This window comes from Stegostoma tigrinum, chromosome 24 (genome assembly GCF_030684315.1).
Source record: "Stegostoma tigrinum isolate sSteTig4 chromosome 24, sSteTig4.hap1, whole genome shotgun sequence".
In the NCBI taxonomy this organism is placed as follows: Eukaryota; Metazoa; Chordata; class Chondrichthyes; order Orectolobiformes; family Stegostomatidae; genus Stegostoma; species Stegostoma tigrinum.
The window spans coordinates 19,233,654-19,305,742 of record NC_081377.1 but is presented as its reverse complement, the minus strand read 5'-3'; the positions used below and the strand labels follow the sequence as shown (position 1 = coordinate 19,305,742).

Sequence of the window (72,089 nt, the reverse complement as noted above, 5' to 3'; positions counted from 1 at the left end):
TCGGTCTGGAGTCACATTTCGGCCAGACCAGGTAAGGATGTCAATTTCCTTTCCTAAAGGACATTAGTGAACCAGATGTTTTTTTTCCTGACAATCAATCATGGATTCATGGTCATCATTAGATTCTTAATTCCAAATATTTTATTGAATTCAGATTTCTCCATCTGCCATGGGAGGATTTGAATGTGGGCCCCAGAATATTCTCTGGATTAACATTCCAGCAATAATACCACTAGACCATCGCGTCCCCAGTGTAATAAATCTAATGTAGTAAATCTATTATAAAACCTCGGTCATACAGTCATGCAGCACGGAAACAGACCCTTCAGTCCAACGAGTCCATGTCAAACATAATTCCAAACTAATCTAGTCCCATCTGCCTGTTCCTAGCTCATTTCCCTTCAAACCTTTCCTATTCATGTACTCATTCAAATGTCTTTTAAAAATTGTAATTGTACCCATATTCACCACTTTCTCAGTAAGTTAATTCTATACATGAACAACCCTCTGTCTAAAAAAATTGTGTCATGTCTTTTTTAAATCACCCTGACCTATAAAATCTGTCCCCAGTCTTGGAATCCCCCATCCCAGGGAAAAGACACCTCCCATTAACTCTATCTCTACCCCTCTTGATTTTATAATGTGCCAAAGTTTTCTGCAATTCCATTTGAATTCCTTCAGTCAGGTTTCTATCAAGCCAGAATAGTGAAATGTACTTCATCAAAGTCACAAATACAACCTATGTTAAAGTGACAAAAGGTAAACTATCCCTCTTTGTCCTCCTTGACACATTTAACACATTTGACCAGACCATCATCTTCCATACCTTTCCATGATCTTGCAGCTGAGTGCTCTTGCCTGTTTCTATTCCTATCCAGCTAATCCAAGTCAGAGAATGACCTGCAATGACTCCTTGGCACACCTCATCCACCCCATGAGAATGCTACTTCTGGAATTCCCCCAAGAAACAATCCTTGATTCCTCCTGTTTCTGATCTATAAACTTCTATTTGGTGACATCGTTTGAAAACATAATGCCATGTTCCACAAGTATCTTGATGATACCGGACTCTACATCATCATCACCTCCAAAACTGCTGCCAATATCTTCAATTTGTCACACAGCTTGTTCAATATCTAATACTGGATGCTCAAAAATTTGCTCTAAATAAATATTGGCAAGACCAAAGCCATTTCTTCTAGTACTTCCTCCGAATTCCATTCCCTAGCTACCAACTCCATCTATTGTGATCCCAGCTGATAGTAGTATGGGACAAGTCAGATCCCAGAAGGTAACCTAGCTTGGCCAATCATATGTTGAATTTTTACAGTTGTTTACCATCTTGGTTAGTCACCAAAACATACATATTCTAGGATGTTCTTTGATAACACAACGTAGGAATATTACATAAAAAAGAAAACCATATATTTTAAAAATATGATTGTCAATAATGTCTTAAGACAAGCAGCAAAACAAGGTTTTAAGCTGCTCACCAATACTATCGTCTTATAGATACTTCCAGAAAAGTCTCATTCCTTTAAGCTTTTTCTTCACTGACTGTCCCCATAATTTTTCTTTCTCTGGGACTGCAGAGACATTTGACAATTCCTTTCTGGGTCCACTAGAACCATTTCCAATTCTGATGGTCGAAATTTTTTCAGTTCTAACAACTTGAAGATTTCTGTGCACACTGTCATGGCTGGGAAATTCCACAAACCAAACTAGTTTGGTTATCGTTACTGGTTTCCCTAAATAAAAAGCTTGATTGTCCTATTAGGAGAAATGTTCTCCCTTCTGAGCTGAACTCCTGATTCTTTAGAACTGAGACCTTGGATCTTCTGCTCTGAAGTCAAATTATACTCGTGGTTTGTGGCTTGTTGTAAAATCAGCAGATCAACATTCCATGTATAATTGGGATTCTGCTAGATGTTATTGCAGTTACTTGCTTTATTGGAATTGACGTAGTTATCTCATTGTTCCAAATGACTTTCTAAGTGTTTTCACAAAAACTACCTTAACAGAACTGCTCACATCCATTTGCCTCTATTTTCAAATCCAAATTCCAAAACAATAGAAACATGCTATGCACCTTTCATCACAATTCCTTTTCCTGGTGACAGACCAATCATAATCTTCAAGACAGTTTTTTTGTTAACCCTGAGATGACCCTCTAACCACAAATTCATACAATCAGAAAACAAATTTTTTCTACCTTTGTAACTTTGCCCAAATCTGAAACCAGCCTCTGCTCATCTGCTGCTGAACCTTTCATCTATGGTTTTGTTACCTCCAAGCTTCACTAATCCTATGCCTTTCTTAACTGAATTCTTGTCTCTCACTTTATGTAAACTCAAGCTTACCTAAGACTCTTGCCCATTTCTTATGTTGTCCTATTCATTCATTACCTCTGTGCTCACCTAGACTGCCTGTTAGTTAGCAAGATTAAGTTTTAAAATCCTTCACCAATGTTTTCAAATGCCTCCTGGGTTCACTGTTCTCTCCCTATAATCTCCCACAGCCTTAAGGAAATCAGCATTTCCCCAATTCTGGCCTCTTGTACATCCCCAATTCTAATCTGTCCCTATTGGTGACTGAGGTATTAGATACATAGGTCCAAATCTCCAAAATGTTCGACTTATAGCTGTCTGATATTTCAGTCTCTCTCTCTCTCTTTAAGAAAATCTTTAAAATCCTCCCTATTTCCCAAACTTGGTGATCTTCCCTACTCATTTTGCTATCCAGTATTAAAATTTGCTTTTTTAAAAAAGTCCTGTGGATGGGATGCTTCACAATGCCGAAGGCACTGTGTAAACACAAATTGTTGTTTCAAATAAAATGCACATCTCTTACCAGTTGTTTCCTGGTAAGAAAAATCTGTTGTCTCAACAATTGCTCTCTAGTCCCTCATTATCATTGCTCTTCAAATCCCAGGGTCCTCTGTCTTCTCAAACTCAACACAATCTACTGGTTTCAGGTGATTTAACATATTGCTGCATTCAGAAAGTCATTGTTTTGCAAGTCTGTTGTAGTTTTTGCTATGGGGATTTTTTAAAGGGATCATTTACAACAAAATCTCTACTTCGAAAAATTTCTGTGACGGTATTGCTGTTCTTCATATTTTGTTGAAGTCATATTGATTTCATTAAGGTAGTTTTGGCTGTTCTGAAACATTGCAAAAAGTGAACTTTAAATGTTCAACAAAATGCTTCAATAATGGGAAAATAAGTATTAACCATTATAAAATTATTCCACATAGCTACAATACACTTAATGGGATGAACTCATAAAATACTCAATAACTTTAGGTTGATATAACAGATTGTCTACTAAATTTTTATGGTTGCAGGAGCACTTAGCAACACTAATACTTAATCAACTGAGATTTTTACTCTTATTAAAGATATGCATTCCAATTTTCATATGGCAAGATAACGAGAAGAAAGATAGCATTGCACTTATACTATATCTTATTCACTTGCGCCACACCTTTTATTTTAGCAGTCACCATTATGGAACCCAAGCAATAATGATGACTAATGTGAATAAATTATCATGTCCGCTGACGGTGCCAGCAATCCTCTTGGCAAACTAGCGCAGCTGGAGAGAACCACATGGTAGTAATAGAAATATTGACTATTTCTGCTTGAAGCTTTCTCCAGTGTATTTAAGTTTGGACAAGATTTCTCTACTAGACTTAGAAAGTGAGACTCTGATATTTATGTGAAGGCAGAGTCTGTATCAGAAAGAATGTCGTAGTGACTGGGAAACTTAGAAATATGGGTAACTCAGAGTTTCTGCTATGTTTAAAAGCAGGACCTTAGGCCCGAAACGTCAGCTTTTGTGCTCCTGAGATGCCGCTTGGCCTGCTGTGTTCATCCAACTTCACACTTTGTTATCTAGGACCTTATGTGTATTGTCAGATGCCTTTCTGAGCTGTCAGCCAGCCATACTGAGAGCTTGACTGGTTAGTGGGTGGGTAAGCCTATAGGTACAAGGCAGCAGCCTGATGATCAGAGAGAAGAATGGGAGAGATTTGTTTTTGGGGATATGATGAGCACAGAAAGGAGGAAGAACAGTGAGGGCATCAGAGACTGGGACAGACATTTGATTGAAGGAAGAGCGGGGGTTGGTTCAATTGCAGAGGGATGGGGAGGTGGTCAGAGGAAGGAGGTGAGTTTGAGGCACAGGAGTAAGATCTGCTGCTTTGCCCACCCCACACAAGGCACTGACAGGCACTTAGTTGCTGAATCCAACCAATCTCACCTCACTCCAGTTTCCTAGGGACCCGGAAAATCTTGCCCACTTGCTTTCAGTAAAATTATGGAGGTTAAAGACATCTTAAAATATTTAAATATTGGTGCCACAGCCTGAGAGCAGATTATCTACCCAAGAATGTTGAAGATTGGCTGCGTTTTGGTTTATGATTTTTTTCATTATGGTCTGGGGTGAGGCATTAGAACTTCCTCCAAAATGTTTGGTCACTGATGTGTACAATTGATTCATCTGCAATAATACTGGAACAAGCATTCAGAGGCAAACAGGAGAGCATAATGACTACCTGGAAATACACAACAGCAGGACATCATCTGTGAAGACAGAAACGGTGTTAACATTTCAGGTTGATGAAACTTCATTGGATCTGATGAAGGCTTGTTGACGTGAAACACTCTCACAGTCCAAAGATGTGCAGGTTAGGTGGATTGGCCATGCTAACTTGCCCTGTGGTGCCCACTGATGTGCATGCTGGGTGGCTTAACCATGATTAAAGCAGGCTTATAGGGATAGGGGAGGTCTAGGTGGGATGCTGTTCAGAGGATTGTTGCAAACTCAATGGTCCAAATGGCCTCTTTCTACACTGTTGGGATTCTATGAATCTATTAGCTCTGTTTCTCTTTCCACAGATGCTGCCTCACCTTCTCAGTAATTCCAGCATTTTTGCTTTTGTTTCAGATTTCTAGCATCTGCAGTATTTTACCTTTATAAAAGTTCTCTGTCCTGTTCAAATTGTGAAACATTAGCAGCAGTTTGAAGTATGGTGTGCCCAACACTATCTTGCCTTTCTGGTAAATAACTTCCAACAGGCAGAAACATGCAGATTGAGATCAGAGAAACAAAAAGACTTCATGGACGTTCTCATCTGCTATTGGGCAGTATCCACTTAGATGCCGGCTAATGGCATCCTGAGCATTCTGCATGGGCTCTTTTGAATTTTCAGCCATGTATCTTAATTTTTAATGTAATAAAATTACAATCATGCTAAATTTGTTTCTCTTGAAAAAGTAAGCTGCATCTTCTAAAATCTTATGAAAAGTGCCTATAATATTGTAGGATATTTGAAAAGAGTCATTTAATTTAAGAAAAGGGTCTAACATTGAGGTGTTAATCTTAAAAGTTAAAATTAAAATCTCAACTTTGCTGCCATTGAATAGCTGTGAAAAACTTAATTTTAAAGCTGGGAGCTTTAATTAATACAATTAACTGCTGCAATGCAGTAAAATCTGTCTGCGCTTAAAATAAATTGTCAAACTATTTCATTCTGACAATACTTTTAAAACAAGTCCTTACAGCCAACCTTTGTCTCCCCTCCCTAATTGTTCACCAGTTCTGACTGACCTTACCTCGGCATTATCTGTTAAGAGGAAGTGCATGTACACCACATTGCAATTTGTCCATAATGTACTCATGTAGTGCTGACCCCAAGCTAACAAAGTGTGGGGCTGGATGAACACAGCAGGCCAAGCAGCATCTTAGGAGCACAAAAGCTGACGTTTCGGGCCTAGACCCTTCATCAGAAAAGGAGGATGGGGAGCGGATTCTGAAATAAATAGTGAGAGAGGGGGAGGTGGACTGAAGATGGATAGAGGAGAAGATAGGTGGAGAGGAGAGTATGGGTGGGGAGGTATGGAGGGGATAGGTCAGTCCGGGGGAGACGGACAGGTCAAGGGGGTGGGATGAGGTTAGTAGGTAGGAAATGGAGGTGTGGCTTGACCGACGGGTGGCATCATTATGGCACTGCAGGAGGCCCAGAATGGACATGTTGTCTAAGGAATGGGAGGGGAAGTTGAAATGGTTCACGACTGGGAGGTGCAGTCGTTTACTGCGAACCGAGCGGAGGTGTTCTGCAAAGCGGTCCCGAAGCCTCTATTTGGTTTCCCCAATGTAGAGGAAGCCACACCGTGTACAGCGGATGCAGTATACCACATTGGCAGATGTGCAGGTGAACATTGTCTCGATGTGGAAAGTCATCTTGGGGCCTGGGATGGGGGTGAGGGAGGAGGTGTGGGGGCAGGTGTAGCACTTCCTGCAGTTGTGGGGGAAAGTGCTGGGTGTGGTGGGGTTGGAGGGGAGTGCGGAGCAGACAAGGGAGTCGCGGAGAGAGTGGTCTCTCCAGAAGGCAGACAAGGGTGGGGTTGGGAAATGTCTTTCGTGGTGGGGTCGGATTGTAGATGGCGGAAGTGTCAGAGGATGATGCATTGTATCCGGAGGTTGGTGCGGTGGTATGTGAGGACTGGGGGATTCTCTTTTGGCGATTATTGCGAGGGTGGGCTGTGAGGGATGAGTTGCGGGAAATGCGGGAGACATGGTCAAGGGCGTTCTCGACCACTGCAGGGGGGAAGTTGCGGCCCTTGAAGAATGAGGACATCTGGGATGTGTGGGAGTGGAATCCTCATCTTGGGAGCAGATGCGGGAGAGGCAAAAGAATTGGGAATAGCGGATGGAACTTTTGCAGGAAGGTGGGTGGGAGGAGGTGTATTCCAGGTAGCTGTGGGAGTCGGTGGGCTTATATTTGTTGGATAATCAGTGTGATCTTCTACCACAGGTTTTATCATTACCAGTTAAACAACTGGCTGGAATTCGTTGCTTAAGTAGTTGCTAATTCTACCCTAATTGCTAATCGAGGAGCTACACTGTAACAGTTTTATTAATGAAGCTGAAAGTGTTAGGCAAACTATGAAAGATAGTGTTGGAGTTCAGTTATGCACCTTCATAGGTGACTACTGTAATTGTTCAAATACCATCTGTCTGAAAGTGAACATATCTCGTGATTACAGTAGTTTGTGGTTACAGCTGTGGATCTTCAGTATTTGTAATACGATCTGTAGAAGTTCTACAATAGAATAAAGACATCCATTTTGCCATTTAGACAGCAGACAAAAGGAAATGTCAACCATGCTTTGTTTACCGAAATAAACATTCTGCATTCAGGATTGGAATGAGACTTTTTAGGCAATCTCTGAGGACAATCTATGTACGTGGACTCAGGCAAGCAAACTGCCACAAAGCTGAAAATTAGAAATAAAAAAATGTATAGTATTTAATTTAGCAATGACACTGATTAATGCATCAGTAAGCTTGTTTCCAAATGAGTAATCTGTTACTCTTACATTTGGAGCACAGTAACTGGTCTAGGCCATTCAGTCCCAAGAGTCTGTTCTGATGTCATTGCTGACTTGCCTTTCAGATATTCATTTATCTGCAACAGCTTCATGTCCCTTCATTCCTTTACCCTATAAGACATATTGATCTCAGCCTTGAAAGCTCCAATTGTTCCAGTCTCTACAATCTTTTAAGGAAGGAAACTTCAGATTTCTGCAAGTTCTCATCATTTAGGAAAGAGAACAGCAACCATGCATATGGACTGAACTTATGGAAAAGTGTAAATACAACCAAAGGAATGCGTAATTAATTTTATGTAAGACCCTTAGAATTAAAGTCCACTGCACAGACCTTTTATGAACTATGCTTGTGTTTGACAGTAATCTTCTCATAGACTACAGGAAATATTGTTGGAAATGGAGATACTGCACAGAAGATTTGAGGGTGCTGTTTTGAGATTGGGCAGCATACAGAGAATTTAGTATTGCATATGTTGTCCTACAGCTGAGCTGGGGAGAAAAGGGGAGGGACAGAATGGTGAACTAGAGAAAGTATTTTTCACTAATGTTCTTTGCCTTGGTGGAAAGGAAGAAAGTTTGTCATTTTTGTCCATTGTTACAGCTTCGTCTCCAGCCTTGTTCCTTCTTATGCAAATCCAGTCAGGCATTTTGTAGCAGCTTTACAAAGAGCAAAGTGATGTTAAGTAAAAATAAAACAATTCATCTTGGTATATGTGATATTTTGTGTTCTTTAAAATGACCCATCCATTTGTTGCCATCAGTGGTTCTGACATATGAGACAATCCCCAGGAAGGTAATGCTCTACCGACTGTGTCTTTCTGCGTCAGACCTGAAACAACTATTTTTAAATTCACAGTGCATAGAATTCGGTGCCAGGTTGCTTGTCACTTTCTGTTCTTGGCTGATGATGTAAGTTAGCCTGAAATCTGTACACCGGAGATCACGACCTGTTTTAAAATTATGTTCAGAGATTATTTTAATAATTAGCAGCTTACGCTTTGGGTGACCTCATTTGCCCAACATAAAAATGAGAGACTGGGGCAATGAGAAACAATAAAAAGGATATAATTTACACAAAAGGGTTTTTCTATTGAACCAGATGTGAGTTTGCTCAATGGATAGAATCTTATAGGTTATGTGGGCTGTGGTAAGTGTGACAGAATCATGTGGACAATCTAGTGAGGTCTATCAGGCAATGGGAGTAACCCACTGAATCTCTTATGCATTTGTCTGGTGACATGGTGAGCTTCTCACTAGAGGCAATGAGTTACCAATTAATAGGTATATTGCCTTGGTTCAACTCAGCATGAGGTCACCAATTTGAATACCTGACATCAACATCTTGGGCACGCTACCCAGTTACTGGTCACTTGTATCCCATGGTTATAGGCATTCATGTGCCAGTCTCCAAGAAGCCTCACAGCATATCGTTCATATGTACTTCAATGCTATACTGGTGGCTATAATTATAACATACAGCAAGGACATTGTATGTTCAGGGATACACCCCAGCTCATAGGCTCGACCAGGCTGCATCTCCAGCTTGTTCACTTGTTGTCATTGCGCTCACTCACTCTGAATCTACCTGGATACTCACAGCATCCCTGCCTTGCACTGCCTTGCTTTGCCTCTTTGCATTTTCCCTTCTCACTCAGAGACACTGGACTCATGACTGCTGTACTGCCTTGTGTTTAGTGAAAATAGAAAGTGAAGAAGCTTGTCATGGCTGTCAGCAGTCCTCAGCCCAGTCAAGGAGGAGACCCTTTGCTCAGGGAGTTCTGGTATAATAAGTCAGAGACAGACTCTGATACCAGTCCAGGGGCTTCAACAGGGTCACTCACCAACTCAGGCCAGTCTAAGTCAGGATGCTCTCCACATAAGGGTGAGGAGCCAAATGTCAGGTGACCACCAACTGTCCTGACTCTGCCCTACTGTGGCCTGTTTTCCTCATGAAATGAGAGAGAGGCAGATATAAAGGGAAATGCAAGTGGGTGGCCCTGCTGTCACTTTTGTTGTCCTGATCAAAGTAAGATAGTGCACATAGCATGAGGGTTAGTTGAGGTGTGTGAGAGTGAGTGAAGGAAGCTGTTACAGGCAACAGTGGGAGTGGTTGCACATGAGTCTTTATGAGAGGTGGGTGCAGTAAGAGGTAGACCATCTCAGTATCTTATTGGAGAGAAGATGGTGGCCCTTATGGATTGGAGAAGGATCTTTTTCCTACACTGCTGTGCAATCATCTACATGGCTGAGACGACACTGACCTGGGTGTTAACCTCGGACCAGGCTGGCATGATCTCATTCCCTGCCATGTTTAAAGCTCAATGATATGTTAAACACACACCATCACCCTTTAAACATATTAATGCCGTGTAAAGTTAGTCTGATGCATGCCAGGATTGTGATGTTCTACCAACATTTATCAAATATCAGCACATAGAATCGTGTTAACTAGGGTAGGAGTTAGGGAGGGGATTCCTTAATGTTGTAGATTTGCTTGCTCAGCTGGTGTGTTTGATTGCAGATGTTTCATATAAATAGTCCATATAAGTGCTCCTGTTTTTACAGACTTTTAAAAAGAAATGGAAACCCAAAAAGCACAATCCACCATTAGCTCCGTGACAGACCGCAACAAGAAGACACAACATGGCCATATACATTAGTCATCCTGTCGTATATCAGAGGTATACCAGTGGTGACAACAAGACTATTCAGGCCTCTAGGCATCAGGGTAGCCCACAAACCATCAACCACCCTGTGATAGCCACTGACAAAGGTAAAGGATCCCATTCCCATATCCAATAAAACTAACAGAATAGACAAAATACCACACAAGGACTGTGAGAAACATTACATAGGCCAAACTGGAAGAAACGTGGCATTAAGGATACATGAACACCAATTAGCCACCAAGAGACATGACCAATTCTGACTGGTCTCAATACCAATGGACAAAGAAGGACATGGTTTTGACTGGGACAACACATCCATAATAGCTCAAGCCAAGCAGAGACATGCCAGGGAATTCCTGGAGGCCCGGCATTCCAACTGGAACTCCATCAACATACATATTGAACTGCACCCAATATACAAACCATTGAAAAACAGAACCAGAAGTAATACCAACCATCCCAGCAAACCAAGGCCTATAAATAACAAGTGGGACAGAACACCAATGCTTCACTGGAGATGCACTGATGATTTTAACTAGCAGGGTGACAAAAGGTCTGCAGTCAAACACAGTGAGCAAGTCTCCAACATCATCCACACCCCAAGCTATAAACTTTCTCAAAAACTTTAAACACCTACGGATTCCTTAGGTGTCAGTGTGTTCCATAGAGTTATACATAAAAGAAAAGGGACCTTTGGCCCATTGAGAATGCACCGGTCAAAAACTACCCAGCTACTCTACTTTCATTTTCCAGCACTTGGCCCGTAGTCAATGTGAAAACGTACCTGCTCTAAACATTCTGTCTCTTTGCTTAAATCTATGCCCCCTGTTCATTGATCCTGCCACCCAGGGGAGAAATTTCTTCATCTGTACCCCCCAAAATTTAAAAGCTCAATCATATCCCCCATCAATATCCTTTGCTCCGAGGAAAGCAAGCCCAGTCTATCTTTAGTCTTCATGACTAAAACTACTCAATACTGGCACTGTACTGATAAATCTTCTCTGCACCCTCTGCAGTGCATTCGCATCCCTCCTATAATGTGGATTCCAGAATTGCACACCACACTCCAGCTAATGCATAATTGGTTGTCATGCTCACAGTAAGTTTATTACCTGGTCATCCTAAAAATGAGATTCTTCCTCTACATCGGGGAAACCAAGCGGAGGCTTGGGGACCGCTTTGCAGAACACCTACGCTCAGTTCGCAGTAAACAACTGCACCTCCCAGTCGCGAACCATTTCAACTCCCCCTCCCATTCCTTAGACAACATGTCTATCCTGGGCCTCCTGCAGTGCCATAATGATGCCACCCATAGGTTGCAGGAACAGGAACTCATATTCCACTTGGGAACCCTGCAGCCCAATGGTATCAATGTGGATTTCACCAGCTTCAAAACCTCCCCTCCCCCCACTGCATCCCAAAACGAGCCCAGCTTGTCCCCACCTCCCTAACCTGTTCTTCCTCTCACCTATCCCCTCCTCCCACCTCAAGCCGCACCTCCATTTCCAACCTACTAACCTCATCCCGCCCCCTTGACCTGTCTGTCCTCCCCGGACTGACCTATCCCCTCCCTACCTCCCCACCTATACTCTCCTCTCCACCTATCTTCTCCTCTATCCATCTTCAGTCCGTCTCCCCCTCTCTCCCTATTTGTTTCAGAACCCTCTCCCCATCCCCCTCTCGGATGAAGGGTCGAGGCCCGAAACATCAGCTTTTGTGCTCCTAAGATGCTGCTTGGCCTGCTGTGTTCATCCAGCCCCACACTTTGTTTTCTTAAAGTGAGAAGCCTCTTTGGAGCTAATGAAGAAATCTTTCCAGTTTACTTTGTAAAAGGCATTTATCATTTTACCCCAGGCATCCATAATGAAAACATTTGTTTGTAGATCTTGTCATAGTGGCCCCTGCTGGTCAAAAACAATAATAATATATTCAGAATTCAAATCCATATGCATAAATTATAATATAAACCAATAAAAAAGAGAATTTTAATTTAGTTTAAAGAGAATTTAGAGTTCCTTCCAAAATTCTTCATATTTTGATGTATTAATGTAGAGTGACAGTTCTTATTGTGAAGTGATAAGCAGATGTAGAAATTAAGAAATAATCTTCTTTGTTTTGGAAAATTCTCAAGAACTGTATAAACGTGTGAATACTTAAGTACAGAAAATTGTTTTCACATTGTGTTACAATGTTTATGCAACTTGAGACTTGGCAGGTGTAACAAAACTCAACATTTTACTGGAAAACATTGAGTAATAGGTATGTTACCATACTTAACAAACAAAAAGGACACACAGGCAAACATCAATTGACTCTGAGCTGCGAGGTCAATCAATAAACTAGAGATCAATCCTAGACTTCCTGTATCTTTTCTGCTATATGTTAATTTATTTAATCTGTGACTATGACCAGTGCATTCACCTCCAGGCTGGTCATGAGTAAAGCAAACCGGAAAGCATAGACAGAAAAAACACAATGCAAAGCCAACCAACAAAATAATTCATTACATAATGACAACTGAGCAATAAAATCTTATTATAGCACACAATGAACAACTAGGATATCTTATGAAGCAAACATTCTATTTATCACAGAATACCATGAATAGCAATGAAATAAATGACCATTTATCTGGTTTTGGTGGTGTCCACCAAGGAAGAAAACAATCAGTGTGACGATGCCATGATTTAAGAGGCGTATTTTGTCCTTTTTTTGTGTAGAAAGGTTACGACACAAGTTTGAGTGCTCTGTTCCAAGTCAATAAAGGAAACAGCTTGTGAGTCCTTGCGACTCTTTTTTTAAAGTTGGAACAATAGAAACTACATGAAGGGGTGGAGTCAAGCTCCCAGAGAACAAGGATATTAGTTTAACTTTCGGCATTTGCTGGCGTCTTGAAACTGGATGTAGAAGCTGTTATTCCTCACTGTTACAGCTAAAAGCTTGGGTTCTCTTCTGCTGCTAGAATTGCATGCGAGTGTCTATTTGACTGAATTTGTCTTTGTCAAGGGTGTGTTTATGGGATGTCAATATATTGGAACAGTTGCTGTTTAGCAGCTAAATAATCTATCATTCTGTTAAGTTTTGCAGTAGAATTAAGTTATTCTAACTCTTCTTTCTTTTGTTTGTATTTTAAATATAGCGGAAGAATAAAGTGTGCTTTGCTTCATGCTTGACAGTTTAACCAACTGAATTCCATCCAGAATACAACACCTTATACTTGCTGAAAAGGAGAAGAAAAAGTTGGGATTTTGGCTTTTTAAATACATTTTGGGGGTGTTTGATGTGGTCCATAATATCAGACATGACATCAGATCTACTTGAAGTTTAAACAATGCTGGGACACATAGATAGGGAGACAGAGTTAGGCAGAGCCTTAAATTTAGCATTTTGTCTGAAGAAGGTGCTTTCAACAAGGCAGCTGAAATATTAAAGCAGAGTCCTGGAATATGTTTAAGGCAGAGGTAGAGAGGTCCTTGTTTAAGTGAGGCAGTGAAAGCTTATTATTGAATGTTGAAGTATACTTGAGGGGCTGAATGGCTTACTCCTCCTAATTCACATATTCACGTGTCTACTTGAAGTCTTGAGCATAAAATATGCCAGGCTAAGGGAGTATTGTACTGTTGGAGGTGTTGCCTTTGGAATAAAACATGGATAGGCAATTACACAGTACTGTTTGAAGAGCAGAGGGGAGATCTACTCGTGGTCTTATTTGATATTTGTCCCTCAGTCACTATCAATAAAACAAATTGTTTGGACACTATCTCACACCATTTGTAGAACTGTGCCATGTGGAAATTGGCATGGTGTTTCCTACATTATAATGCCTATAAAGCACTTTAGGATCCAGTAAATAATGTCCATGTCAACAAAAGGCTACCATAATTTGGATCTGTAATGCTAAGCAAAGCTTCAAAAATGACCAATACTATGTACAGGACTCCATTGTGGTCTCACTAGAGCTCCATAAAACTGAAGCATAGCCTCCCTAGTTTTGTATTTCATTCCTCTCATGATAAATGATAACATTCTATTAGCTTTCTGAATTACTTACTGCACTTCAATACTGAACTTTTGTGATTCATATACCGGGTCACCTATATCCCACTGCACTTGGAACTCTGCAATCCGTCATAATTTGGATAATACACTTTTTAAAAAATTATTTTGGCCAAAATGGTCAATTCCACATTATAATTTTTTATCCACTCATTGAACCTATACATATTTTTTCATAGAATCCCTACCAAATGGAAGCAGGCTATTTGGCCCATCCAGTCCATACTGGACCTTCAAAGGCCATCCCACCCAGATACAACCCCAACCTATTCCTGCATTCCCCATGGCTAATCCAGCTAATCTACATATCCCTGGACACTACAGGCAATTTAGCGTGGTCAATCAACATAACCGGCACATCTTTGGACTGTGAGAGAAAACTAGAGCATTTAGAGGAAACCAGCAGACACGGGGAGAATGTGCAAACTCCACACTGACAGTCACCCGAGGGAGGAACTGAATGTAGGTCCGTGGTGCTGTGAGGCAGCAGTGTTAACCACTGAGCCACCATGCCACCTTTATAGCCTACTTTAGTCCTCTTCATAACCCTGTGTGTCATCAGCAAAATTGGCAAGTATACCTTCCAGTCCTTCATCTAAATCATTTCTATGAATTCCAAACAATTGTCTCTTTACCAATCCTTCTGGCATACCACTTGTTACATCTTGCCTATCTGAAAATTAATGCTATTAACCAACCAACAAATCTCCTATCTAATTTGTTATGCTACACCCTACACTGTGAGCTTTTCTTTTCCCTAATAATCATTGATGAGGCACCTTCTCAAATGTCTTTTGAAAGTCTAAGTACCATACATCCACACATTCTTCTTTAGCCACTTCACATGTTATCTCAAACAAGTCCAATAGATTAGTCAAACATAATTTCACTTTCACAAGATGATGTGGACTTGGCCGAATACCTTGAACGTATCTGAGTACCCTAACATAACATATTTAATATTAGTTTCTAACATTTTCCCTGTGACAGATATTAAGCTAACAGGTCTATAATTTCCTGCTGTTTGTTTCCATCTCTCTTGAATAAAGTAGTTACATTTGCAATCTTTCAATCTAATGGGACCATCCCCAAATCAAGGGAGTTTTAGAAAATTAAAATCAACAAACTGACTATGTCATTAATAATTTCTATTAAGAACCTAGATGATGTCCATTCAGATCTAGCCTTTAATCTAACATGCCTGTTCAATTTAGCCAATTCTACTTTTATGCTCTCATAATTGCCCTTACTTAAATTTACAACAATTATCTTGTACCCAGTCTTCTTTTTCTGAAACTAAATGTAAAATTCAATTATATAAAGGTTGCTGCTCCCTCGGCACGTTCACAATGAAATTTTTAATTAATTCTATCTCAATGCACCATACTAGAAAGTGTACAGCCTGTTCTCTGATCAGCTTCAGAACAGGCTGTTCTAGGAAACTATCCCAAAAACCAATGAATTCTTCCTTTAGCTACGTTTGGCCATCTGACTTTTCCACTCATAGATAACAAGGTGTAGAGCTGGATGAACACAGCAGGCCAAGCAACACCTTAGGGGCAGGAAAGCTGATGTTTCAGGCCCAAAACGTCAGCTTTCCTGCTCCTTAGATGCTGGTTGGCCTGCAGTGGTCATCCAGCTCTACACCTTGTTATCTCGGATTCTCCAGCAACCGCAGTTCCTATTATCTCTGACTTTTCCACTCGATGTGGGTTAAAAGTTCCCATGGTTATTACCATGTTTTTCTGACAAGTTCTCATTATTCCTTCTTTTATGCTTCACTCCTACCACGCTGTTTAGGGAATTTACAACCAGCCCCATTATCCTCATTTTATTGCAAGACTGAGAGTGTATTGTACTGTTGAACATGCTATCTTTTGGATAAGATATCAAACCAAGGCCCTGCCTACCTTTCATTAAAAAGCACATCCAATTGTTGAAAGGTGAGGGAGCTATACTGATAACTGGGCTAATTTTTCTCCCTCAATGAACACTAGTAAAATTAGCTCACCGTGCAACTAATATGCACAATCCTCTTAACAAAATATATTGCCTATATACAAAGGTCGTCTTTGGATAAGAAAGCTTTTATAGCCTTCAGATTCTGAGACATAAGCCAATTAGCTGCAGTCAGATGGGCCACATCCTTTAAATATTAGATTGTGTGTTATCATTTGTACAGTTGGCAGGAATAATGTACTGGTCAACTGCCTGGGAGGCAGGGTCAGAGATTTAGACCATCTCAAAGGACGGGCCTTATTTAAACAGAATTGGTGAACTATTTGTCCCAAAGGAGCACAATAATGTATCTTAGATAACAAAGTGTGGGGCTGGATGAACACAGCAGGCCAAACAGCGTCTTAGGAGCACAAAAGCTGATGTTTTGGGCCTAGGCCCGAAATGTCAGCTTTTATGCTCCTAAGACGCTGCTTGGCCTGCTGTGTTCATCCAGCCCCACACTTTGTTATCTTGGATTCTCCAGCATCTGCAGTTCTCTATCTCTGACCATAATTTATCTTGCCATGTTTAGGCTGTTGCAATATTGACGCAGAAGTTGCACTATGTACGTTTTTATGATTGTAGTCTTGGTGAAGAACACAGCAACTCATCTGGCCTCCTGTTTCTTGGCTAACAGGTTCAAGCCAACATCGTGGTCACTTTGGCTTCTTTGTGCAATCGACTTTTAAAAAATGGTCTTGGGATGTTAGCTATGCAATAAGATGTAAAGGAAATGTATTTATGAAGCTTCCTCCTGAGCTAGGTAGGTGCTTGATCTGCTTATTGAGCAAACGACAGCATAGTTATGAGCCATAGCATCATTGTGATACAGGATACCATTTGACCAGTCAAGCCAACGTTAGAGGCAGAAACCAGGGGTTAGTCCGCTGTTTTGATTTTAACTCCCTTACGGCCTGAATGTATATATGCTGGAGGAAATTAAAACTCTCTTTAAGTATGTACAAGTTGTCTCAGATAGTAACACCGTCACTCTCGACCAACCCTGTTATGTACATTTTATTGCAGTAGTGACAGTGTACTGTACTGATGAACCTGCTATCTTTTGGATAAGATATCAAACCCAAGGACCTGAATAACGTTTATAAAAAGCACATGCAGTTGTTCAAAGGTGAGGGAGCTGTAATGAAAACTTGGTAATTTTTCTCCCTCAATGAACACCAGTAAAATTAACTCACCATACATGTAATTTGCACAATCCCCTCAACAAAATATACTACCAATATACAAGCAGTCAACTTTGGATAAGAAAATGTATTTTTGCATTTTTACCATCAGGGCACCTAGAGAAATTTTGACAGGCAGTGATGTGGAAAGAGGTGATGGCTTCATTGAATTTTCCCCACTTGTAACTTGACTTGTTTTGATAACAGTGCCATAGCAGACATCTTCCCTGAACCATGTGGCATCGTTCAACACAATTTTAGATGAAAATCACATTTAATTTTAATTTTTAAAAAAATTGCTTGTGAATCCAACTTTGAGCAAATATGTATTTTTATGTTAAAGATTAAACTGAATGCCCATAATCAGAAATCAGTAGATTAAATTATATCAGACGAGCCGACAATTCTTGAAAAAAAAATGGTATTTTAAGTACGTGCTGGTAACAGCTAATTCAGAAGGTGTTATCAGTGCTGTATTCCCCACAAAACTTCATTTAATCTTCCATGTATCCTCAACATTGGCAGTGTTGATTAGCAGGGGTGAAAAGCATCCCATTCCCAAAGAGAACTAGCTGAATATGTCACCCCAGAAGAACAACATATTCAAGTTTAAAATCCACATATATTGGATTTAATGTTTATTTTGGAATTCAATGATTGAGAAGGAATCAGATACCTGGCCACTGTGGCTTCAGTCGTCTAGACTTTGTGTTCTCAAATTCCTTTCCTAGAGCTCATGTGACACATCACATCTCCCTTGACCTTTAAGATCATCTTTGAAACCCACCTTCTTGATCTAGATTTTGGATACCATCCTCATAATCTGTTTGTTTGCCTGGCTTCTATATTTCAGCCTGAGTGTGCCTACGTGAAATGTTTTCACGTACTTTTCTACATGAAAGGCAAAAAGTAAGTTGATGATAATGTTCCTGATAATGAGATGAAAACATGAGTTTATCCACGTTTTGATCTAAGTTGTATCTTAGAAAGTATTAAAAATATTAATTCTTTTAAAACCTATTTATAATACATGCACAAATCATTGAAGATGGCAGGCAGGTTGAGAACACAGGTAAAAACGCTTACAGGATTCTGACCTTTATAAATTGATGCACAGAGTTAGTACAAAAGAAAGGGAGCCATGATAGACATACAAGTTAGGAGCATGAATAGGCCATTTGGCTCCTTGAGCCTGGTCTATCATTCAATAAGATCATGGCTGATCTGATTATTTCAGTTTTTACATATTCACAATAACTTTTTGCTAATTTGCATATTAAGAATTTACCTATGCCTTTAAGATAGTTAAAGATTTGTTATCACTGCCTTTTATCAAAGGGAGATCCAAAGGCTCATGATTTGTTAGACAGAAATTCTCCTCAACTGCATCTTAAATGGGTGATAGCTTATTTTTAAATATTAAAGTCTAGCTCTAGATGCTCCCATAAGACGGACCATCTTTTCAACATCCACTTTGTCAAGAACCTGCAGACTCTACATTTCAATCAAATCACATCTTATTCTTCTAAACTCCAGTAGATTCATGCCAACATACAAACCTCATTAGACACCCTGCCCATTTCAGATATTAGAGTAGTAACCCTTCTCTGAACTGCTTCCAATGTATTTACATCTTTCCTTAAATAAGGAGACCAATACTGTACATAGTACTCCCAATGTGGTCTCACAAGTGCCCTGTACAGCTGAGTGATAACCTCCATACTTTTGTATTCAATTTCCATGTTAGACGATAACATTCTATTACTTGCTGTACCTGCATATGAATATTGTGCAATTCATGCAGTAAATCACCCAGATCTCTCTGAATTTCAAAGCTCTGCAATCTTTTACTATTTGGATATTGCACTTATATTTGTTTTTCCTGCCAAAGTGGACAATTTCACATTTTCTCACATTATTTTCTATTGACTGGACCTATTCCTATGCACTTAACACATCTATATCCCTTTGCAGTTTCCTTAAGTCCACTTCACAACTTACTTTCCAACCTTGATTTTGTGTCATCAAATTTAACATCCATACTTGCCATCTTTCCATCCAACTCATTTTTATAAATTGTAAAAATAAAAATGAGGTCCCAACACTGATTCTTGTGGAATTCCACTTGTTACATTGTGCCAATCAGAAAAAGACCTATTATGCTGATCCTGTTTCCTGTTAGCTTGCCAATCTTCTATCCACATCAACATAGAATCATAAAATCCCTACAGTGTGAAAGCAGGCCATTTTGACAATCAAGTCGATGCCAACCCTCTGAAGAGCATCCCATGCAGACCCGCTCTCCCCTACTACACCCCCCCAACCCTATCCCTGTAACCTTGCATTTCCCATTTCTAATTCACCTAGCCTGCACATCTTTGGAGACTGTGCGCAATTTAGTACGGCCAGTCCACTTAGCCTGCACATTTTTGGACTGTGGGAGGAAACCGGAGCACCCAGAGGAAATCCGCACAGGCATGGGAAGAATGTGCAAACTTCACACAGACAGTCACCCGAGGGTGGAACTATTGTGCTGCCCAAAATGGCTTCCCCTCACATATTGCGGTTTTGCTTTCTGTAATAATATTTGATATGTCACCTTCTCGAACGTCTTCTGGAAATCTCAGCAGAGTACATTCACTGGTTCCCTGTCATCCTTTCAAGGACTCTAATAAATTGGTTAAACACAATTTCTCTTTCATAAGACCACATTGACTCTGCCTGATTACCTGACATTTTTCTTATCCTGAACCTCTAATAATAACTTCCAACATCTTTCCTATAATGGATGTTAAGCCAATTAGCCTGTAGTTACCTGCTTTCAGTCACCCTTTTCAAATAAAGGAGTTACCTTTGCTATTTTCCACTCCAATGCAACATTCCCTGAGCTGTAGAATTTTGGCAACTTAAACCAATTTGTCAACTATCTCACTACCTACTTCTTTTAAGATCCATTGATGAAGTCCATCAGGGCCTTGTTGACTTGCAAGCCTGCATCTCCAAGTAATTACTCAGTACCTCTTTATTTTTCTGCATTCATCTCTTTGTTCCATTTCCTGATTTATAGCATTTTTCTGGGATTTTAATTGTATTCCCTAATTATGTTCCATCATTAATTCCCCAGACTCTCATTTGTTTGGAACTAGCACTCGCTTTTTTAACTTGACTATTTAGAATATATACAGAAACTTTTACCTTTTTTCATGTTTCAAAATGGCTTTTTCACATTATCAGATTCCTCCTCCCTTATTTGTCTTCTAATTTTCTTCGCTGCATTTTATATTCCATTCAACCCCTGTGCAAAGTATGTGCTTTTTCTTTAAGTTTGATAATATCTTTAACTTTTGATAGTTAACTAGAAATGGTAGGTCCTCGTATTAAGGTTTATCTGTGCTCTTGGAATGTATCTATTCTGTGTATTCTGAAATACCACCTTTAATATTTGACACTGCATCTCTATTGACTTGTGCTTTTACTTTATTTGCCCATTCACTTTAACTAGAACTGCTTTCATCCCCCCAAAATTACTCTTATTTAGGTTTAAAAATAGTTCTGGATCCACTTTTCTCAAACTAAATGTAAAATTCAATTATATTATGATCATTGCTGCCTAGGGTGCTTTCACTTTGAAGTTGCTAATTAATCCTCTCTTATTGCACAGTACTAGGTGTAGTCCAGTCAGCTCTCTGTATAGCTCCAAATAAGTGCCATTCTAAAAAAAACTATTCCAAGAACATTCTACAACCTCCACACCTAGATCACCTTTGCCAAACTGATCTTTCCAGTCTATGCATCGATCTAAATCCTTCATGATTGTTGCATACCTTCCCGACAAGCTCCGAACATTTCTTTCTTCAAGCTCCATTCAACCTAGTGATTACTGTTCGAGGCCTGTACGCAATTGATTACTTGTCTTTTTTATTTCTGATATCTACTGAAACTATAACTACATGCTGGTTTCCTGAATTTAGTTCAACTGCCTCTATTGTATTAATACCATCATTAATTAACAAAGCTACTCCTCCATCTATTTTCTAGCTCCTGTCCTTCCTAAATGCATGTACCATTCAAAGTTCAGGTGCCAATCTATGTCATCCTACATATTTATGAAATAGCTACCAGATCATATTTATTTATTTCTATTTGTGCTATCTGTTCATCTGTTTTGAATACTCTGGGTATTCAGACACAGAGCTTTTGGTTTTGCCCTTTTATTATTTTTGTAGCCTCTAGCCATATCTATTGAATTAGTCTAAGATATGTACTCTATCACTTCCTGTCATGGTCTGTTTATCATTACCCATATTAACACACTTCTCCCTTGCATTGTTTCAACTGTTTGATTGACCATATCATCCCAAATATGTCTCTACTATTTAATTTAAAGCCTCTCTACTTCCATAATTGTGGGATTTGCTAGAATACGGCTACCAATGGTCCAGGCCCTACTTTCTCCAGTACTGTTGCCAGTTCCCTATGGACCAGAACTGACTTGTACCTCACCACTCTTTGAGCTAAGCATTCATTTCTCTACGGTTATTTGCCAATGCCAAGTTGCCTGTGGCACAGGTAATAATCCAGATATTACGATCTTTGAGGTTCTGCTTCTTAATTTGGCATAGCACCTCAAATGACTATGTATTTCTTTATACAACCTATGTAGCTGGCGTCTACATGGACCATGATGGATCGTTCACCTTCCACTGCGAGTCCATTGTCAGCCGTAAGCAGATGTCCCAAACTCTGGCACCAGGCAAGCAACACAGCCTTCTAGGCTCGCACACTGCTACAGAGAACAAATGTCAATCAAGTCCCATACTCCTGCTGCATTGCATTTTGCTCATTCCACTTGAATGGTTTCCTGTGCTACAGTGCTATGGTCAGTGAGCTCATGCAGATAAGCTGGAAAAGCATCAAATCTGCTGGGCAATTGTGAAAGCTGAAACGTCTGCACTCCACTCTGGAATTCCCTTATCTGCCTCACTCACAGTCACACCTTCCCTTTTCTGACCAGTGGCCAAATCCCATCCTAATTAGTGTGATCACACCCTGGAAAAAAGTGATCAGGTAACTTCCCCCTTCCTGATGTGTCACAGTGTTTGTAGTTTGACACCTAGGTCAATAAACATTTGACGTTGCTCGAGCTGCACTTACTGAAGACTTATTTACCTGGGACCATAATGGCATCCAGCACTTCTACATTATGTGCAGCCATGACACACCTGCTTTATTTTTAAGGTATTTCATTTTATTGTTTTTACTCATTTGAGGGATGTGGGTGTTGCTGGTTAGTCAGCCCATCCTGAGTTGCCCTTGCAAAAGTAATGCTGAGCTGACTTCTTGAACCGTTGCAGTCCACCTGCTGTGGATTGATCCACAATGCCAGTAGCGCAGTGACACTGAAGGAACAGTGACATATTTCCAAGTAAGGATGGTGAGTGGCTTGGAGCGAATTTGAAGGCATAGGTGCTCCCCTTGTCCTTCTTTGTGAACTTCTGCAGTGCATACTGTAGATAGTATACATTACTATTACTGAGCATCGGTGGTGGATGGAGTGCTTGCATTTTATTAACCCTACCTTAAAACTGGTTTTAAGATTACAATATTAACAATTATTTTAAATATTAGGATTAGAATGGACCTCAAACACTTATTAGATACTCGTCAAACCTCGTAGAGTAAGAAACCAATTTATGAGAGGATGAAAAAATTAGAAAGAACAACACCTCTATCTCAATTCCCTAAATCATCCAACAATCATCACTCTGTTCAAAGTCACGCTCGGTGCCCTTTACAAAACATTTGGAATCCTTAAATAAAGCTGAGAAGTGGTATAGGTGTTAAAAATCATGAGGGGTCTGGAACGAGCCTAAACAGAGGAAATGTTTCATTGGCAGATGTGCTAAGAACCAGAGAACACCAATTTAAAGGGATTGGCAAAGAATCAAAGGCAATGAGCAAGCAATTGCAATCTGGAATGTCCTGCCTGAAAAGAAGGTGAATGTAGATTTAATAGTGGCTTCCAAATAAAAAGGGATCTGAAGGAAAAAAAGGTGGACACACTAAATTGTTGCAGACAGTTGATACAGATTGGCCAGTTAAAATAGTCTGCTTTGTTCATTAATTCCAGGCAATCACTGCCTTCTCCGAGGCAATTAAGGATGGGCAATAAAAGGAGGCTTAGTCAGTGATGCCCAGACACCATGAGAAACACATTTTAAAAAAAAAGAGGTATCATGGCATTCAGCAGTCCCTCACAATCAAATCACAGGCAGTTACTGCATGGATTTAGTTAAAATTCCACAGAGTGTGGTGCATGACAATCTGACATCTCATTAACAAGAGCTTTCCACCAGCTACATGACGGAGATTGTTGTGTAGTCACCCTTACTGAAATCCACCTGTTGAAAAATCAGATATTCAACCACTTTTCTAGCGACACCTTTTCCAGAAGCAGCAGTACTCCCTACCATCAATCAGTCCTACCCACTGTCTCTCCTCTAGGCTTTCCCACCTCTATCTGATCCTCCCTCTGCTGGCTGTTTCCTGTCTGAGGAGGAGGGGAGAGGGGTCAAAGGTCGCCAGCGCCAGTCAGGTGATGTTAACACATGACATTCTCAACCAAACCTGCTTGCGAGCCAGTGCTGATGGACACACGGGCTAACCAACAGGCGCGCGGGAGATGTGGGTGGGCGGTCGCATGCTGGCGAAGATCAGCCAATGAACGGGGACGCAGCGCCGAAGGGGTTGGAGACGGGACGCAAGGTGAGGTGAGCTTGGTTGCACGGTGTAGGAGGCTGAACTCGAGCGGTATTGAGAGCGGGTCCGGTGGTGGGCTCTGGGTGGCTACCTTCCCCCCCCCCCTCATTTTGCTCGCCCACCCAGCCGTGATATGTCCATCCAGTACAGCAATGACGAGCCGTTGGCCGGCAGCTACGGGGTGGTGGACTCGTTCCCCAAAGACTTCGGCTATGGGGTGGAAGAGTCCGACATAGAAGGCAGCGAGTCGCAGTCGGACAGTAAGCCCCGCATCCTGCTGATGGGCCTCAGGCGCAGCGGCAAGTCCTCCATCCAGAAAGTGGTCTTTCACAAGATGTCCCCCAACGAGACACTCTTCTTGGAGAGCACCAACAAGATCTACAAGGACGACATCTCCAACAGCTCCTTCGTCAACTTCCAGATCTGGGATTTTCCCGGCCAGGTGGACTTCTTCGACCCCACCTTCGACTATGAGATGATCTTCAGGGGCACCGGGGCTCTGATCTTCGTCATTGACGCGCAGGTAAACTGCCTGCACCCTCATTACTGACTGAGGGCTGTCCCAGTGCACAGAGCCGCTTGACACCAATGATGTAATCTCTTTAAGATGGAGGGGAGGGAACTGAACTTGCTCAGGTTTTTACCTCTTTCCTTTGGCACTTTAGTTTACTGCACACCTCTGAGCATTTCAGTCAGGTCGAATTATGTAGCTCTAGAATATCTCTTTGCCCCACCTCCACCTTATTTTCCTAATTCACTTCAACATTTGGTGACAATTATTTGTTTTATGTTGCCCAGTTATTTTGAGGAAGTGACCTGGAGTTAACTAATTGAGTTGAGGGAGGTTTGCGATTAGCAAACTCCAAATCACTTTGCCTCTCTCTCTCTCAGTCTGGCAGCTGACATGTATGGTTCTGCTTTCATCTATTCTTCCATTTGCAAAGGTGATGCATATTATTTGTCTTGTGACTTGTGATGTCAGTTTTCCAGAGAGTTTCAAAACAGTCTCTGGAAGTGTCTTGACTGCCTGCACGAGATGCATTGCACCTTTTGCTGTAAGAACCATAGTTAAATTTGCATTGCAAATTGTTGTGTTGCAATGGAAATGTGAAATTGCCAAATTTGCTACTTTTGTTTGTTCATGTAATGTGGATGTCGCTGTCTATTTATTGCCTCTGCCCTAATTACAGTTGAGAAGGTGCTAGTGAGCTACTGTCTTGAACTGCAGCATTCCATGTGATGAAGACACTCCCATAATGCTGTTATGATATTTTCAGGATTTTCACCTAATGATGCAGAGCAGTAGCAAATATTTGGCTTTGGATAGTGTGGCACTCTTGAGTGCCTACTGCCCTTTTTCTTTCTGGGAAATACAAGGTCATGGATCTTGGGAGGTGATAACCAAGGATCTTGGGTAAATTGCTGCAGTGCATCTTGTAGACTATAAACGCTGGTGCGATGGTATAGTGGTGTTGGAACGTTGAATCTAATCTTTCTCCAGTGTAGACAGGGAGTTAAGGATGGTTTAATTGGTTTTGGCAGAATGTAGATGAGTATTAGTATGTTATTGCTGTGTAAGTACTGCTTGACAGATTGTTGTCAATTCCTGTCATTACTTTGAGAGTGGACTGTTATTGAAGAGGAAGTATTGTTCCAGTTGAATTTTTTGAACTTTATTTACAAAATATACCTATGAGTTTTTACTTTTGCTTTGCAGATGTGGCTATACCTGGCTAATTTTCAACATTGTTGGATACATATGTTTTGTAGGAGTATTAGTTCAGCTTGACTGAAGGCTTGGCTAATGTGGGACAATAGATATTTAGTACTACAGTTTGGATGTTGTTAGGGTATGTAAACTTAACTGTAGCCAGTGTGTTCAACTGCTTTTAAACATGGAATGAATTCATTCCCTGAAGGCTGGAGTGGACTGGGGATCTCGGGAGGAATGGAGAGAAATCCACTTGGCACTTAGGTGATGGTTGCAAACAATTCAGCCTTAAATTCAAATTAAGTTGTTCTGCATCATTTGAAAAATCCAGAAAGCCTCTGTCTCTTTAGTTGACAATTGTCCACTGTTGTTCCCAACTGTATGTAGCATTAGATCCATTGTGGGTTTTCTTGGGTCTGTGGTACGCTGCTTGCACTGTTTAGCATACATGTAGCTGTGTTTGTACCCTTACCAGGTTGGCACCTTACTTTTTAGTATGCCTGAGGTATGCTCCTGTTGGCTGATGACCCAACGTCGGTCTCCTGATTTGAGACATTTCTGAAAGTGTACTGGAGTATGAGGTGACATCTAATGGTAGAATTCAATTCTGCTTTCTCATACCTCGTGGATTCACAGTTTTGTGTTGCTGGATCTGTCCTGAACTTTCCTGATACAGCATTGTGAAGAGAAAACTTCATCTTCACAAAGATTGTGTGGTGATGAATCTTATTTATTCCTTCATTGGTCTGTATCTGTTACAGGTAGATTGGAAAGAATAAATTTATAGGTTTCTTTTTCCTGTTAGTTTTCACCACTTGCATTGACCTAGTGTGTGGACTAGGTTAGTGCTAGTAGCACATTCCATCCTAAGTACATTTGTGTCCTTGCTGTTTCTTCCAAGTGCTGTTAAACATGGAGGAGTACTGACTGAGGCAGGGTGGGAGGTACTAATCATGAAGATTTTGTAGCTCATGTTTGACTATATGTGGTAACCAGCTGCATGTTAGCTAGCCTCATATTGGCACCTGTCATGCCATTGTTTGTTAACATTGCATAGCTACATCCATTCTTTTCCTATTCATTTGCATTATGGAAGCTCTGCTGCAAAAATGCTATTTGTTAATATATTGTGTAATTGAGATGTCATGTTCTTGCAATTGACTTCATAATCCTAAATGATCAGTTGTATTGCTGTTGGTTTTAAAGAAAAATTACGTTCACATTTTAACAAGTACATGTGCTCAGTCCAGTGTTGTCTAATTTTTACATCAAGTAATCAGTATACATCACTTTCAAGCCTTGACATGCATGTAACTTCCTTTTATTGCAAATAGCCACCTGCTTACTGCACTTTTATTCATGTCAGCGTATAACCACTACATATTTCCCTGAAATAACTGCTAAATGTTGGTGTAACAGATGGTAGATAACAAATTATAAAGGTTTATACCATATGTTGGTCATTTCTGCGTATGTCTCTGGGTTATTCATGAAGTTCATCCTTTTCACTTAGTTCACATGTACTAAATGCTTTTTGTTTTGCAGCAATGCAGCGTTTTGTTTAATTATTCTTGGATTTTGGCCTTCTAGGACCTCTAAGTTTCCCGTTTTTGTTCCTTTTGAAAGATCAAAAGCTTTTGACTGTTTTCCGGGGTTTGGGGAGCCGGGGGGGAAGCAGCCTTCTTACCACTTTGAATTCACATTCTATCCTGGGTTCAGTGTTTGTTGTGTTGCCAACAAGCGTGGTGCTATTGTAGTCTGGTGGACTGATTTCTCAGTTGCAGAGACTGAGCATCAGCTCTCTGATATCTCCTATCTCTTCCTGGAGTATGGCTTCACAATGAAACATGAGGTCATTGTGTCAACCATGGTCACCAACCTCACTTCATCCGGTGACTTCCTGTGTCCCGTCCACCCTCGCTGCCTCCAAGCTGATAGTCCCACAGCTCGTTTCTACCCCTGTCCTACAATTCATAAACAGGACTGCCTAGTCAGACCCATTGTTTCTGCCTGCTTCTGTCCTACAGAACTGTTCTCTTCCCACCTTGACTCAGACTTTTCTCCCTTGATCCGGTCCCTTCCCATTTACATCCTTGATTCCTTGGATGATTCATGCCAGTTTCAGAATTTCCAGTTTGCAGGCTCCAGCTACTGTCTCTTTACCATGGATGTGTAATCCCTTTACACATCTTTCCCCCACTAGGATGGTCTTGGGTCTCTCCGCTTCTTCCTGAACCATCTCCATTCGCCACCAACTTCCTCCGCTTGGTCGAGCTTATCCTTACCCTGAACAACTTCTATTTTAACTCCTCATTTTCTTCAGATTAGAGGGTTGGCCAAGGGTGCACCCATGGGCCCCAATTATGCCTGTCTCTTTGTGAAGTGTATGGAACATTCCTTGTTACAGTCCTATCCCACCCAGAGTTTTTCCTCCGACATTTTGATATCATCAGTGCTGCCTCCCTTTCTCTCTTTCACCTGGTCCGTCTCTGACACTTCCCTTCCCTTTCTCGACACCTCTGTTTCCACTTCTGGGGATAGACTGGCCAAGAATCTCCACTACAAACTCACCAACTCCCACAGTTACCTGAACTACATATCCTGACACCCTGTTTCGTGTAAAGACTCTTTTCCATTCCCACAGTTTCTCTGTTGCTTTTGTTTGGATGATGCCAGCTTTGACAAGGGAATCTCCCTAATGTTCACCTTCTTCCTCAACTGAGGATTCCCCAGCACTGTTGATAGGGCCTTCAGCCATGTATGATCCATTTCCTGCACTTCAGTGTGCACTCCCATTCTTCCGTCCCGCAATAGTCATTAGCTGCCATGTCTGACATCTTCAGCGAGATGCCACCAACGCACACAGTCCCTTCCCGTCCTTGTCAGTCTTTCTCAGAGCACCTCGGTCTACTCTTCCTTCACTCCCAGCACGCTCCGCAGCCTCAAGGCATCTTCCACTGCAATCACAGAACATACCCAGTTCATTTGCTTGCTTGCTTCCTCCCTCAATATCCAAGAGCCTAAACACACCTTCCAGGCAAACCTACACTTCCCACAATCTAGGCTACTGCATTTACTGCTCACAATGTGGTCTCCTGTACATTTGGGACACAAAGCATAGACTGGATGTCTGCTTCACAGAAGACTTGCATTCTGTTTGCAAAAAAAAGTCCTGAACTTCCAGTTGCCTCCCACTTCAACATGCCACTCTTTTTCCTGGCCAACATCTGTCTTAGGCTTGTTGCAGTGCTCCAACAAAGCTCAGCACAAGCTGGAAGAACAGCATCTCATTTCCACCTGGGCACCCTGCAGCCTTCTGGACTGGTTATCAAGCTCAATAATTTTTGAGTTTGAGCTGTCTCATGTCCTTATTCCAGTACCCACAATTGAGCCTCCTTATCACAGTGTGTTATTACACATCATCCATTGTTAGCTATTAATAGCTATCCATTCTTCTAGCCAGATCATTATCCACTCCTTTGTCTGCCCAAACCCCTCTCTTCTCCTCCCTCCCCCCGCATTGTTTACTCCTTGCACCCTGTCCCCACATTATCTTCTTCTGCATATAAACTGACATTTTCCTTGCTACCATTAGTTCTGAGGAAGGGCCACTTTACTCAATGTTAACTCTGATTTCTCTTCACAAACTGCCAGACCTGTTGAACTTTCCAGCAATTTCTACTTTTGTTTCTGATTTACAGCATCCACAGTTTTTTGTTTTTTTTGATAGTGTTGCTTTAGTAGCAAAAACAAAAGCAATATTTTCCGATGTTTGTGCCACCTAGCTCTACCTCACCACCATCTCTCCAGCAACATTGCTAGAATATCAGACTTAGTCATAGTCATACTGTGTGGAAACACAGACCCTTTGATCCAACTTATCCATGCTGACTAAGTTTCCCAAACTAAATTAGTTCAATTTGCCTGCATTTGGCCCATATCCTTTTTAAACCTTTCCTATTTATTTATTTTTCCAAGTGTCTTTTATATGTTGTAACTGTACCTCCAATATTTAACTTTCTAGGGCAGTTTATTGCATGTATGGGGCTCCCTCTGAACAAAAAAGTCATCCCCCATGTTTTTTTTTAAATCTTGCTCCTCTCTCCTTTAAAATTATACCATCTGTTTTGAATTCCCCTAGTCTAGAGAAAAGACCTTTTGCTATTTACCTTACCTGTGTCCCTCATGATTTTATAAATATCTCTAAGGTCACCCCTCTACCTCCTACGCTCCAGGGAGAAAAGTCCCAGCCAACCCAGCCTCTCCCTAACTCAAATCTTCCAGTACCAGTAACAGCCTTGTAAATCTTTTCTATACTTTCTCCAATTTAATAATATCCTACATGTAGCTGGGTGATCAGAACTGTACGTAGTGCTCCAAAAGTGGCCTCACCAACCACGTGTACAACTCGATGTGATGTCACAACTCCTATATTTAGGTCAGAAGTAATGGGAACTGCAGATGCTGGAGAATCTGAGATATCAAAGTTTTGAGCTGGATGAACATAGCAGGCCAAGCAGCATCTTAGGAGCACCAAAGCTGCCGTTTTCAGGCCTGATGCCTAACCTGAACAAGTTACTCTCCTCCCTCCAGCCTTTTCTGATGAACGGTCTAGGCCTGAAATGTCAGCTTTTGTGCTCCTAAGATGCTGCTTGGCCTGCTGTGTTCATCCAGCAGCACATTTTGTTATCCTATATTTAGGCAATGTGTAGTGCTAGATGAATGGGAGTATCTTCCATTACAGTATTGGGAAAACTGAGCCATTGTTTTTGATACATTTCCCGAACTGAGTTTCCTATTCACTGACGTTATTCATTTCCTAGCAATAGTCTGAGATGAAATTATTGTGTACAGAACCTTTGTCTCATGTTTGACTCAGATGAGCTTCTGACCATGTCATGTCTACTTATTTCCACCTCCATAATGTTTCTTGAATCAGTCCCTGTCTCGGCTTGTCCTTATTTCTTGAATTTGTTCTAATTGTTTAATTCAGCATGCTTGTGACTAATCTCCTATGTTATGTACTCTAAGTGAGTCCCGGCTAGCTCAGTCAGTAGAGCATGAGACTCTTAATCTCAGGGTCATGGGTTCGATCCCCACGTTGGGCGAGGTATCTTGTGGGTGGCTCAGTTGTTAGCACTGCAGCCTCACAGCGCCAGGGATCCAGGTTCGATTCCAGCCTCTGGCGACTGTCTGTCTGTGTGGAGTTTGCACATTCTCCCCGTGTCTGCGCGGGTTTCCTCTGGGTGCTTGGGTTTTCTCCCACAGTCCAAAGATGTGCAGCCTAGGTGGATTGGCATGCTAAATTGCCCGTAGTGTTCAGGGGTGTGTGGGGTTATAGGGGGAATGGGTCTTTGTGGGATGCTGCAAGGGGGCAGTGTGGACTTGTTGGCCTGAAGGGCCTGTTTCAACACTGTAGGGAATCTAATGTAATCTGAGTTTGAGATTATCCAGAATTCCGCACATATTTAATTTGAACTGAATTTTATTGATCTTATCACCTCTTTTTGGTCAGTAACCTATGTTGGATCTTGATTTACCAATGTCTTAGCATTAAAATTCTCACCCTTGCTTTCAAAGCCCTCTGTTTCCTCCCTGCCCCCATCTGTGTAATATCCTCTAGCACCACATTCTTTGACGTACTTGTTTTGATTTCATTCTGGCCTTTTTGAACATCCAGTTTTTGTTCTATTGTTCTGCTGGTTGTACTTTAGCTGCCTAGTAAGTAAATTCTGGATTTCACTTTCTATCTTTCCCTCTTCTAACATGCCCCTTACCTCTTTGAACAGACTTTGACCCAATAAATCCTTTTATGGTGCAGTGTCATTTTCATAGTAGTTCTGTGAAGTGCCCTTGGGCTATTTTATGTCAAAGACGCTTTAAAAGTGCAGCTAGTTATCTCGGGCTTTTCTTTCAGTGGGTATGTAAATCATTGCTTTTGTTTGTAAGGAAATTGCACAGAATTTTCTGATAAACGCACAATACTGAAGGTACTGGAAATCTGAAAAATAGTTTGAGGAAATCAACAGATCTAGCAGTGTTGAGTTTGAAATGACTCCTCTTCAGAACACTGAATCTCCTGTTATAAGTTAGCAACTTATTCCTCGCCTCCAGTAATCAGACTATATTAGAGTCTTTATAGTTGTGACTTTTGCATTTCCAGTACCTAAATCAGAAATTTTACTCTTCTTGCATCTCAGCACTTCATTTGTGTTTTCTTTTTGTATTTATACTTCCTGGTTAGTGATGGCACCCATGATGCAGCTGTGCAGGTAGGGGAATTCTTTCATTACTTTCAGATCCTCTCTTAGTTCTTGAAATTAAGGTATTATGAGCAGAAGCTGTCATAATTTATTGTTCAGCAACCTTAGCTGAAAATTTCAGTTGTATTAATTAAATGATTTCAACAAAAAGGAACTGGCTTTGGACTAAATTAGACTGCTGGTGATCTGTTCCCAATTGTACTCTTGATTTCTGACCATGTCTTCCTTTTGAATCTGAAATTTAAAGAGTAAATGTTACCAAGACTCAGTGCAACTGATGTTCTTATTGCCTTCTAGTAAAATGAGTGATACACTATTTGCTTTTGAGAGCAGTGTTTGCTGCAGTTCACATTCTACCTGGAAGTGGAGTGTGGTCTAATATTGACCATATAAACTTGAATCATAAACTAATTGCAATTGCATTTGCATTTCCAAATTTTTAAAAATAAAATGTGGGCATTGTTGTCTAAAGCAGCATTTATTCACCTTGAGAAGACAGTGATGAACAGCCTTAAATCACTGCAGCCCTTGATGTCTAGGGACACCCACAGTGTTTTAGGGAGTTCGAGGATTTTGAGCCAGTGTAATTGAAAGGATGATATGGTTTTAATGGGAGGCAGCGATGTGTGTTATTGTCAGTTGACTAGAATTTAGGCTTAGCTAATGCTCTGGGGTTTGGGTTCAAGTGCTGCTGTAGCAACAGATAAAATTTGAAAACTCAATATTTAGAATTAAAAGCTGTAACCATATAACCCCTCAGTTTCTGCAAAACCATCTGGTTCACTTTTGACTTTCTTACCTGACTTACATGTGACTCCAAACCTACTGAAGTGCATTGCCCCCTTCTTTCTAGGAGATGGAGGAATGTACTGATGAAGGAGTCTTGGTGAATTTTGCACTGCGTCTTGTAGGTACCACTGTCCAATGTTGAAGGAAATGAGTGTTAAGGGTGGCTGGGGTGCTTATTAAGTGGACTGCTTTGCACTAGACGGTAGCAAGTTTCTTCAATGTTGTAAGAGCTGTAACCTTTTTCAAACAGGCAGACAATATTCTGTCACACCCGCCCCGGCTTAGTTGTAAGTGATGGATAGGTACTGAGATGCACGTCACAGAATTCCTAAACTCTGACCCGCTGTTGTAGCTGCAATATTTATATGGCTGCTCTGGGTCCGTTTCCGTTTCTAGCTAATGGTGGCTGCATAATATTAGTGGAGAATGCTTCAATATTAGTGCTATTGAATCTCGGAGGTGGTTAGATTCTCTTGCTGGACATGGGCATTGCCTGGCACAACTTGCCACTTATAGGCCCAAGCCTTTGCCTGGGTTTTGCGGATTATGTATACAGGCTGCTTCAGTTTCGAGGAATCATGAATGGTGCTGAGCATGGCGCAATCATCCATGAAATGTTTCCTGACTAAATGGAGAGGCGGTCACTTTGGTCTGATCATTTGTGTCACTGATTGCGGAGAAGTAGAGAATAACAAGGAACAATAGTATACCATTGATAGTCATTAGATATCATTTGTGATTTGGTAACTTTTGTATCATTTGTATCTTTGAGTACTGTGACAATGGTGTGACCCTGATTTGGAAGCTTTCATATGTTGCCTTTCTGGAAAAAGAAGCATTTATTTGTGTTGTAACAGCATGTATTCAAGGACTTTGAGGTAAGGCATGAAGTGGAACAATAGTTTACAAGAACAGTGGCATGGTAGGTTGATTTGAGGAGAGTGCTTTTGAAAGAATGCCAGTTGAGAATAGTTAACATTAGCTGACGGTGACTTGGAGGGAAAGTTGGCTGTTCAGCAGTTAAGTTAGGAATAATTTGAGGGATCATCTGTTTGTCACGGACAGTGGATGAGTAAATCAGTTGTCTGTTATATCTCTTCAAATCTGCAGCCTTTAGACTTTGGAGATGACGACTGTAGTGGAGGACTGACTAGTTTGAACAACAGTAATGGTAAGCAATTGGAGGCTGGGTGTGAAGTGAAACTGCAAAATCTTAGTCATACAAACACTCTCCCTTGCCTTTCCTGGGTTTGTATTTCTGTCTGTGTGCAAAGGCATCGAATTTTCTCATCTGAAAATTTACCAGCTTCACAACATCAGATATATAACATTTGCAAAGCATTGCCTGTCGTATTTGAATTAATATTTTAACAAAATGATTAGTTAACCATTGCTTGGTACCTGTCTATAATTTGGTCTTAATCATGAAATTCATGGAGTAAAACATTTTCCCCATTGTTATCCTGTTTGAAATCTCCTAAAATGAAAACTAAACATCACCATGCAGGTCAGACAGGGGTAAACCCAAAGCTGAGCTGTTGTGTAGATTTATGGTTAAACTTTCTTCCTCTTTGTCTTTTTACCCGTTCTGCATTTGGTCTTCAATCTGCATTGTAAAAACTTTGAGCTCACAGAATGGCGCGCAATGGACTCTGGTATATTTTTCACTAAATCACAGAATATAGAACTCAACAGACCCAGTTCATACACATGCTGAGTTTTTGAAAAGCGTTGATTTTCAAAGTACGCCAGATATAGTGCACTTCGCAAAATTTAAGTCTTTGAGTTTAGCGGTTTCCCAGTTTAGTTAATGCAAAATTTTTGTATGAATGGTGATTTAGAATTCTATTTGGAATGTGTAAAAGGAAACTTCTTTCTAAGATTAGTATTAACTTGCTTTGTTTTTAAAAAGCAGATTTTATTGCTTGATACAATGCAGCTGTAAACCAAGTGTTACACTGGATGTTGGTTCCAGGAGTTGTAGCATTTACCATCCTTACCCCAGAGTAAGGACGTTGTAAGGTGTTGGTGAAAGATTTATCATGTCTAGTTTATAAGCATTGTAGTTTTAGTTCACTTATGTTCATACCTTCAGAAAGCAAATTCAAGTTGCATTCGACACTAGTTTTTGAAAGGATGGGATTCCAATTTATGCTTTTGAGGAGGTACTGCAAGTTAGTAAACTTTTCAGCTTTGGGTGCTGTCGCACCCCTCCCATCTTTTTCAACTACTGCTACTCCCTGGTCCCATCACTGCCGAATCGACTTTTTTCTAATCCATTTGGTAAGTTACTTTACTCTTGCACAGCGAGGTGCCATATTTCACATAGTTATCGATGAAATCCAAGTGAACACACCAAGGATCAAACATTCTTCTAAAAAATATTTTTGTCTGAAGAAATACCAGACGGTACCCTTGACTTGAGTCGTAAGACTTTTTGAGCTTTTTGTTCTTGTCTTGTGCCTCTAATGTTTGTGGACTGTATTAATTGACCATTAACAATTTCTTTTGTACTGTTTGTGTGTTCACACTAGTAGGGTGAGTGTGTCAATCAGGATTAGGTAATGATGCATTTTTACACAATGGAAGTGTATTCTGGAAGTGACAGGGCTCTATATAAATATGATTAATTCTTTCCAAAGGCTCATTTGGGCTTTATTCTAAAATATTTAACTTCTTTCAATTTAAGAAAAAACTTCCACTTTTTAAAACCAGATTTATTATATATAGCTACAAAGTCAGTCCCTCAAATTCCAGTATTCTCTAACCGGAACTTGTGCACAATGAGAAATTTTGTAGTAGGCATCGTTCTCTATACTTTCTCTCATTGAAGTAACAATGGCTCAGCTTTTTTAAAATTCCCAAAATAATTGGGAACAAGCAAATGCATTTTGAAATTTTTTTTGGGTAGTTTTATATTTAAGTTAATTGATTTTGAGCTTTTTTTTTCGTCATGGCTGGGATGTGGAAGAATGCTCCTTGTTTCACTGGTAACACCTCTTCAGTTTTTGATTTACCAACTGAAATGTAAATGTAGTAATCTTGAACTGAACTTTTAATATAAACTTATTTCTTAAAGTTTAGAGACAGATAAAGAATGATAGCTTCATCTCAAGAAATGAAACTTTCCTGAACAGCTGTTGTTTCTGCTGTACTTGTAGTGCTCGGTGTTACATCAATCATCCATAAATGTAATAATAACAAGCTGTGAGCATTTGGGTTTTTAATACTTTAGCTTTTTGTATGTTGTGCCAACTGAAGGCCAACCTTTTTGCACAGTGTCAGATGAACAAAAGCAAAAATACCTCATTGTCTGCATGTGGACAATCATTCTGGGCTAACAGAATTGTAATTAAACAATGCCTGCATGACTTTATTTTTCCCATCAACATTTATGATTTAGCAGAGGTTAGTAAAGTTTGAAGAATAAGTAATAGGACAGGTGTGAAAAGATACAAAAATCTAACTTCAGACACAGCAGATCACTGGACAGTTGAGAATGGAGATAGTCAGTGCAGGACTGAGGATGTTGTACTTAAATGCATGCAGTACACAAAACCAAGGTAAATGAGCTTGTAGATTGAACTTGGTAGTACGATTGTGGGCATTGCAGAGGCATGGCTGTAAAGGACCAGGGCAGGGAACTAAATACCCAAGATTATGTGTCATATCAAAAGGACAGGCAGATGGGCAGAGAAGGTGGGATTACCACCTTATTAAGAAATAAAACGGAATCCATAGCAAGACGCAGTCAGTCAGCAGGCATAGAACCCTGTAGGTAGAGACAAGAACTTTAAAAGACGAAAGTCTCTGATCAGAGTTACCTGAAGATCTCTTAGTAATAGTTAGTATGTGGACCTGAAAATAAATCGGGAGATAGAAAATCACGTGCACTAGCTCTCCTTCCTGTTGATGAAGCCGATCTGACACTGCCCTATTTTACCATGCTGCTCCACATCCTCCCCAATCTCATCCTTAATGATGCTCTCTAAAATCTTCCCAAAGACCAAGTTCAGACTAAATGGCCTGCAAGTTCCTGTCTTTGCCTCCATGCCTTCTCAAAAGGGGTGTAGGACTAGCAATTTTCTAGTCCTCTGGATTTCTTAAGCTAGGGGGGGTGGTGGGGAAAAAAAAACACTAACAGAATAATCGAGGGAATTCAGTCTGCAGGTGGATTGAGGAAGATCAGGTTGGTAGTGGATGACTAGGAAAGGAATTCATAGAATGCCTACAAGATGGATTTTTTTTTGGGCTAGATTGTGGGTTGACTGCACTAAGGAACATCCAATTCTGGACTTGATGTGTAATGTGAGAGACTTGATTTATGGAGTTTCAAATCAGGGAGCCCTGGAGTTTTTGGGGTGGGGGGTGTGTAGTTGGGTGGTGGGGGGAATGTTGCAGTGAATGTGATATGATGGAATTCACCTTGCAGTTTGAGGGGGAGAAGCTTGAATTGGATCCAATGGTATTATAATTGAGTAAAGGTAATTACAATGTCATGAGGGAGGAGTTGACCACAGGTAACTGAAAGGGGAGCCTAACAAGGAAAGTGGTGTAACTGCAATGGTAGGATTTTCTGAGGGTAATTTAGGTGCAGCAGAAATTCACCCCAAGAAAGGCAAAACATACTAAAGGGAGGACAAGGCAATCATGGCTGACAAGGGAAGTCAAGGACAGCATACAAGCAAAAGAGAAAGTATACAATATAGTGACAATTAGTTGGAAGCCTGTTTAAAAACCCGAGAATAACTATGAAAAGCAACAACAGGGACAAGATAAAAATTAGGGTAAGTTTAACATTAAAGATTGCAAGTATTTATTTTTGATATCAAAAAGGTAGGAAAGAAGCAAGAACCTTTAGACTGGTGGAGCACGAGGCTGGAGAAGTAATAATGGGGAACAAAGAAATAGTGAAGGAACTGAATGGGTACTTTGCATCAGTCCTTATGGTGAAATATACCAGTAGTTTACCAGAACTCTTGAGTCAGAGGGCATTGAGTACTAGTGGCCCACTAAGGAGGAATTCCTGGGAAGCCTGACAAGTATGATGGTGGGTAATTCACCTGAACTAGATGGGCTACGCCGAGATTCTGAAGGAGTTTGTGGAGGCATTGGTGGGGAATTTTCCAGAATCACTGGATTCAGGGACGGTCCAGAGGACTAGAAAATTGCTAGTCCTACACCCCTTTTGAGAAGGCATGGAGGCAAAGACAGGAACTTGCAGGCCATTTAGTCTGAACTTGGTCTTTGGGAAGATTTTAGAGAGCATCATTAAGGATGAGATTGGGGAGGATGTGGAGCAGCATGGTAAAATAGGGCAGTGTCAGATCGGCTTCATCAACAGGAAGGAGAGCTAGTGCACGTGATCTATGGATTTCCAGAATGCTTTTGACCAGGTGCTGACAAGGCTGCTAAATAAGAACCTATTGTGTCAGGCACAAAGTGTCGACATAGAGCATTGGCTGACTGGCACAAGGTAGAAAGAGGTGGTAAAGGGGTCTTTTTCAAGATAACAGCCATTGATTGTGAAGTTCTGCAGCGATCAGTGTTGAGATCACAACTATTCATGTTATACACTTAACAATCTGGACTTGGGGAATGTGCTTCCACTAGTTGAAGACTAGAACCTGAAGGGACAACCCTTTAGAACAGATGAATTTCTTCAGCTGGAGTGCGGTGAATCTGGAACTCATTGTCCCAGGATGCTGTGGATGGATGGTACTGTCTGGGACATGATGTTTGCAATAATATTCCAGGCATATGACAGTCAGACTGTTGCTTTTTCACATTTGTGAAACACCTCTCCTAGTTTTGACACTAGCCCCCAAATGTTGGCATAGAGGGCTTTGCAGGATCAACAGGCAAATTCAGGCCTAGGAGTGACTATGACAAAGTTCCTTCACATTGAAATTAGTGCCTCATGAAATGATGGCATATAGGACTGCTAAATGGGATAGGTTGCAAACCAGTCAGATCTAAGCTCTATAGTCCTACCGCATCCAGTTTTGAATGGTGATGGACAATTTAAACAGCCCAGTCCTGGAGAGGATCTACAATTATCCCATTCTCAATGAGCCCACACAAATGACCAGGCTGAAGCATTTGTAACAATCTTCAACCAAAGTCTTGAATGAATGGTGCATCTGAACCACCTCCAGATGTCCACAGCATCATTGGTAGACTTTAGTGAATTGAATTTGCCCTACATGGTATCAAGAAATGACTGGCAGCACTGGACACTTAAAGACTATGGTCTCTGGCAATAATGTTAAAGACACGTACTCTACATTTTGTAATCCGCCTGTTCCAGTACAATCTCAACACTGGCTTCTGTCCAGGCATATCTTTTTACACAAAAAGCAGGACAACGTCACCCCTGTTATCCACTACCTTATCATTCATCTGTAAATTGATAGTGTCACCAACAGTGTTGTGAAACTTAGCAATAACTAGCTGCTGACACTCCATTTGGGTTCTGCATGGGCCATTCAGCTGCTAGCCTTGACGTGAGTTCCAGAATGAGATGTGTGTGACTTCCCTTGACGTCAAGGCTGCATTTGACTGAGTGTGATATCTGCCTAGCACCTTCAATGGGCAACCAGCAAACATTCCCAAATGTTCAACACTATTTGCAGCTAAGATACTGAAGCAGTTCCTATCCAAGTGCAAAACTTGGATAACATCCAGGTTGTACTGATGAGTGACAAGTAACATTCGCACTACACATACCACACAAAAATCATCTCCAACAAGAGAAATTAACCACACTGTCACATTCTGTGGCATTACCATTGCTGAATACCCTACAATCAATGTCCTGGGGTTACTATTGACCAGATACTGAACTGGACCAGTCATGTAATTACTGTGGCTACAAAAGCAGATCAGATGTTAGAATCCTGTGGTGTGTAACTCACCACCTGACTCCCCAGAGTTTGTCTGTTATCTACAAGGCACCAGTCAGGAATGTAATGGAATACTCAAATATTTGCCTGACTAAGTGCAGCCTCTGGTAACAGTCAAGAAGGTTGACGTTATCTGGGTGAAAGCCAGGTTGATTAGCCCACGTGTATAAACATTCATCCCCTGCACCATTGTTGCTCAGTAGTAAGTGTGTACTATCTACAAGATGTGCTGCAGAAAATCTCAAGACTCCATGGACAGAACCTTCCATATTGACAACTGTTACTACTAAGCAGATGCATGGGAACTTGACTACCACTTAAAAGTTTCACTCCAAGCCACTTACGATTACGACTTTGAAATACAACAGTGCTCCTGAAGTGTCAAATCCAGGAACTCCCTCCCAGACAGCATTGTGGATGTTCCTACAAAAAATAGACCGCGGCAGTTCATGAAGGCAGCTTACAACCACCTTGAAGAGCAATTAGTGATGGGCAAAAGTTGCTGGCCCAGCCAATGATGCCCACATCCTGTGAATGAATTTCAAAAAACAGAGCAGACATCGATAGCACAAAAGGTGATGTTGAACAATGCAGCATGCAGTCTCTTGAAGTTTAAGAAAACCAGGACCTCAAGCCTAGCATCAAACTCCCAGCCTACAGACCAGTAGTAATTCCTGCCTCCGTCATGGTTCAATATTGTGGACTGTGTTCAAATACCTGAACCCTGGAGATGCTCCACAAGCATTGCTCCCAAGATCCTGCGCATGCATTGACAGAATAGGTGCACTGACATGTGTTCTCAGTCAGGCCAACAGTTCCCAGCAATGAAGTATTGGTCATGTGTTCCACCATGACTGGCCACAATTTACATGCCTGACATGGCAAGCGAGCCCAAGAAAGGCAGTAAGCCCTTCAAAGACAACCTCGAAGCCTCCTTGAAAAATGCAATTTCCTTGTCCATGTCTGCTAAGTCCTGGCCCGACGCACAAAGTGGAGGGAAAGCATCTGTACAACTACAGTATCACTTTTCTGATGCAAGACTTCAGCTTGCCCTCAAGAAACAAGTGCCTCGCAGCTGAACGGACCCTTTGCTCCCATTTCCCCAATCATTTTCTGTTCCGCTTGAGGGGCTTACGGTTGTGTGTTGCCCCATGAGATCTCCTTTTGAGTGTGGAAGCAAGAGTCCTTGACCACGAGACCGTGTAAGAACAAAACTTCTATTTGTTGAATGGCCAGTTGTTTCATTACACCACTGTCCAGTTTCTCAATTACAAACTTGCATCTGCTTTTCCTGGTCTTTTTGTTTGTGATGCCACTTCCAGTTTGGCTGACGATCCTTGTCTGGCCACATGTTCCAGGAGTTCCATAAATTCACGAGAGAGAGAGTATTTGCAAACTTGCATGTTAACAACACAATAATACATTACGTAATCAATCTTTAAATTCTTTTCAGCTGCTTTGTAAAATGTTGTTGCACCTAACTGGACTTGAGCTTGGTTCCTCCAATCAGTTTGACATGGAGACTCTAATTGCTTGAAGTAAAAATGCTCACAAGTATCCATAGTGGAAATCTGTCAAGAAGTCTTGAAATGACTGGCAATGTTTCATCCATCCTGATTGAAGAGTAATGACTGTAGTATTCACCTTTTGCGTGGCGGCACCTGAAGAAGAATGCAATAACTTGGCCATGAAACAACTGGCAGTTTTAAATAATTGAAGCTCGTACATGACTTAAATGCCAGATGAGTCTGGCTGGTCTCTTGTTGACAATACTTGACACTTTGTTAGCTGATAGATATTGTAAGACAGATATATTTCATGGCTGAATTCTTCAGTGTGTGAATTTAATGGCATAATCTAAAAGTGTGAATTCCTTACCATCATTGAACCAGCATATTAGAGGCAGCAAAATGTTATTGTGTGGTTGACTTGGTTAGATCTTTGAAACTAGCTGTTCAAGTATCAAGTATCCTGTATGAAAGACTGTCCAATGCTTTCACTGGTTAGTGATTCTGCTTGGTGTTCCATGCAGTGGTGGTTCCTTAATCTGGCTTTATAAACTTTTCACAAATGAGACTATTTATTGTATCAACTTTTATGATGACAGCACAAAAAGAACATGTTTATTGGATGGGTTAAATCTTGCAAACACCTGATCCTAAATGTCATTATATGTGAAAATAGGTCAGATCAGTAACTTGCCTGTGACACTTTTTCAGGTGTATAAATATCTGCTTGAAGTGCGATGGATTACTTTCTGTTGTTGAAATTATAAACAGTTGTGCATATTTTTGTAGCTCTCTGTATTTCTTGTCATAACTTGTAGGTTCTCTAATCTTTTCATGGAATGACTAGCTGTTTCTTCAGAGGAGATTGTCCAGTTAATGTCAACATTGTTACTTTGTATGAATAAGGCTGGATTGTGTAGAAATGTGACTATTGTAAGAAGATCCAGTGATCTTAAACAGTTAGTCCACTCTAAATTTAAAAAAAACTGTGGAAAAATATTTGCTATTATGTAATGCTTAACATACATGAAATGAGGCTTGTAACTATGTTTGCTTAAAGTTTGTTTGGTTACAGTTTGTTTCCGACATTATTGGTAAACTAGAAAATATGATGTTTTAGTGAACTACGTCTTAATTCATTATCCATCCTGGAAGGAATGCTCTGTAAACATGCCAAATCTTGTTTTGTTTCTCATTTTCCAGTGTCTTTGCTTGTTGTACTCTAACAGTGTCATGAAACAAAAAAACTGGCTGCTCTATATTTTCCCAACTGTCTTGAAAAATGTAGTCTCTTGAATCTACTTTGGCAGAGGTTCAAAAAAGCGCAGGCATTTAAGCCTGATAGGATTATTTTACTTTTTAAAAAATGTTGGTTCTTTGTAATGATCCTTTCTTTGAGAAAATAAGCGGTTGCAAAAGGAATGGGTAGTTGATCGTGTACGTGGCATCAAGTGGTCAGGTTTGGTGGCTAACCGCAGGGTGTTTGTGTAGTGGGTGGTTGCAAGAAAGTCTGGGATGATGTAGATGTGTGTTTTTGTTTTTGGGTGATGGGGGAGATGATGTAGGGTGGGTGCCTGCAAAGGAGAGAACAATTTCAAACCAGTCAGCAAAGGAGTACTTGGGTCAATAGAAGCTAGGAAATCTATAATTCTTGCCAATCAGTATCAAGTCTCAAGTTTAAGGTATTGTGGATGCTTTATGAATGCTACGTCTTTCGTTAAATTTTGAGATGCAGTAAAAAGGGATATTAACTACTTAATTAAAAACTTCAAGAAATTAACATTGAATGCATCAATACCCATAATTATCAATCAGTGTGACATAAATGAGTAATGTGGATGAAAAGGATCCTGTGAAAATATAGCCATTGAGAAAATCTCAAGCATATGTGCAGAAGGTATTTTACCCCTGGATTGCAAATGGATTGATCCATGAGCATTGCAAACGTATGTCTAAAGGACGGTGATGCCAAATGAGATTTGACTCTATTACATGCCACAGTCACAGGTATACAGCTTGGAATCAGACCCTCTTTGTTCAACTCGTCCATGCCTACCAGATATCCTAAATTAATCTAGTCCCATCTGCCAGCATTCGGCCGATTATCCCTCTTTAAACCCTTCCTATTCGTGTCCCCACGCAGATGGCTTTTGAATGTTGTAATTGCACCAACCTCCTCCTCCTCCGGCAGCTCATTCTGTACACTGTTCCCTTTGTGTGACAAGGTTTCCCCCTTAGGTCCCTTTTTCAATTCTTTCCGATCTCGCTTTAAACCTGTGCCCTCCAATTTTGGACTCCACTGTCGGGGCGAAAAGACCCTTTTTTAGTCTATCCATGCCTTTCATGGCCTTAAATTTCTGTAAGGTATCCACAGACGTTCCAGGAAACAGTGCCAAACTAGTCAGCCTCTCCCTGTAGCTGAAACCGTCCAACCCTGGCAATGTCCTTAAATATTTTCAACATCCTTTCCAAGTTTCACAACATTCTTCCTCTATCTTCTGGGAGATAAGAATTGTGCACAGCACTCCAGTACTGGTGTAACCAATGACCTGTAGATCTGCAACATGACCTCCATGCACTGATCAAGCATATCAAACACCACCTTCACTATCCTGTCTACCTGTAACACCACTATCGAGGAACTATGAACCCACACTCCAAGTCTCCTTGATCAGCAGCATTCCCCAGGACCTTGCCATTAAGTGTATAAGTTCTGCCTTGATTTGCCTTTCCAAAATGCAGCACCTCACATTTATCTAAATTAAGCTCCTTAGGCTATTCCTCTGCCCATTGGCCCTTTATCTGATCAAGATCCTGTTGTATGCTGAGGTACCCTTCTTCACTGTCCACTACACCTCCAATTTTGGTGTCATTTGCAAACTTACAGTACCTCCTATGTTCACATTCAAATCCTTTTATATAAATGATGAAAAGCAGTGGGTCCAGCACCAATCCTTGTGGCACACCAGTGGTCAGAGGCCTACAGTCTGAAAAGCAACTGTCCTCCTCCACCCTTTGCCTTCTACCTTCGAACCAATTCTCCCTGTATTCTGTGTGATCTGACTTTGCTAACCATGCAGAAACTTGTCAAATACCGCACTGAACTCCCTAGATCACATCCACCACTGTGCCCTCACCAATCCTGAGTTTTGTTTTTGAAGTAACAATCAAGTTGGCGAGACATGATTTCCCACACAAAGCCATGTTGACTATCCCTAATCAGTCCTTGCCTTTCCAAATACATATAAATCCTATCTCTCGGCATTCCCTCCAACAACTTGCCCACCACTGATGTTAAGATAACTGGTCTGTGTCCCTGGCTTTTCTTTACCACCTTTCTTATATAGTGGCACCATGTTAGCCAGCCTCCAGTCTTCCAGTACCTTGCATGTTGCTATTGATGATGCAAACATCTCCAGAGGCCTAGCAATTACTTCTCTAGCTTCCCCTAGAGTTCTAGGGTACATCCGGTACAGGTTCTGGGGATTTATCCATTTTTATGCATTTTAGGCCATCCAGCACCTCCGCTTGTGTAATATGGACATTTTTCAAGATGTCACTATTTCCTTACTTTCTCTATCTTTCATAATCCTTCACAGTAAGTACTGATACAAAATACGCTTAATATCTTCCCCCACTGCGTGCGGTTCCACACCATAGGTGGACTTGCTGATCTAGGGGCCTGTTCTCTCCCTATTTGTCCTTTTGTCCTTTTAATGTATTTGCAGAATCCTATCTGGATTCTCTTTAACTCTATTTGCCTATCACCTTTATACTCTCCTAGGGAATCGTTTGATTTCTGCTGTCTGTATCAGACACATGCTTCCTTATTCTTGACCAAAATCTCCTCATTTGTTTTAATTGATTTAATCAAAATCTGATTTCTTTTGTTTTAATCACCTTTTTAGCTTCTCCCCTTGCTGTTTAAAGGGTAAGGCAGCACAATGATGCAATGTTTAATAAATGAGTAAGTTTTGACTTCCCATGACTATGCTCCTATCCCCCTAAGTTAGGACTGTTGGGGTTCTTGCTTCAGAGTTCTTGCCTATACAACTTGATAGTCACTGAATAACATGAGGAGCAGGTATAGTTATATCCAACCCTTACAATCTTTCTTTTTAATGAGCTGTTTTATTAAGGAAGCCTCAAAGCTGCTTGGAAGTAGACTTCAAGTAGGAGTGAATGTGTATTGATATTTCCTATGGATGAATTGCCCAGTGCCCAAGGGTCAGTTAGATGAGTGCTTTTCTAAATATGGAAACCAAACTTGAGCCATCTTCAAGGCCGAGCAGGTAAGAGGGCAAATATGAAAAAATGTTGTTAAGGCCATTAGATCATCAGATGGAGGAGTAGCATAGAGGGGCTGCACAGTAGTTAGCATAGCTGCCTCACGGCACCAGGACCTGGGTTTGATTCCACTCTTGGATGACTGTGTGGAGTTTGAACATTCTCCCTATGTAGGTTTTGTCCGGGTGCTCTGGTTTCCTCCCACAGTCCAAAGATGTGCAGGCTAGGTGGATTGGCCAGGCTAAGTTGCCGACAGTGCTCAGGGATGTGTAGATTAGGTGGGTTACAGGGGAAAGGGTCTGGGTGGGAAGTTCTGTAGGTTGGTGTGGACTTGTTGGGCCGAAGGGCCCATTTCCACACTGTAAGGATTCTATGATCTAGTAGTAGGATATTCGGTCCATCCAGTCTGCTTTACTATTCACTAAGATCATGATTGATCTGATGATCCTCAACTCCACTTATTTTTTCCTAATGTCCCTTGATTCTCTTGCTGATTTTAATAATCTGTCCATCTAGGGTTTGGATATGCTTAACCCAGCCTGTACCACCCCTCTGCAGATAAGAATTCCACAGATTCATTACCCTCTGAGAATACCAATTCCTCCTTATTTCCTGATTTGAATATTTGGCCCTTTATTTTGAGATTATGCCGTCTGGTCCCAGACCGTCCCCACAAACAGAAATTACCACTTTGCAAATACTCTGTCAAGTCCATTAAACAAAAAGCACATAGGCAAACATGGTTAGGGGATAAATAAAATAAAATAACTGGCCAGGTTACTTATTTGTCTTTCATGAAATGTTGTTTCACAGGCACAGATGTGGACTCCTTCATTGCTTTACTACAACTGTTGCCTTCTCAGTTCACTTAGATACAGGTAGTCATGCACTCTTCAGATTTGTGGAAGCTGCTGCACCAGACTAGGCAGGGAGTTTTCCAATCTTCATGCTGTCTTATCGGCAACCAGGTTTGTCTCCTCAAAAAACATAACTCAAAAACTTCAATTCTGGCTCTGCTCTGATACATTACATTAGTTGTATCATCCAGAGGCCTTGACTACCAGTCAATGCTGCCATCTACTTGAACATATGAATTTTTCCAGGCTTGGTCTCCAGATCAGTTTTCAGATACTGACCTTGTTAACAGCCGATATCTGTCTGTTTAAACAGAATGCTCTTCCCGGGGTGTCTCTGTCTGATAACCCTTTTAATTGTAGGCCGGTTCTTGATTAGTTTCCAAGCCTGGCCTGACAAACAAACAAAGCTTATTTAGTCTTTTTTTTAAACATACGCCGTCTCAAAATCCATGAGTCTTTCCAGCTGTCAGTTCCTAGATCACAACTCCAAATGGAACTGAATAAAAGAACAAAAGTTTTTTTTAAAAAAAAATTAAAAATCAGTGAGGGTTTGAGAGGCGGTTTCATCACTTACTATATCAATGACTTGAATCACAAATGGTTGTGATCCTGGCACTGATCCCTCTGGCAGGCCACGAGATACTGGTTGTCATTCTGAAAATGCCCGTCTTATTTCAACTTCTTTAGTTGACTAATCCTGTATAAATATTAATGTACTACCTCCAACACAATGAGCTCATCTTAAGTAGCCTAATGTGTAGTAGCATATCAAATGCCTTGTGAAGATCTAAATAAAGCAAACTTTGTTTTAACTGGTACTCAATAAACTGGCAAAAATTATATACCTCATATGATCAGAGATATTGGGAACTGCAGATGCTGGAGAATCTGAGATAACAAATTGTGGTGCTGGTTGAACACAGCAGGCCAAGCAGCATCTTAGGAGCACAATAGCTGAGGTTTTGGTCCTAGGTACTTAATCAGAAAAAAATTACTTGGCTCAATGAAAAAATTTGTTCAATCAAATGACCACACGAAATATGAGGAGTTGATTCAATTTTGAGTCAACTTTCTTCTGAAATGCCACGTAGTCAGCAAGTGAGAAGGCTCTTTATTGGTAAATTTTATTTAAAGAAAAGTTGCCTTATAATTTGTGATTTATACTGCAATAAAGTTTGAGAGTATACCTCCTGTATTAAGTTTCTATTACTTAATGTGTGTTTTTACATTTGTGTGTGTATATTGCATCCACTGCTTCCTCTTTATTTATCCTATTTAAGATCTTGAATTTCATTAATTTGTCAACATGATTTCCCCTTCATGGTGCCGTGTTGACTCTGCTTGACCATATTGTATATTTCTAAGTGATCTTTAATAGACCATTTCCCAATATTAGAATCTAAGCTGACTGGCCTACAATTCCCTTTTTTTGCCTTTTTAAGGTTTTATATTGGCAGCTTTACAATTGAGACATTTTCAGAAGCCAAGGATTCTCTGGGGATTACTACCAGTCCGTCCAACGTCTCTGTAGCTACTTCCTTTAATATTCTAGGATGCATGCCTTCAAGTCCAGTGGACCTACCAGTAGCACTTTTTCCCTAGTGATAGTTATTGTGTTTATTTCCTCTCCTCCTTTTTGTCTGTTGATTGATTACTACTTAGTCTTGGAATGCTATTGGTGTCTTTTTACTTTGAAGACTACAGTCTATTTATTCAACTCCTCTGCCTTTTCCTGGTTGATCATTATTATTTTCCTAGCCTTGTTCTTTTAAGACGCTTATATTCACTCTGGCTTTTCTTTCAAAGTCTTACAGTGTAGAAACAGACCCTTTGACCAGGTTGCCTAAACTGAAATAGTCTCATTTGTTATTTCTTGGCCCATATCCTTCTAAACTTTTTATTATCTATGTACCTTTTCAAAATGTCTTTTAAATGTTGTAATTGTACTCACCTCAGTATATTTAAAGAAGCTCTCGCTGTCTGTATTGATACTCCTTTCAAGCTTCCTGTCAAAATTTATCTTTCTCTTTTTGTTGTTTTGATGCTGACCTTAGCTGCATAACCATACTTGGCTTATCCCCCTTCCTCACTAGGATATATCTTTGCTGTGAGCCATGAACTGTGTTCTTGAATGTCTGCCATTGTTCCTCAGCTGCCCTTGCTGCTAGACTCCTTTTCTGGACCACTGCAGCCTGCCTGCCTTTATTCCTTCGCTAAGCTTAGAAAAGGTTAGTTGTAATTTTTTCTGACCCAAGTTGTTCTTCTGTCAAACTGCTAAATTCTACCAAGTTATATTCACAGTTTTCTGACCTTTTACTATAACATCATCTTAATAAACTTGCTTCATTAAGTATTGCCAGATCCAACCTTAGCACACATCTCCTTGCTTGCTTCTCTCTCCCCTCTTTTTCCTCCTCTGCAACTCTGATCCCAGCTCCTCAACTCTGATCTGAAGTTTTTTGAGCTGCAAACACTTAGGTTTTATTCTGGATCACATTGATCTCCAGCAGCTTCCATATATTGCACCAGCAACACATCACTCAACCTGCCATCATTAGTAGATTACATTTATAAACTAATGACTGGATTCCCAGCTGTTTAGACTTTACTGTAATATTTCATCCTTATAAACTTAAAATTACCAATATAAATCTCTGCTTACAGTTATTTTGAGAAGAAAATACCAGAGACCTAAACACAAGCTGGAAACTTTGTTTTAATAACTATATTCTCTTGTACTCATCAATTAACGTAACTTATTTCCCTGGACACATTGCACTGTGATTCATGACATCATTCAACCACTGATCTCATTTGGGGGTAGGCAGGCAGTCAGTCAGTCTTTGCTTTTACTCTCTACCATTCAGCTCTCATTCTGGAGAGTTTACTCTTTTGCAGCCTAGTAATTCTTGGTTAAAGTACCTCTTTCCCTCTTTGCATGAATTCTGATATGAATCATATTTCCAAAGTATCCTCATTAAGCTTGTTTTTGTTTTCTTTCTTGTTTGTGCATTGTACACTAAAAATAGAAATGGCTCATGTGTAGATCTGATAGGCAAATGTTTGCACTCTTAAGCAATTTAGAGAATCAACTTTTAAGGTGAGCTAAAAGTTCATTTTTGGACAAGTGGTGAAGAGAGAGACAGCTGTTGCTTTTACCTTGAAAATTAATTTAAACTCTGATATTTTATGACAATGCCAGGATCCATACAGCTGCCTCCTGCAACAAATAATCTGCAGAATTGATCTGTTTTTTTTTGCCTGGGCAAAGCAGTTAACATGGTCTGAACAGTGAATGAGATAGTTAATGCTATAGTGATTGCTGTTTCAGGAAAGCAAATGTGATTTTCTTTGCTTCTGTAACTTGTTTTTTCATGCTGATGGTGTAATGTGGTTTTTCTTCTTTCTAAAGTCAAGTTTGATTTTATTAGTGTCACAGACTGAGTTACAGTGAGAAGTGTTGTGTTGTCTTATGTGCTTTACAGGCAGAACATAGCTATAAAAGTGCATCAGGTAACAGAACAGAGTGCAGGAAGCAAAGTTACAGCTGCTGAGAATGTGCAGAGACACTAACAATAAAGAGGTCCATTCAAAAGCCCTGATAACAGCAAGGAAGAAGTTATGTATACACGTACATATAAATTCAAATTTTTATGTCTTCAGCCTGATTGGAGAATATAGTCGGGTGGGAGGGGTCTTTGCTTATGTTCGTTGCTTTTCTGATGCAGCAGTAAGTATAGATGAAGTCAGTGGATCGGATACTGGCTTGAGTAATGGACTGGGCTCTGTTCACGACTAGTTTCTTTCAGTCTTGGGAGCAGCAGTTGCCATTACACGCTGTCTTGATGAATGTTATGTCCTTAACAGGATGATTATATGGAAGCTCTAGCAAGACTTCACTTGACAGTATCCAGAGCATACAAGGTCAATCCTGAAATCAATTTTGAAGTATTCATTCACAAAGTAGATGGCTTGTCAGATGATCACAAGATAGAAACCCAAAGAGACATCCACCAGCGAGCCAATGATGACCTTGCTGATGCTGGTTTAGAGAAACTGCACCTAAGGTAAGTGATGTAAATGACAGGATACCTGATGCATTTCTGTTGGGCTTGTTGATTTTGTAGAATGCACTCAAATGTATTTCTTGTAATTAACCATTTGATATAAAAGTAAATCATTGTAGTTATTTAACAGTCTTGATAATTAGTTTAGAATCTCTGCTTCCAGCTTTTTAACTGTCCAATGTTGTAATCCATCTTATGATCTTGGTGTAAAATAAATGATTGTATAGTTGATATGTAAATTCTCCAAAAATTCTACATTGGCTGAAATTCTCCAGAAATGTTGTTCAGTTAGCGTCACATGAAAGGACTTTCATTATGCTTTGCAGATTTTTAAAACCTGCAGCAAATAAAGGTGGTAACTCATCATTTATGCTTATAAATGCCATGTTAATAACGCAGTAATTGTTGATACATTAATAACCAAGCTGTCTGACCCAGAAATTTGTGTAAACTTGTCTCATTCCTACAAGTGGTGAATTGTTTGTTTCTCTAATTCAATTGTTCCCCTACCCCCCCCACTTGTTTTAACTCTAACTTACTTTTCTCAATAGTTATGTCTCCTCCTTACTCAACCTTTAAAATTCATTGGTAATACATACACTGTCACATTGTTTATAGGTCCAAGTGGTCCATTGCTGTTGCTATAACACTAGCTGCTGTCTCTTACAGCAGGTGTGTCACTTTTTTGTTTTGAAAAAAAAAACTGTGTGGAAAGCATAAGATTCTGGCTGACTGAAGATATATCTTCAAAATTTGGAAATACTGAGGATTTCACACCAGTTTTCTTTCGTTTGACACCTATGTGCTAATTCACCCTGTTTCATTATGCTTCCTCTATTTTAAGAGCATCAAACAATTTTGAAGCATTTTACTGTAATAAACCTTTCATAATTTTAGAAATTGAAAAACTTTCTATCATCCCAAATAGAAACAAAGGGCTAACGGTATAAGCCATTTTCCAAGAAACTTAATAGAAATTTTGGAGGAATCTGAAAAATGGTAGGAGTGTGGAATATTTAAAGTGTATGATACATGATCCATGTTGTGGAATATCAGGTACGCATAAGAAAAGCATGCAGGTTATGCTGATAATAAAGATTATGGTGTTTAAACATGGGAGATTGAAGGTTGGTTAGAAAGAGTGCAGGCACAAATTTTAGTTTGACTGGTGCAGTACAAAACTGTATACTCATTCACCATGTGTATAGTCAGTCAAGCTGTGACCCAGTCACATGCGTGGAAGGCAGGAGAATGGGATTAAGAAATCTATCAGCCATTATTGAATAGTGGAGGGACTGGATGGGCTGAATGGCCTGTTTCTTATCCTATAACTTATGGTCAGTCATACCTTTTTTAACTTAACAAAAAACACTTTGTTTTCATTTGAACACACTTATCCCTGCAAACGCTACTAGGTGACAACGGACGGGAAGTGATTTGAGTGAACATAAGCACCAGTATGGACTGGTTGTGCCAAATGCCCTGTTTTCAGTTGTAAGTCCTATGTAATTTACACGCACTAAGCTTAGTTTCATCGGGTTTGGACAAGTATAGCTTTTCCTAATAACCTTGACTCCTTTAGGGTGACTTCGGCCCAGATCTTCCTCTGCTTCCAGTTTAAATGCTTTGTGTCAGTACATCCAGGGAAAGGTGCATCTCTAGAACAACTAGTTTTAATTGTTTTAATTATCACAAATTAAAACAAATGTCCATTTAATATTTTGAAGCTGTGTTAAGGGATTAATTTTGACACTAAAGTAGCCTTGAACTGTAAAAACATTAAACAGTTCTTCTTGCAGTTGTCTTGTCCTTCCTAACTTATCTGTTTTTAATTTTGTATGACAATTTATTTTACCTCTTTCTAACTAATCAATTTGCATGACTGTCACTTTGCCAGTTTACAATTCCAGTGTACATGCACTGTTCCTGCAGACCAGTTGTGCCTTTAACAACTAAGCTTTCTTCTGATACTATATTGTGACCTTAAGATTTTCATTTGTCTGTCTCTGAATAAAACTATTCATGGAGATTTACTGTTTGAAATTTAACATTAATGCAAGGGTGTATGACTAGGGTAACTCGTCTGTCTTATTTTCAAAACCCTCTTGGATGGTACATGTTTCTTTCACAATCTCTCTTCAAGGAGATGTGCAGCTCATCATTTGAGGAGCTCTGACGAGAAACTGGTCAACTATGAGCTTGCATGTACAGCATATTCATTTTGTTACTTTACAATCTGAGTGGACCACAGGGCTGTAAACTCTTCGTTTCAGTTAATGGGCATTCTGGTTTAGAGTTGCAAAGCTTCAGAGAAGTTTATCAAAAAGGAGAGCAACTTTTCTGGTCGGGCAAGTTACTACTGAGAACAGTGATTTGTGAAACAATTTATGGTGTAAACTCTTTGCTCTATATTAATCCATCCTCTCCTCATGAGAATGACCAGCAGTGATCCTGCCATTAAGTGTAGGCAGTGCAACCTAACCACAAATTGTTTAGTTTCTGGCTTCAGAAGGATTTGATCATGTTTGCTGAAAAAGCTTACTTAAGTCGTATTTCTGCAAACTCAACTCCTAGGATTGCTCTGCTACAATTATGTAGAATTTTTAAAAATTGAGAAAAGCAGCGCAATGTTGGCTAAAGCATGTTGAGTTTTAAAACCACAGCTTAATTTGCCTGAAATCTGATCAGTTTCTTTTTATTGTGGGCTGGTTGAATAGTTTTGACTTAGAAGAATTAAGCTGTTCAATATTACAGATTATACTATGTCTTTTGGCCAGCTTTTACTTGACCAGCATCTATGATCATTCAATATTTGAAGCATTTAGTAAAGTTGTACAGAAGCTTATCCCACAGCTGCCAACACTGGAAAATCTACTTAACATCTTTATATCGGTGAGTACCTAGATTTTAAAGCGTTTCAATCTGGAATAGAGAAAGAAGAATAATTACTTTATTAAACCACAATTTTTGACTAAAATGTCAGAAGTCTGAAATTATCTTTTTTTTTAAAACACTGAAATTACTCTGTTACTGGATGATAGTACAATATGCTTTGTGTTGTGGAATGCCAAACCTTCACAAACAATGCACAGTGTACAATATAACTTGAGATTGAAGTCACAAAGATAATACTGTAATCTGCATTTTGTTCAGGAAATACTGGGAGGAAAGTTCTGCAACTTGATTCTTTTGGCAGAAAATGATGCTATTAGTAGATGGTTGTGCATTGTTTCAATTATTTAGGCAATTTTGTTTAAATCACTTGCTCATTTCCTTAATTTATGGGAATTTGAGTCCTTCTGTGCTGAGACACAACCTTTGGTGAATTGCCTGGGATATAAGCTTTGGCCGTTATTATTGTTGGGAGAGATCCCATCTTTCAAAGCTTGTTGGGGGGGGAAAAAACGCTGTGTTTGTGGCTAATGTCACTGCTAGATAGAGCAAACCTATTTCTCACGTACAATAGCTCCTCCTTTGACTTGACATTTGTTTATTTTCAAGTAAACCTCTGAAGTTCCTTGGGATGGTTTCAGCATTAAAGGTATTTTAAAAGCTCTTTATGTTGGGATTCCTAATTGTCGTCATAAATCTGGAAAAAGTGAAAGAAGCAGGGAATGTCTGTGATTTGTGCATAAAGTTAGTACAAGAGCAACACTTCCTGGGTTGTTTTTGTTGGTGACGTCAGTTTCTTGAAAATTATCTTAATTTGCCTTATTTTCTCATTGAAGAGAAATTAATGAATTGAATTTTGAGTTAACAGTTGACATGGGCAGAAAATAAGAGCTGGTGTAATATCTTGGGTGAAACTCTGCAAGCACGGATGGATCAAGACACTGTGTATTTGCATTGGGAATATATACCCTGAATGGAAAATGTCAATCACAATTGACTGACAATTAATCACTTAGGTGTTCATTATTTTTCTTAACCTCCATTTGTCAATATTTTACTTTTTAAAAAAAAATCTTACGCACGATAAATTGTTAAAGCTTTCAGTTGAAGATTTTTTCAAGATCTGAACTTTATGGGTGTCATAATTTATTTGAAAACTTTTAAAAATCTACGCAAGTTCTAAATCTAACAGTTTTTAGATCCCAAAACATAAGGGCAGAAGTAAGCCATTCAGCCTATCAAGTCTGCTCTGCTGCTCGGTAAACTCATGTCTGATCTGATAATCCTCACTCCACTTTCTTTTTTTTTTAAAACCCAGATAATCCCTGATTCCCTTGCTGATTTTAAAAGTCCGACTATCGAACTATACTTAACGAGCCAGTCTGTGCAGTCCTGGGAGATAAACAATTCCAGCAATTCACTGCCTGCTGAGAAGAAATTTGTCATCTCTGTCCTAACAGGATAACCCCTTACTCTGGGATTACCCTCTCTGAATGTACTGTTCTACAAGGGGAAAACAACTTATCATGATCTACCCAATAAAATTTTCCTAAGAATCTTTTGTGTTTCACTTATGTTAATTCTCACTCTTAATGCAACAGGCTGAACCTCTCAATCTTTCCATACGCAGGATCAACCTAGTGAAGCTTCTCTGGGCTACTTTTCTTCCATTATCATTCCTTCTGTTTTTTTTCCCCTGAGTACTGTTCAGCATATGCTTCAGATTAGTCTCCTTCTGATTTGTCACTTATGCACCATAAGTAATTTCCAACAATTTGAGTTGTGCACCATCAATAACGTGAGAATTTAGAATTGCAGAAATGAAGTAATTTCAATTAAATGACTTGGAATTCAGAGGAATAGATTATGTTGTATTCAAGTAATGACTACAGGTGAAATTTTAACAACCAAAATACAGAGATTGTAGTCTAACTGCCCTCGTCGTCTTCGTAACCAAAACAGTTGCTGATATGCTGTCTTTGCTCTGTTTGCAGTCACAGTTCTAAAATAAAGCATGACAAGTATTGGTTTTGAGTTGGTGGAAATTACTTCTCTTAATGCAATTTTTTAAAATCATGGCAAGCTAAATGTTTTTTTCTGCAGAATTCTGGGATTGAGAAAGCCTTTCTTTTTGACGTAGTCAGTAAAATTTATATTGCCACGGACAGTTCGCCCGTAGACATGCAGTCATATGAACTGTGCTGTGATATGATAGATGTGGTGATTGATGTCTCCTGCATTTATGGGTAAGTAAATAGAAGCATTAATAAATATTTACAGTTTTTGGTACACTTCTGAACCCTGTATTTTGATTTTCAATTATTGTGTCTGGGTTTTAAGTCATAAGAAATATCTGCTTCATTTTCATCCACTCTGTTTGAGCGTGAGTAAATTGGTCTTCTCCAAAATCCCTGTTGTGGAGAGTTGTTTTCCTATAATCCCAATCACAGCATGGTACAGCACAGCAGGGTTCGGCCATAATGCCTGTGCCGGCTGTTTGGAAAAAAATCCTATTGACTTAATCTTATTCCCTTGTCCTCTTTTGTAGCCTAACAGTTCCCCCTCACCTTTAGTTTTTATTCAATTCCCTTTTGAAAGCTGTGATTGAATCTGCACAATAGCACGTTGTAAAATTTTTTTTTTCTCAAAAATTCTGCTTATCTCACCTCTAGCTGTTTTTGCCAGTTGCCTCATTTGTATCCTCTCATTACTGACCCTTCTGCAAGAAGGCAGGAAACCTCAAACCTGCACAGTATGGTTTCAGTTGATCTATGACTTGGTGCCTAAAGGATCCTGCTGTGCCGCCTCTGGTAATAACTGTTTCAAGCAATATTTCAGACACTGCAACATGATTCTGTTTTCCCTTGTACCCACTCCAAATGTAAGTCTTGTTATTCAAACTGGTTACAAGTTCCCACTGAAGTGGAGTGGTGCAGATTTATCACATCTGTAAGTTTCAATATACTGGAATTAGGGGCACAAATAGGCATTCTGCCCATTTGGTCTGTGCTAGCCATCTGCAAGTACTACTAAACTAGTTAGTTTAATAGTTAGTTTGTGAAATAATTAATTCCTGCCATTTTCCCCATGGCCTGGAAATGTATTCTTCAACCACTTGTCTAAATGCCTTTTGAAATGTGTTGAGTTCATTTGACCATCTTTAGACAGGTGTATCTAGCTCACATTTTGTTGGGTAAAATAATCATTTCCTTGCATTGCTTCTGTTTCCTTTCCCAATTACCAGAAGTCTCTTTCCTCTGCTGACCTGTGTGTCACTGGGAACAGTTGCTCCTTCTTTTACTGCATCAAAACCTTTTGAAACACCTCTACCTGTCTCAGCTCTAAAGAATTAGAGATAGTAGGGACTGCCAATTCTGGAGAATCTGAGACGACACGATGTGAAGCTGGATGAACACAGCAGGCCAAGCAGGAAAGTTTGACGTTTCGGGTTGAGACCAGACCCCGCCCCTCCAGAAGAAGGGTCTCGACCCAAAATGGCAAACTTTCCTGCTCCTCTGCTGCTTGGCCTGCTGTGTTCATCCAGCTTCACACCATGTCATCTCAGATTCTCCAGGGAATGACTTTAGCTTTTTTCTAGACTCTACCTAACTGGGGTTTTGTATTCCTGGTATCACTTGAATAAATCTTAGCATGCAATGGCCTTCATATGGTTCCTGTGATCCTGAAAGTTACGGACACTGATCAGGCCTCAATTTGGAATTTACCTTTTTTTTTGCAAACAGCCTTTTCTATTTAACCTGTCACCTTCAGTCCTGTCTCCCAATTCTTCACTTGTCATCTTGCCTCTGTTTCCAGTTTTTAAATTTCAAAGCATACATTTTTTTTCCAGACAGTGATATAGAGAATGTTGTGTCATTTTTCAATTCATATTGTAGTGTCCAGTACGCCCTTGGGAAAATAAATGAAATGCTTCCTATTCTCGACTTTCTAGCAAACTGCATAATCTTCCATCTAGCGTTTGAAATTACAGTATGTCAATGATTTAACTTGAGTTTATTTTCTGTATATCTATCCTTCCTTTTTTAAATAATAAGTCATTAGTGTTAAATTTCTTTATGGAGAAGTAGAAAGATTTGACCTATGAAGTAATACATATAATAAATTCCCTGCAGACTTAAAGAAGATGGCACTGGAAGTGCATATGATAAAGAGTCTATGGCAATTATCAAACTCAACAACACAACAGTCCTGTACCTGAAGGAAGTGACTAGGTTTCTTGCTCTTGTATGCATTCTAAGGGAAGAAAGTTTTGAGAGAAAAGGTAACGTAAACTAGAGCCTAAGTTGCTGATGAATAAATATACTAAATTTTTCCCTGCAATGTTTGTAGCGATCACATCACTTTATACAGTCATGCTCTGTGTGTCAATCTGTTGAGCATTACACTTGTGTAGCCTGTGCTGCTGGTCCTAGCTGTGTTCCACTTAAGTGTTGGTGGTAGAACATTTCAGTTTTGATCCAGAATGTTTGCTAATGCATTGGTAAAACTTGCCTTCAGTTTTATTTTAAATTTTACCTTTTACTATTAAATAAAGTGAAATAGATGCCAAGCCAATAAAACTGTTCTGTTATGATGCTTAGGATCTGGCACAGAAGACTAACCTATCCCTTGCCCACGCCAGAAAGGTAATAGTGTCAGCTGTCTGTATATTTTGGATTTGAGGATTTCTTAACTTGGATGGAACTATACCTGCTATCTTAACTCTGAGTTATTAGGGTGCAGATAGAGACAATTTGACCCATCATGCCGTATCCAGTTCTGTTAACTCGTGTCAGTCTCCTGCTTCATCCCCATGTTCCCACGTACTGTTACTATCCGAATAACCATCGAACCCAACTGTACACTTTTCCAGTATTTTTCTTCTCTTCAGTCACAGAATGAGGGCATCACTGGCCAGGCAGCATTTATTGCCCATCCCTGATTTCACAGAGGTCCATTAAGAATCCCACATTGCTATGGATCTGGAGTCACATGTAGGCCACATGGCTAAGGATGGCACATTTCCTTCCCTAAAGGACATTAGGATTCATAGTCATTTTAGATCCAGATATTGATTGAATTTAAATTCCACCATCTGCTGTGGCAGGATACGAACCTGGGTCCCTAGAACATTTTCTAGATCTCTGGGTTAACAGTCCAGCAATAATTCCTTTAGGCCATCGCCTCCACTGCAGTATGTTGTAACATTTCATGAGCAAAGAATATTGCAAGTGTCCTCTTGATTTATCATTTAACTGTTGCTTGGTGGTTCCATTATTTTGAACAACATGTCCTGCATTTTTAACTTGTGGAGCTCATCTTAAGTTACAGTATGGTTAGTTTGAATTACTTCTCCTTTTTATACTGTCTATATAATGTGGCAAAAATTTTCTACTTCTTAAGGAGTGGTTATGATAAAAAGTAACAACTAAAGATGTATTTCTGATTGATCTGTTACAGGGTTGATAGACTACAATTTCCATTGTTTTCGGAAAGCCATCCATGAGGTATTTGAGGTTGGAGTGAGTGCTCACAGACCAAGCAGCCACCAAGTGAATTTGCAGAACATGAAGACAGTGACTCATAATGGCACGCCGAGAGCTGCTGTGTAGCCCAGCCATAGGATGACTGTGCCAATTTCCCACGATTCAGGTCTGCTGACAGCACAGCAGATGAAACAAAACGCAAGCAGAGCACAACAGGACTTGCATTAAAGATTAGAGCGGTGCCCTCTCTCTTGATGAGAAGAACATTGTGTCCTGAACTTTTGTGGATTAACGCTAAGCGATTCTGTAAGCTGTATCTGTACACTGGGAGGTCTAGCTGTGTCAGTACAGTGGTGGCTTTGCAAAGTACCAAACCCACAATCATGCCAGAATAATATTTTGTTGGTTCAGCCTTTTGATCTGACTTGTACTGCTGTACAAATGGAATAAGATGACATCATTTTCATGGCCTGACTACTTCTACAATTGTTGTTATTGTTACAAATGTCATATGTCCATCTCCCACCCCTGCTTTCTGCCCAACACCACAGTTTTCTTTTTTTGACTTTGGTTTGTGGACCTCAGGTGAAAGTTGAGATAATTGTAGTAGTGATGTTGCTACTGCCAATATTAAAATAACTACAGTCACCTGATCTTTGTGTAAAGACCAATTATAGTTTTGAGGGATTTATGCAGAACTTCAAAAGGGGATATTGCCTGCATAAATAACTTTGTCCTGACAGTTCACATAGCACATCCTGCTGCTTAGAATGGTCTAGAATCGGTACTGATATCATTCCTAGAGTACGTTGCAAATTACAGTTTGGTCCCCCTTTCAGTTTCAGTGGAGCTAGAATGCTTGAAATTTTCCTTCACTGCAAAAGCGTAATGTCATAATGTGTGCAAATGAGATAATAAATATCTTGGATTTCATTGAAACAAATAGAGAATGGACTGAAGGGAAATGGAGCCCCTGAACCTGCTGTGTGGTTTGACATGGTGATTTTCAGCATCCTGCAGTTGCGTTGCAGATGTTCCGAATTCCTGCAGGAAACTGTTGTCCTAAGCTTATTTAATTTTGATTTAGTTCTGTTTACAAGTGTTTCAGAACATTCAAACTCATGACAGCAATGAAGTGAATTGAACTCCAAGCTGTTGATCTCTGCTAAATATTACTGATAGCATTTTGAATGAAATATTGACCATGAATAACCACTTAGCCTCATTAATTGATGGCAGCTAAGTGAATTGAGTTTTTGCTTTAATAAAAGGCAACTGAAAAATGGTCAACTGACCAATCAAGTAAACGGGTGAAAGTGATATTACATTTGGGTAGTGGCAAACCAGCATGTCTAATTGATTATTCTCTCCAAGCCTTATACAAAAATATTGCATATCCTAATACATAAGAACTCCCTATTATTACCACTATATGTACTGTTTCACACTCCCCTATCATTACATCTTAAAATTGCCACTGTATTTTTTTGTATGCATTCAATGTGATCAGAACTCATAACAGCACACTCTGCTGCTGATTGAGTGTATGTTGTTCGCTTGCTTCAGTATTCACTTAAACACCAATCCCCTTCCATATTCCTGATCTAATAACTTGATACCTTCATATTTAAGGCTTCTTTCTTTCACGGATCTGTTTTAAACTTGGGTTATCAATAAATCTGTAACTGGCTTCAGATGTTTTGTCCTTTTCATGGAATTCTGACTCTTCTAAGAATTATTCTGTAATTTTAAATGAATAAGATCTAAGGATTTGTTAAATTATTTTTCTTATCAGGATGCCTCAGTAATTTCAATTTCTTAATGGTCAATGATAAGTCAGCACTAATCAGAGAATGATATACAAATTTTGTGAATGTTAGGCCTGTGTTTTGTTTTGAATTCCAAACTTGAGGTGTATGTCTGAAGCTTGCACTTAAGCAGAATCACCCAAGTTGGATCAAATTATCTGGCAGATTACATTTTACACATTCTACAGTAATAAATACTTGAAGCACAAAGGACCATAGCAAATTTATTTGCTAAATAGCCCTTGATTTTTTTTGTTTGTTTGAGGCTATAGATCTTAAGCTTTTGCTATTCAAGCTTAGATGTGAGAGATTGCTTACATATTCAACAAATATTTCATTTTGATAACATGACAAGTTCTAAAGCAGGTGGGGAAAATTTCCATGTCATTATGACCAGAAGCTAGCAGTTAACAAACAAGCTTAAATGTGGTTGCAGTCCTATACATCTAACAGAAATCTTCACCAACCTTTAGTCTTGAATCTGAGTGATCTATACCTTTCAGGTTTGCTTTGCAATGTATTGTTTGTTTAGATGTGATTCATGAGAGACTTTCCTGTCGAGTGGAAAATGTTGGATGATGTGACCAACCTGAGCTGCTGGGACATTCCTACTGACCAGTTACTGATTTACTGTTTGCAGAGGCTTTAGTGGTTTATAAATAAATTTGCCTTCCCTGTTATACAATGGTGGGCAAAAAGTGTGATTCTGGAGATGGGAAGAATTTTTAAGAAGCGCTAATGCGTTGGCTTCGTGTGTGAAATTGGAGCCTGCGTGGCTACTGTCAGCTTCTTTGAAACTCCCTTTTTTTAAAAAAAAATCCCTTCAAGTGGATTGTTTTTGCAAAGGTGCTGTTAGGGCTGTTAACACTTTTTTTTCCCCCCGAGGTTTAATTATTGTGCAATGAGGGTGTATACACACAGCCTACTGAATCCTTGTATTGTCTACAAAAAGATGTGCACATTCGGATTTAAGAATGTGTGCTGGAATAAACCAATAATTTTTCATCTCCAGTGTTGCAATGTTTTCTTCCGCCTTTTTCCTTGATTTCCTGCCCTACCCGCAACCAAGGCAGTCTGTTCCTGTCTAAAATCAAAATGTTTGAGAATAACAGATCAGTATAGGTATTGTTGAATTGACATGCTAAGATTATAATTCTATAAATGTTCAGATCATCTCATGAGAACAGCATTGTTCTTGGTGTTTATCAATCGATGACCAAATTGGCATGTCTCATTCATTGGCAATTATCTTGTGCTAAAGGATATTCTTTATTTTCTTTAAAGTCTATAATTAGCTTGTTTTAGTTACATGCCATGTTTTCTCAATTTATAATTTTAGGACTAGTTAACTTCTGTAGATTGTTCTCTTGATTTGCATTTGCTGGTTCCATACCATGTGTAATGTACACTGTTCACAACACCAAAGCTGATGGTGTGCAGAATAATTCTTCCATTTTATTGTATTGTCTTTGGCTGTGTACAACATTAATATGTGCAATTCTAAAGACTACTTTCAGAATCTGAAATACTGCTCCCCGAGAGGCAAGGAACGGCTCTAAATTTTAGGCCACTAATTTTTCAAAACAGTAGTGAACATACTCTGGCTTTACTTCTTTGAGCTCTCTAGATGCTTAGTGTTTTGAATCAGAGTCTGTAATTGAGGCAGGTTTCTCTTAAATTTGGTAACTATATGCCGAATTATAGCAGTGTAACAAATGATGAAAGGAAAGTGAAAATTTAGCTATTTTGTCTCTGGCTACCTGAAGTGCTTCTGCAGTTGCGATATCTTTAAATAGGCCAAACTTAATGTGGGCCACTGTCAGCAAATTTATTATTTGGGCACATTTGACTAGAAATTTAATATTTCTCCTGTCTTTGAATATGAACCCTATTTTGGTACATTGTCATACATCTGATCTGGTCCTCAGTTTCAGGTATGCAGCAAAATGGTCCAGTGCCTGTTTTAGGATTCTTAGCAAAATGCATGAATCTTGCTCGGTGAAAATTCTGACACTCTTCTAGTTTAGCACTCCTTTTGAGAAGGACCATTGCGGCAACTGAAGTAGTGGTGGTGAAAATGTCCCCTGGCACCAAAGGGTAAGAGCTATGCTTAGTGGTACTCTAGCTTTCTTTGCCTCACTGGACAGGTTCAAACTTGATCCTCTATGTTCTGCCCTGTCTTTGGAGTGCAACATGTGTCAGAGCCTCACCCCTTTTGAAGAGGCCTAAGGGCCAGTTTTTGGATGAGCCTCTGAAGGAGGAGAACTGCAGGGCTCTTCCACTTTGTTAACAGTACTGTTGGATGCTGTAACAAAAATTCAGGGTAACAAAGTTTGTAGCTGGATGAACACAGCAGGCCAAGCAGCATCTCAGGAGCACAAAAGCTGATGTTTTGGGCCTAGACCCTTCATCGGAGAGGGGGAAGGGGAGAGGGTTCTGAAATAAATAGGGGGAGAGGGGTAGGCGGACCGAAGATGGATAGAGGAGAAGATAGGTGGGGAGGTAGGGAGGGGATAGGTCAGTCCAGGGAAGATGGACAGGTCAAGGAGGTGGGATGAGGTTAGTAGGTAGGAAATGGAGGTGCGGCTTGGGGTGGGAAGAAGGGATGGGTGAGAGGAAGAACACGTTAGGGAGGCAAGGACAAGCTGGGCTGGTTTTCGGATGCAGTGGGGGAAGGGGAGATTTTGAAGCTTGTGAAATCCACATTGATACCATTGGGCTGCAGGGTTCCCAAGTGGAATATGAGTTGCTGTTCCTGCGACCTTTGGGTGGCATCATTGTGGCACTGCAGGAGGCCTATGATGGACATGCCATCTAAGGAATGGGAGGGGGGAGTTAAAATGGTTTGCGACTGGGAGGTGCAGTTGTTTATTACAAAACGAGTGGAGGTGTTCCGCAAAGTGGTCCCCAAGCCTCCGCTTGGTTTCCCCAGTGTAGAGGAAGCCACACCGGGTACCATGGATACAGTATACTACATTGGCAGATATGCAGGTGAACATCTGCTTAATATGGAAAGTCATCTTGGGGCCTGGGATGGGGGTGAGGAAGGAGGTGTTGGGGAAAGTGTAGCACTTCCTGCGGTTGCAGGGGAAGGTGCCGGGAGTGGTGGGGTTGGAGGGGAGTGTGGAGTGGACAAGGGAGTCACGGGGAGAGAGTGGTCTCTCCGGAAGACAAACCAGGGTGTGGATGGAAAAATGTCTTGGGTGGTGGGATCGGATTGTAGATGGCAGAAGTGTCAGAGCATGATGTGTTGTATTTGGAGGTTGGGGTGGTTTGTGAGGACAAGGGGGGATTCTCTTAGGGTAGTTATTGTGGGGGCGGGGTGTGAGGGATGTGTTGCGGAAAATGCGGGGGAGACAGTGAAGGGCGTTCTCTACCACTGCCGGGGTTGGCGGGACATCTGGGATGTGTGGGAGTGGAATGCCTCATCCTGGGAGCAGATGTGGTGGAGGCAAAGGAATTAGGAATTGGGAATAGGGGATAGAATTTTGGCAGGGGGTGGGTGGGAGGAGGTGTGTTCTAGGTAGCTGTGGGAGTCAGTGGGCTTGAAGTGGATATCAATTTCTAGCTGGTTGCCTGAGATGGAGACACAAAGGTCCAAGAAGGTCAGGGATGTGTTGGAGATGGCCCAGGTGAACTTGAGGTTGGGGTGGAAGGTGTTGAAGTGGATGAACTTTTCGAGCTCCTCTTGGGAGCAAGAGGTGGCGCCAATACAGTCATCGATGTAACGGTGGAAGAGGTGGGGTTTGGGGCCAGCGTAGGTGCGGAAGAGGGACTGTTCCACGTAATCTACAAAGAGGCACGCATAGCTTGGGTCCATGCGGGTACCCATGGCCACCCCCTTTGTAGGAAGTGGGAGGAATTGAAAGAGAAGTTGTTGAGGGGGAGGACAAGTTCGGCTAGGCGGATAAGAGTGTAGTGGAGGGGGGCTGGTTGGGCCTGCGGGACAGGAAGAAGCAGTGGGCTTTAAGGCCATCTGCATGAGGAATGCAGGTGGACAGGAAGAAGTGGAGGGTCTTAAGGTCATCCGCATGAGTTCCCATTATCTCTGATCACAAAAATTCAGGGTATGCATTTCCGTTGAGCCTTCCATCTCTGTCCCTTTTCTTCATTTGTAATAATAGCATAATTGATCTATTCACTGTTTACCCACAATCAAAGAATCTCTAGATTTTTTGACTTCCAATTCTTCAGGAAATGCTGGATGTCATAAATAATTCATTTTTCTTTAGTCCTCTTCCCTCCTATGGCTACTCTTAATTTCCTATTATCATTCTGTAGTGCACTCTCATACACCTGTATAGTTGCTCCTTTGAGTCCCAGTGTCTCATACTTATGAGTAGCATCTCTAACTGTTTTGATGTACAGTGGATTAAACCTTCTCTGGAGATTCCAGCAGCTGATAATTATTTACAGCTTATACTTAAAGCTGAAGTTCTGCCAGTTTTTCCTGAATGCTTAAAATAGTTGGTTTTTCACTCATTATTGAGTTCTTTGCCTGAAGGTGAATCAGATTATGTCAGATGCACTGCAGAGAGAGAAGGGAAGCAGGTCATGTATTCACCTCAGTTGGCAGAGGAACTGACCCCCTCTGGCAAAATCTGACCTGTACCAGCTGGTATATGCAAGTTTGCTGGAGGTAAAGGCTCCAATATTCACTGCATTGCTAACCAAAATTCATTCATCTGCTATCTTACTTGCTGTTGCTATATGTGGAAAGATATTTCTCCCTTGAATATCATGGCACATTATATGTGCTGTAAGACCCTTGTTGCTTTAAGCTTAAAAATATAATGGGATACATATAAAACTGAATAATGCATCTAGTAACTTGCAAATGACTCTTCATAACACTGTTTTGCTTAAATCCAGTGTCCTTAAGAGAATTTAACATCACTCTCCACCTTACTTCCCTCACAATCTGGGAACCGTTTAATTCCTAAAAATTCTGAATATATTCTCCGTTCACCAAATAAATTCATTAAAACAATTTTTTGAAAAACGTTGCAATGTCTTGACTTACAAAACAAAATTGCTTTTAATGTACTGGAAATACTACATTTAATTTTTGTCCCTGGGAAGTGTTTGGAGTTTTAGGCACCAGTAGAGGGCAGAATATACACAAGTACCAAATGTGCATTGAAAGCTTCAAACTGAGAAATGATATTTTCAGACCCTGGAACCTCTCTTTCCTGACATGAAGGACATTTTACCAGGAAGGTTCATCTCCTATCTGGTGGGACCAATTTCTTGGAAGCTTATAACGGGTTTTCAGAAATTCATAAAGCCAAACTGTGTTCAGCACTCGAGGCTTTTTGATTTCAAAGCATTGCAGGTAGAGGTGGCTTTCTCAATATTTCTTCAGCTTGCTGTCATTAGAGTGAAATTAGAGCTTAAAATGTACTGTTATGACTGTGCAAACTTTTAACAAAATAACCGATTTTTGGAGCAGTGATTTTCCTGTGTTTGCTTAAACACATACCTAAGAGCACTGAAGGCATGAGATTAGAAATAATTGCTTGCTGAATGAACATGGCTGAAGTCAGCCTATAATGAAGTCTTATTATGATTATAATATGCTGTGATTTAATCTTCTATTTCCCCATTTTCAATTAGTGAAAGTTTTAAGAATGAGTTTTGTAAGTTTGAGAGCCCTTTTTTGTGTCTGGAAAGTGACCACTTATTAAAAGCAAGATTCAAATAATTATTAAAGAGTAAAGTCAGATTGACTAAAAGGTTTTTTTTCCCTGGACAGTTAAACATATCAAACTTTTCATAGCAAACATGCATCCCTATTATTTCAGGAATAGATTACAAAATATTTTGGACTTAAAAGTTGCACTTCTAGACTATTGGAGTCCATTTACTACTTCATGTCTGTGTCACCTGTAGTCTGAATACACTTTTACCCCTACTCAAATGCATGCCATCTTCTGCTTTAAATATTTATCCAGTTTTCCACTAAAAAGATGAAATGGTGTTTGACTCAATGAGCTATGGCAAAGCAGTGAATGCTTCCATAGCCCTGAAGAAAGAAACGTCTCAATTTTTCTACTAACTGAGTGGTTTAGGCCGCTTGTCACTTATGCATCAACTAGAAGAAAAGGACCTCTACAGCAGAAGCTGCTAGCGGAAATGGTCCCTGTTTCAACTTCAACTGCCTCCTTGCTTGACCTTCCTATTTTTGCTCTACTCTTGGTGAATCTCTTCCTCCTTTTGTAAAAGAAGGTCCAAAAACTTTACCAAGTGTTCCTGTCCTGTGCTGTAAATGACGTTTTCATACATATTCACTGTTGTTTCTTGATTCAGTAATTTTCTGCCCCTCATGAAAAGGTCCCAATGCAATGTTGGTCTTTTTGAACCTAAATGCATGTAGCTGTTACTTCTTGTGAATTATGTACTGAAACCCACTTTATCCACATTCGGACAGTAGGTTGATGTACCAAGCAAAGACAGGATCACCAGACACCATGTCCGACCACACACACACCTCCCTTGACCACCTTCTGCAGGGACTGTTCTCTCCAGGACACACTGGTCCATACTTACTATACCTCCCCACAGCCCTATGGCACCTTCCCCTGTGACCGGTGAAGGTGCAACACCTGTCCATTTAACTCCTACTTCCCCAGTATCCAAGGGCCCAAACATACCTTCCAGGTGAAGCAACGCTTCACCTGCACTTCCCAGAATCTAGTCCTACTGCATTCACAGCTCATAATGTGGTCTTCTCTACATTGGAGAAACAAAGTGTAGACTTGGCGACCGCTTCTCAGAACATCTATGTTCTCGCAAAAAAGACCCAGAACTACCTGTTGCCTGCCATTTCAATGTGTCACCCTGTTCCCCGGCCAATATCTGTCTCTGGCTTGCTACAGTGTTCAGTGAAGCCCAATGTAAGCTGGATGAACAACACCTCATTTTCCGCTTGGGGACCCTACAGCCCTATGGACTCAATACGGAGTTCAATAATTTTAAGGCCTAAACTCCCCTGCATCCCACACACCAGGCCTTGTTACCACATAGCCTGCCGCTACACTCCCCCTATTGTTAGTCATTAACAGTCCCCATTAACAACTATTCATTCTCCCAGCTTGATCGTTAGCAACTTTTTTTTCTGTCCAACTGCCTTTCTCTCTCTTTGGGCTCTATCCTATCATTTACTGCTACCCCACCAACCTCCTTATTTTCTGCATATAAACTGACGTTTTCCCAGAGACCACCGGACCCGAAACTAGTGGTGTACCGCAAGGGTCGGTGTTGGGTCCACTGCTGTTTGTCACTTTTATAAATGACCTGGATGAGGGTGTAGAAGGATGGGTTAATAAGTTTGCAGACGACACTAAGGTCGGTGGAGTTGTGGATAGTGACAAAGAATGCTGTAGGGTGCAGAGAGACATAGATAAGCTGCAGAGCTGGGCTGAGAGGTGGCAAATGGAGTTTAATGCAGACAAGAGTGAGGTGATGCACTTTGGTAGGAGTAACCGGAAGGCAAAGTACAGGGCTAATGGTAAGATTCTTAGCAGTGTAGATGAGCAGCGAGATCTTGGTGTTCATGTACACAGATCCTTGAAAGTTGCCACCCAGGTTGACCGAGCTGTTAAGAAGGCATACAGTGTTTTAGCTTTTATTAATAGAGGGATTGAGTTCCGGAACCAAGAGGCTATGGTGAAGCTGTACAAAACTCTGTGCGGCCACTTGGAGTATTGTGTACAGTTCTGGTCACCACATTATAAGAAGGATGTGGAAGCTTTGGAAAGGGTGCAGAGGAGATTTATTAGGATGTTGCCTGGTATGGGGGGAAGGTCTTGTGAGGAAAGGCTGAGGGACTTGAGGCTGTTTTCATTAGAGAGAAGGTGGTTGAGAGGTGACTTAATTGAAACATATAAAATAATCAGAGGGTTAGATAGGGTGGATAGGGAGAGCCTTTTTCCTAGGATGGTGACAGCGAGCATGAGGGGGCATAGCTTTAAATTGAGGGGTGAACGATATAGGACAGATGTCAGAGGTAGTTTCTTTACTCAGAGTAGTAAGGGAATGGAACGCTTTGCCTGCAACAGTAGTAGATTCGCCAACTTTGGGTACATTTAAGTTGTCATTGGACAAGCATATGGACGTACATGGAATAGTGTAGGTTAGATGGGCTTGAGATCGGTATGACAGGTCGGCACAACATTGAGGGCCGAAGGGCCTGTACTGTGCTGTTATGTTCTATGAAACGTTAACTGTTTTCTCTTCCACGGATGCTGCCAGACCTGCTGAGTTTTCCCAGCAACTTTTTGTCTTTGTTCCAAGCAAAGGCAGTCTTTCTTCCTCCCGCTCCCAATCCAGTTTCCCTAAAAAGTTTTTAAAATAAAAATCTCCATGTCTAGGAAGTCACTAACTGCAACTGTATTTTATACTGAATGCATTTTTACTGAGAAGCTTGTCAACCTTTCGGAGGGAAGAAAAAGTCTACCTTTTTGGATCGAAGCAGAGTTGTCAATTTAGCTCATTTGCAACACAGGACTTGGTGTGCATTGGTTACAGCACTGTAGTGATTTGGAGAACATGCGATCCTTACTGTCCGTCTTTCAAAGATGCTTCCTTATACCAGTGTGAATCTGAATGCCAAAAGTTTCTGCATAAATTGGAGGCAAGGAAGATATTCAGTAAGGTATCGGTTTGAGCGACGGCTATGAGAGCTCAAGAATTATTACTCCTTTCTCCTTGAATTAGACCGGCATTTTGTCTCCCAGCCTCTTCCATAGAAGGTTCTTTCCTCTACAAAGTGCTTGTTGAGTTAGCATTCCCCCACCCTCACCTAGGTTTGAATCACTATTTCCTTTACGTGGAATATTCGTGTTTCTGCCCAGAATTTCTAAGCTTAACCTGCCGTCTGTGGTTGGAATTGCAATGGGTTTTATTCGAAAAGAATACAGATTTATTCACCTACAGTAGGCGTCAAAACGCCAAAGAAAGGACTAGTGATAATGGGAACTGCAGATGCTGGAGAATCCAAGATAATAAAATGTCAGGCTGGATGTACACAGCAGGCCAAGCAGCATCTCGGGAGCACAAAAGCTGACGTTTCGGGCCTAGACCCTTCATCAGAGAGCTACATTGATTCCCTAGTCTGTTGAAACTTAGTACAGAGTTGAGGAAATGCCATTGTTTAACAATAATTTCAAATCCATTTCTGCTGCAAACTTCCTTCTTATGCTTTGCAAAAAGATGCATACCAGAAAAGTAAGTGGTGACAAGTGTGGCTGCACTTTCAGTGTAACCTTTCATGTCAACAGTAACGTTCTGGGGCTGTATCAATTTTGCCTTAAATTGTCAGTCAACTTTTTAATTGTTTGTTTTTTCGTTTGACTATATATTTCTTTCGAGATTCATCACCAAACATCTTGCCGACTGAGAGCATCATCTCTTACAAGAGCCAAACTTCAGCCAGTGAACAAGTGAATTTAGTATCCTGGATTATCAGGTGGGATCAGGTAAAGGTTGGTCACTCGATTTCTGCCTAGATTTGGGGGTGGGTGGGGGGACTACTGTTCGTATACATATATACTGAATGTTGCATTCTCTTTGCTACACGTGAGTGCACATATACATAAAAACACCTGTAGATTATTCCATCATCTGAAAATTGATTTTTGTACTAGCTTAATTTAGGATGCATTTCATTCGTAAATATTGGATCCAAAAATTCCGTGACCTGGCATAAGTAACATTAGACCAATACAATAGGATGTAGACATGATGAAATCAGCGCTTGCTATTGATTCGTGGGAATGACTCCAAAATGAGCTTGTCATCAGATTTTGTTAAGTGGCCAGCGGAGTTTGAACCTGAAGAAGTTGAATTTCTTAAAAAGTAATGCAGCTCTATTGTATTTAATAGAATGTGTCAGCAGGTGGCAAGCTTGATCAAATCTTCACAACAGTCGACCGATGACAAGGGTAGATATTGAAAATTCAATTGTTTAACCTCCTGATGATCCTCTGCTTCTACAGGAGTTCTATTCAGTAGGCTTCCAATAAATATTACAGTAATTTACTACAGAATTCTAAAATTAAATAATCTCCTGAAATAATTATATAGATTTAAGTATAATTTCATGGAGTAAAATATTTTTACTTGCAATATTAAAAATTAAGGCAATAAGTGTTATTGCAATACTAACATCTGAAACAAAATTGAAATTCCATAAAATAATATTCTGGTCTTGAAATGTCACACTAGAGCTCCTTGTTGAAAAGACTGCATAGAGTCTGATGTATTTCATAATCAGAACGTAAAATTGTCATCCTTGAATCATATACATTTTTGAAGAAAATAAAGATGAAAATGTTGATTAACAAAACATTTTTCCATAATTTATACCCACTTCATTTTCCAGTGAAATCTAACCTTCTGACATGCATCTACATATTATTCAGCTTATTATTGCAGTACTTCATAAAGATTAAAATAAAGCAATTTATGCCAAAAAGTATTAGGAAGTCCCTGAGGTCTCATTAAACTAGTGACATGACATTAGGTGGCAGAACCTGTAATTGATGTTCAAGCAGCTCTCCTGCAGCTGGTCTGGAGGAAACCACTTTGACTGGGCACTCCTTAGGTTTGTAAAAGCTGTATTTAATTGATTTGCTCATTTTTTTTTCATTGCTTTGATATGGTGTGGGCAGTCTGAGGTGGCACAAAATATATTGCAAAGCAGTTCTTAAAAGGAAGGGTTACTTATCTGTCCATCAGCAATCTAATGTAATGATAATCATATAAACATTTCTTTTTCTGAATTCAGATGCCTGATGGCAGCATTTCCTGACAAAATAAAAGTGTCACCTTGAGCATTTGGCACATGAAAAGTCAAGGCAAGAAATGACACTTTGCTTTTGTCATGGAATGCAGTTTCATGGCATATAAATAGATTTGAGAAATTGTGTTTTACACTAAAAAGCTGGTTTTGGAAAAGTTAAAAAGCTGTAACCATATAGCAGGCCAATCAGTAGGGGTTAAAGACAACATTCAACCTATGCGATTACAAGAGAGTTGCAATGGGAGAGAGATTCCCTGAGGTTGGTCCGGAGGGAGGAAGGTAACTTCTTCAGGTTAGGCATCCCTGGAAGAGGCTTCGCAGTGAGGTTAAAATGGTATCAGAGATAATGGGAACTGCAGATGCTGGAGAATTCCAAGATAATAAAATGTGAGGCTGGATGAACACAGCAGGCCAAGCAGCATCTCAGGAGCACAAAAGCTGACGTTTCGGGCCTAGACCCTTCATCAGAGAGGGGGATGGGAGAGGGAACTGGAACAAATAGGGAGAGAGGGGGAGGCGGACTGAAGATGGAGAGTAAAGAAGATCAAAGACGGCGGAAAAACTGCTCTATGTCCAACCGTGACTGGTATTCGTTGGTGTGGTTGTAGGGGGACAAAGGTGAGCCCCTTACTAAGGACTGACCATTCGT

General features: G+C 40.3%; 2 protein-coding genes and 1 non-coding gene across 6 annotated transcripts in view; all 3 read left to right on the top strand.

The window, feature by feature from the left end:
- Window positions 1-10,045, top strand: part of gja9a (gap junction protein alpha 9a) — a 21,933-nt gene extending 11,888 nt beyond the window's left edge. For 3 of the 4 annotated variants that reach the window (XR_007250177.2, XR_007250176.2, XM_048558310.2), the window contains exon 3: window positions 1-3,286. This exon is cut by the window's left edge and continues 996 nt beyond it. The gene's annotated coding sequence lies outside the window, so the exon portion shown is untranslated. Of the gene's footprint in view, window positions 3,287-9,962 lie in introns of those variants that run through there. The other variant, XR_009447169.1, reaches the window with a different exon arrangement.
- Window positions 10,046-24,069: 14,024 nt separating this feature from the next.
- On the top strand, window positions 24,070-61,641 carry rragca (Ras-related GTP binding Ca). The gene is made up of 6 exons (XM_048557971.2): window positions 24,070-24,586; window positions 50,251-50,450; window positions 53,228-53,342; window positions 55,446-55,588; window positions 57,476-57,624; window positions 58,803-61,641. Exons 1-6 carry the CDS (start codon window positions 24,197-24,199, stop codon window positions 58,952-58,954), a joined length of 1,149 nt encoding a protein of 382 aa, XP_048413928.1. The 5' UTR covers window positions 24,070-24,196; the 3' UTR covers window positions 58,955-61,641.
- Window positions 30,810-30,882, top strand: trnak-cuu (transfer RNA lysine (anticodon CUU)). The gene has a single exon. It is a non-coding gene; the product is annotated as a tRNA-Lys (tRNA).
- Window positions 61,642-72,089: the final 10,448 nt, after the last annotated feature.

Bases quoted from the DNA above. Each gene is read 5' to 3' on its own strand.
- rragca (XM_048557971.2), top strand. From the start codon at position 24,197: ATGTCCATCCAGTACAGCAATGACGAGCCGTTGGCCGGCAGCTACGGG. The intron at 53,343-55,445 runs GTGAGTACCTAG...TTTTTTCTGCAG, and splicing joins TACTTAACATCTTTATATCG to AATTCTGGGATTGAGAAAGC. The intron at 57,625-58,802 runs GTAACGTAAACT...GATCTGTTACAG, and splicing joins AGAAAGTTTTGAGAGAAAAG to GGTTGATAGACTACAATTTC.